The sequence below is a fragment of the Ostrea edulis genome, chromosome 9 (assembly GCF_947568905.1).
Source record: "Ostrea edulis chromosome 9, xbOstEdul1.1, whole genome shotgun sequence".
NCBI classification, from domain to species: domain Eukaryota; kingdom Metazoa; phylum Mollusca; class Bivalvia; order Ostreida; family Ostreidae; genus Ostrea; species Ostrea edulis.
The window spans coordinates 27565010-27637098 of NC_079172.1; the positions used below are offsets into that span (position 1 = coordinate 27565010).

Genomic DNA, 72089 nt, shown 5'->3' on the forward strand with positions numbered 1-72089 from the left:
TCACATTTCTGTTAGCCAGCGGTGGAACTGTAAGCGAGAGGTAACAAGCAACATGTACGCTAAGACCACACTAGTCGCTTCACACAACCTTGGACAGAGATATATTTACTGTATACACGGTTAAATACAATATTAAAAGATAACATGCTTTCCTTAAATGTCCGGCGATGAATAACCAAAGATAAGGGTTTGTTTTTTTTGTTTGTTAACAAACCCACATGGAGTACAACAACATTTTTCTAATTGACATACGAAAGGCAACTAAATTTAAAAAAATAGTTGTCGTGATTAGAGGAGAACTTCGCTTAACTGGTGGTGGGATACATGTGGATATACCTGATGTAGTTACAATGACATGGACACGAAAAATAATTTTATATAACGAACTATGTTTATTTAAACTCCTGTGTACATGTAAGTTGTATACCAATTTCATATGTACATGTATGGTGATTATTGTTGTTTAACTAGAAATTAAAATAAAAAGTATGTAAATTTATATAGTCTTAATTTTGCCATACATCAAAATGCAAAATACAAAACGTTGTTTGGAAATTACAGTAAAACTCTTCTTCTAAATATTAAAAATAAAATTAGCTCAGATGTGCTGAAGGCTCAAGTAAGCTTTATTGATCACATTTGTCCGTAAATGTTTTTGATATTGTTAACTTCTTCAGAGCCGCTGGTCCAATTGCAACCAAATGTCTTAAAAAGCGTCCTTGGGTAAAAGATATTTAAGTTTGTTCATTTGAAAGGACATACTCACTTGAACCCTGAGACAATCAAGAAAAGGTAACAATACGGTGAAGTCTTTTTCTCCTAAAGAAACACTTGACAAACAAGAAATGTTTGTAAAACAGCTATGCCTCCCTGGTGCAAAATTAAAAGGGTTATACACATGCATCATTTATTAAATGATAATAGTGCCAAACCATTTCAAAATATTGAGCAGACAATTTTCCTATGTCCAGAGTGGATTGACCATGTGACCTAAAAATCAATAGGAATCATCTACTCCTTATGCTGTACCAGTGTACCACGTTTAGTGTCAATCAGGCAAATGATTCTTAAAATATAGGAGATAATATATTATAATGTCCAGTTTAACCCTTGACCTTTGACTTTAAAATCAATAGGGGTCATGTACTCCATAAGATGCACCAGTGTACCAAGTTTGATGTATGTCAAGCAAAGGGTTCTCAAAACATTTTGCAAACAGTATATTCCAATGTCCAGTTTGACCTTTGATCCTGTGACCTCAATATCAATATAGGTCATCTCCTGAATATGTACCAGTGTACCAGGTTTGGTATCTGTCAAGCAAAGGGTTCTCAAGATATTGAGCGGACAGTATATTCCTATGTCCAGTTTGACTCTTGCCCTTTGACCATGTGACCTCAAAATTAAGAGGGGTCATATACTCCTTAGGATGTACCAGTGTACCAAGTTTGATATCTGTCAAGGAAAGGGTTCTCAAGATATTGAGCAGACAACATCTAGTCTACCGACCGACCGACCAACTGGTGCAAAGCAATATGCCCCTCTTCTTTGAAGAGGGGCATAAAAAGTTAATATTTGCATAAAAGCTTTCTAACATGGGTGTTGCTAAAACACGGAACGGAAGACGGACGGAACGGAACGGAATTTATGAATTAGAATGATTAATACATCTAAGAAAAAACCAAATATGAGGGGAGGGGGTATTTTGATTAAAATAAAATTTTTGGGAATTTGTTTACAAGCGGTAAAACAATTTTATCTTAAAATTTTGCATCATAAATTGATTAAGCGAAGTTAAACGTTTGTATAAGAATTTATAAAGCGTTTTATAAGAATTTTAAAATTTCGGCATTGACAGATGTGTTAACTAGCGAGCAGCGACACCTATGGGTAGAGAATGGAAAGAACACACGTGGTTTATATGTCCATGTGGCAAAACATCATTAACGCATCTATAATTATATGTACGTGTATTTACACATAATCTCGTGTATGCGTGTACTTACAGGATGGAGTGTGGTATGTATAAAATAATGATAGTTCAACAATTTTAATCTGAGTTTGATTTATCATTTTTTTTAACTAACAGAGACTTTAGTGATCGCAGCAATCCAATCCTAAATAGGGAGGACTTCTAAAGTAAATACTTGTATCTTAACTTTTAGATTGATTATGAGATGACCTTTTAATTCCTTTCAAACTTAAATTCCCTGTTAACCTTTTTAGTTATTTCAAAAATTATGAAATAAATCTGTTAATTCCTCTTACTATGCATCGTAAACTTCATCTTAGCTTTTCATTGGTTCTGTTTCAATCTTACTTCCCCGCTGCATTTCTTCGGGTTCACCACTAATCCGCAGGGTATTGGTAAACGTACGAATTTTCACATAAATTCATTCCACATGATATGAGGCAAACACTTTCATACACACCGTCCACCACCGTGGCCAAACATCATTTGGATACAATCATTTCTACGCAGGATACAATCGTGTTTTTAACGCACACTACAACCAACCCTGGCAATTTACTATGGAGAGTGAAGTCCATCTGGAGGGGTTAGAAAATGGTCCATAGTTTTCTTTATACACACAATTCTCAAGAAGTATATAGCCTAGCCATCAGGTGACACAATGAATTCTGATTCGAATGCTGATGTCTTTATTACTTACATCTAAAGTATAGGGTGAACCTAGGATATCACGAAAAAGAAACTCGCAATAAAAGTAAACGTTTAACCACAAGTTTCTACAGAGTTTTTTCGGTAATTATTTAATTTGGAAATGGGGGAGGGGGTCAGTAAACAGACATGACTTTTACATGTTCACCCCGAACTCTGTTAAAGTTCAGAAAACACGCTTATAACAAAATCCATGATACGCTATTTTCCTCACGAATCTGGGATGTTTGCTTGCCAAACGATTTGATAAACTACTCTGGTTACAAACCACTGTTTCTGAGGAGAATAAAATAATTTAAAAAAAAAACAACAACCCAAAAACCCACATGACCATAGGAAAGATTTCATAGTAAAGATCTAAAAGTAAGATGACATGCCGGTACTAGACTGCATATGAATATTCTCTTTAGATAGCAATTGAATAAAAACTTTCCTGATGCAGAGTTTAATTGCAATTTCCTGAGATAAAGGTTAGATTCAGTAATATTTAATCTTCGCCAAACACGAACAGCTGCGATATTTAACAATAATGCATAATCGTACTGTGGGACGGACTCGTCATTTTTCTTATGTAAATATTTCTAGGCTTGATGCCTGGATAGCACATACAAACCTAATAACGACTGCTAGCTTAGATGAAATATAATGTGAAGGCAAAAAAGTAAAATCATTATAGCATCGAGTTCTTTAATTATTGTGTGGGGTAATATATTGAAGTACAAATAATGTATTGGTTAATAACAAGAGACCCACATGCGTTAACGGTCACCCGAGAATTAGTAAAGGTATCTCTACTCCCAAGGGCTATAAAATCTACACAAACGTCCTGTTCTGATAACATTTTAGGTCACCTGAGTCATTCACGTAAGCTATTGCTATTACTATACGTTCATCGACGTCCGTTTACAGTCTAATATTTTTAACTTCTTTTTGATAACTACCTTTAGTACAATTCCTTTCAAACTAGGTATAATGCTTAAACTTGTATAGTCCGAAGTTCGACTATTTTTGTCCACCTTATAAAACAATGTTTAATCACCACACGTGTGTATTTATGAGGCTATACACTCTCTAACCTCTAGACCACCGCGGCGGTATTCTTGGTAACTAAATCAATCCAAGGCCTAAAACGCACTAACCACACAAAACCTGATACTCGTTGTTCCATAAACATCAAAATCCTGCATGAAGTTGTGTGAACACTCCCACAGATCTCCTTATCTCGGTACGAAACGACCTCTTTCAAGTCTTCTGCTTAGGGTATTTTGGTCTTCTGCGGGTGCGGGAAATAAGTCACACGTCAATTGTCTCTCAAACATCACCACACCATCAGATGTTAGGATGTAATAATGGGTCCTATTAAAGATAGAAAATCAAAATACTAATCCCACACAAATTTTGACTGCGGATAACTCTGTTTACTTGATCAGGATATAGGGCTCACGGCGGCGGGTGTGACCGGTCAACAGGGGATGCTTACTCCTCCTAGGCACCTGATCCCACCTCTGGTGTGTCCAGGGGTCCGTATTTGCCCAAATATCTATTTTGTATTGCTTATAGGAGTTATGAGATTGATCACTGTTCGTTATCGTCACCTTGCATTCAAAACCTAATCAAACAGGGCACCACACCACCTAAATTATCATGAGTGAGCCTAAATTCCATTCAATATCCCCATTCCAGGCATTACGCATTTAACAGAGCCAGAGACCTGCAACCATTCCGTCTTGTTCATTCTTTGTTCATAATCAATGCAATTCTACAAAAGATTTGGTAATTGCTGAGGTACAGAGTCATTTTATAACACATAGCTTTATAATCGGTAGGGCCACTAACATGACATTAAGGGGTGCCTCTGATTTCGTAATAATGAAATCCGGTAGGTGGAATCCAATGCATTTACCACATGCATTAAAATGCAATCTCTCGTGCCAATTGTATTAATACCATCGATACAATCCCCTTCCTCTTTATGCCCTCTCCAGTCTGTCCCGATATCGTCACTGCTTACCCCCAAATCTACTACTTTCACTGACCCATACAAAATTATTATAGGTAACAAAACCATCTGAATCAGGGAATCCTCAATTCTATAAAGGACAGGCGTTCATGTATATACTAGTCAAGATGGAGGTAGAAACATGGGTCTTCCAGCAACAGTTCAGTGACACGCCATACGTCGAGTGGAATGGCATGACCCCCCCCCCCCCCCCCGCATTCTTCATCTCTTAAATCACTTCCACCTCCTGATATCCTGGTCATTCAACTAGGTCTGGGCAGGAATTTCATTGCTCTTTTCTAAAATAAAAAATCATGTGCTTATGCTCTGAACCAAACTTGTTTGGTCGGATATTCTTCCAAGACTATTTTGGCACGATATACATATGTCCTTGGCTAGAAATACGAAAATTGATCAAAAGCGGAAAAAGGTCAACAACAGAGCAGCCACTGTCATCCCCGATGTAGGTGGGGGGGGGGGTACATTGTTAGCCACCCCAATATTTCAATACAGCCTAGTATCTAAGTGCTTCGTTACAGCATGAAAATACGGATGTATATTCTCGTTACTTAATTTGCCTAGGTTTACAAAAAATGTTTACATATTGCTATTGAGTGTCATTGTGTTACATTAATGACCTACAAAGTTAAGCTAACCTTTTTATGAATATCTGTAAACGAATTTCTACCTTGTTATATACAATATCCTCTGAATTATCAGACAGAATAACTGTCGTTTATCGTAACCTTCTAGACAGTTGATTTTCAGCAGGCTAGTATGTAACTGCTACTGTGGTACGTCTTTCTAACGTTTAGTTCATCTCTACAAACAACTGATTTAATTGTCTCTGCTCACCTCGGATATAAAAACACTTTCCATCTGTTCTGATGAATCCTGTCGGCTGATCTCCTCCCTGCTCAAGTTGTTTTTATATGATTATAATTTTTTTTTAAAAAGCCCCTTCGTTCTCTGTTCTGATTTATCCTCTCGTCTGATCTCCCACCTTAAGTTGTTTTAATCCATTAAAAAAGAAATTAAGCACTTTCCATCGGTTCTGATGAATCCTCTCGCCCGATCTCCTCCCTGCTTTTCTTTTTAGCTCTCCTCCCCCATCTCTGTCCTTGGCATATGTCAACCACTCTTTAATTGTATTTTCAATGTCCTTGTTTCAGGAGTCTGCTGTAGCTCTATTTTTTTTAACACTCTCTAAAATTGTAGATATTGGTACTCAAATACTTCTGTTACTTTTTTCAGCATAGAGAAAACATAAATGAATATGTTCATGTATCATAAGCTATCACAAGTAGATTTTTCCTACCGATATTTTTCTCAGCAAATAAATGGATTACCCCCCCCCCCCTCTCTCTCTCATTTCTTTGCGATATTAGACATAGCTAGCGGATGGACGTTGTGAAAAGTATCTAAAAGATCAAGTGCTGACCCCCCGCCCCTTTCAAAAATCCCTGCATCCGTTTCTGTAAGATCTACTTCACAAGCTCATATTACAGAGATAGAATGATACCCTAATTGGTATCCAGGTTTTCTGTAATTCGTTGCAGTTACAGTGTGTATTTTTTACGACAAGTTTAATTTTTAGTGAATTACATGCTCAAACAAATGTGATAAAAGTTGATGATCAGCTTATCGTCATATGCTGCCCCCCCCCCCCCCTCTCTAAATATATCTATGATCATTTGACCCGGCATGACTTTTTAGTGAGCAAAATATTTACAAAGGTAATGTGACCAGGTTAAATACTAGATGATTTAAAGAGAAGAAATAATGGAGTTTGAATGATATCAATGTTGTTTATTTGTGTTTTAATGCATGATGATGCTCCTTGTACATTGATAAAGTGGCTTTTTTTTTATAGGATCCGAAACAGTGACATGTGAGAGAGTTGGTTGGCGGGGATTTCTACTTTCATTTTTGAGGATGCAGTAAACGGACGACAGGAGGGGAAGCTGCGCATTTTCTCGTTGGATGATTTGTGTACATGTGTGGACGTGGATGTCATTTCAGTGAGTTCACTTGGATTTAAGAGGCTGAGCAAAGGCACAAAGAAAATGTTTCCTGAGTACAGAGTCTGAACAAAGGATATTGCATCATTTCTGATCAGGCAAGTCTAGCTTATTCATTTATTTTATTTTATTTATAATTTTTCCCCCTTTTTATTTTGAATGATTTTTTATTCATTTATTGGTTTACAATATTACAGAAGGTGAAATGTACATGTGTAACTCTTTCTGTGTATGTGTATTTGTTTTAATTTGGGGGGGGGGGGGGTATTATCAGTTTGTGTAGAGTGTCAATTTTGTGTATTGCTTAAAGATCAGTACCAGTGCCCTAATGTTGAACATTGGGCAGATATGTAAATTGGCACTTGGTTGGTTCATGCAGTCCTCCTTGACATTGACAGAGCTTTCCCATGGAGACTGTTTCTCCAAGTTATGCGTAGAGTGTCGGTCATCTATCTGTGTCTCGCAAGTACTTGGTGCAGACAGCTATCATTCTGAATCCCTTGAAGGAAGGGGATATAGACTTCCTTTGGAATGACGTACATACTCAGTGTTGCGTCGCTTGTGGAGACCCACATCTTGAAGAGTGACCTTGACTTTTGACCTTGACCCCATTTTTTAAGTCAACCACTTAAGACCTTAAGGAGGAGAAAGTGATCTTGACCTTTGACCTTGACCCACTTTCAAGGTCATTCAAGGTCAACAATCCTAGAATATCAATTGACTACTCCTAAAGATGCAGATGGAGCTTTATGATAGAAAACGTCATTTTCGGTCCCTATTCGCCTCCTGGAGCCAATATGAAAATTCCAAAACCTTATTGCACATCTACAGGACATTACTATTCAGTTCCTTGAATATCATGTGACTATTGCTAAAGATGTAGACGGAGTTTAAGTGACAAGCTTTGTGATAGAAAACGTCATTTTTAGGCCCCTATTTGCCCCCTGGGGCCAATATGAAAATTTCAAAACCTTATTGCACATCTACAGGACACCAGCAATCATCTTCCAAAAGATTATTAGGCTACTGTGTAAAATGTAAGAGGAGTTCTGGGAACCAGGGTTTCTTTGTACAAAATCGTCATTTTTCGACCCATATTTGATCCCTAGGGTGAAAATGAAAATTCCAAAACCTTATTGCACATCTACAGGACACCAACAATCATTTTCCAAAAGATTATTAGGCTACTGTGTAAATTGTAAGAGGAGTTCTGGGAACCAGGGTTGTGTTAAAAAGCATCATTTTCGACCCCCATTTGACCCCTAGGGTGAAAATGAAAATTCCGAAACCTTACTCCACATCTATAGGACCCAACCAATCATTTTCCAAGAGATGATTGGGCTACTGCATGAAATGTAGGAGGAGGTCTGGGAACCAGGTTTTTGTTGAAAAAACGTCATTTTTTGACCCCCGTTTTGCCCCCAGGGTAAAATTGAATATTCTAAAACCTTATCATATATCTACAGTACACCACCTATCATATTCCAAAAGATCAATTGGTTACCACTTGAAATAAAAGAGCAGTTTGAGGAAGAAGAAAGTGTGACAGACGGACGGACGGACGAACGGACGGACCAGGGTAACAAAAATATACCCGAACTTTCTTTAGAAAGTGCGGGTATAATAATTCCAGAGCCTTTCACTTTACCATTTAGATAAACGGATGTTACATTACCTTTATATTGAACTGACAAATATCGTTCTACATTTCGAATGTCTAAAATCTTGCCCAGGTCACATACTGTAAACGTATTATATTTGGCGTGTACGATGTTTGGCGGAAATCGTTTTTTTCAAAAATTTAGCGTAGATTTGATTTAGCGCATTCCTGAATTAAACATCTAGATTTACGGATGGCATTTAGCGATGTACTTGATTTAGCGGAAGCTGCGTTCCGCCAAAGGCGCTAAATAGAATACACAGCCAAATGTAATACATTTACAGTATGTCAATCAAGTATAAGGCAACTGACCTCATTCCTGGTGTGTGCAGCAGTCCATGCATGTGTTCTCAATTTTGTATTCTTTATAGGAATTATAAGTTACTGTGGGGCAGGTAGATAAGTTGATATTAGAGGGTTTTCAGCAATCTCGCTTAAAATCAGCATTTCGGAAATTCTATGGTCGTTGTAACGATCTAATATATCAACACAACCCGCCATTGGGTGAAATGCTGTCTGACGTAATTACTACAACTCTTTAGACCGTGTTTTACATCCTTATTTTGACTACGGTATACTCCATTCAAAACATCAATATATTTGGCTGCTGGTGAATTTGACCGGTCGGCAGAAAGATGCCTATTCCTCCGAGGCACCTTATACCATCACTGGTGTGTCCAGGAGTCCGTCGTCGCTCTATCCTTAATTTTGTTTTCATTATAGGAATTCTGAGATTGATCACCTTTCGTTATCTTCACTTTTCACAGAAGGCTACTGCATTATACGGAAATAAATCTGAAGGTTGTGTGTTTGTATATACACGTTCCAACCTTGCGTTTTACGGAAGAACAGACATAAATAATGATAATTTAAAGACGTGTGATATTTCTATCAAAACTGTTATTAAAGTTGTTATCATTTCTCCACCAGAATTTCTTTCATTAAGCACTGGGAATAAAATGTATGTGAAGTACGAATTGACTGCAAATTCATCATTTTTTGGCGATTTGGATATTTGAAAAATTCTTAGTTGGACATTTTATTAGTCTTATTTTTAATTTTTAGTCATCTTATACTTGACCGATTGAAATTTACTTATGATGAAGAGCCAATCATTGACAATGTTTTACGTTATTTCAAAGACAGAATTGTTAACTTTTGTGCCATTAGTGACCATTTTCTGACATTGTATGACATTTGATATAAGGGCCCAACCAATCATTTTCCAAAACCTTATTGCACATCTACAGGACACCAGCAATCATTTTCCAAAAGATTATTAGGCTACTGTGTAAATTGTAAGAGGAGTTCTGGGAACCAGGGTTGTGTTAAAAAGCATCATTTTCGACCCCCATTTGACCCCTAGGGTGAAAATGAAAATTCCGATATAAGATATAATTCCGATATAAATATATTCCTATATCTTTACAAACAAAGGAATAGATGCCGTCAACATAAGCAACATTCTTCGTCATAAAAGGGTTCAGTCGTGTATTCCTACTTATTTCAAGTTCAAGTCTACACCCTGTATTTCCTACAGCTATACTTCTACTTTTGCATCCAAACTTTTCAATTATAAACAAACTTTGCAGTGATTAGATATAGACCATCTTATACGTAATCCACCAACATGTTCTTGTTCTTCATCTTCTTTCAACTACAGTCCAGCTGGACATGTCATTACTGGTGATGTTGATATAGTTGAAAATGAGGACCTCAAATCACTTATTCTTAAAGGTCCTAAATACAGAGAACCTCGGTCTTTTAATTGGCGACAGAACTTCAACTCTATTATGAGTTCTGTCTAAGATTATGCCAGACGATGGGCTAAATATGAAAAAGAAGAACTTGATACACTGTCAGAATGGGTTAAAAGCATAAGAGGAATATTAAGATCCCGCATTAGACACATGAAAACAAAAGTACGTACCATCTATCCTTCTGTGTTTAGTAAACAAGATGTGATAAAAATTTTTTAGATAGGTTACATGAGGAATATGATTTGGTTCCAGCTGACAAAGCTAGTAACAACATTGTCTTTGTTTGTAAGGCTTATTATTACAACTGTATTTTAAACGAACTTGGCATTAATTCCACCTTTGGTAATCATACTTATACTCCAACTGCCCTTTTAAAAGACGAAATTCTTCAAAACCATGCTTCAGTTTTAGACACATTTAATATTCCAGTCAATGGGTCGAATGAATATGAGTTACCGTACTTATACTGGATTCCTAAACTACATAAAAACCCTTACAAACAAAGATACATTGCTGGATCTAGTAAGTGCTCTACCAAGCCCCTATCTTTGCTCCTCACGAAAATGTTAACAGCTGTGAAGGAGAAACTTCAAACTTACTGTGCGACTACATATGCCAGAAGTGGTGCTAATCAAATGTGGATTCTAAAAAATTCTAAAGAACTTTTAGTAAACTTGAAATCACAGAAAATCGAGGTAAGCTACTGACAATAAGTTGATGGTACAGGAATTTCAACAGTCTCAATTGAAGTCAGCATTTCGCAAATTCTATGGTCGTTATAACGATCTAGTTCGTCAATACAACCTCGCATTGGGTCAAATGCTGTCTGACGTGTTTCATACCGATTGTTAAGCCGTTCTTGGCACACTGATTTGGCTGCGGATAACTCCGTTTACCTGATCAGGATATGGGGCTCACGGCGGGTGTGACCGGTCAACAGGGGATGCTTACTCCTCCTAGGCACCTGATCCCACCTCTGGTGTGTCCAGGGGTCCGTGTTTGGCCAACTATCTATTTTGTATTGCTTGTAGGAGTTATGAGATTGATCACTGTTCGTTATCTTCACCTTGCATATAAGGAAAGTATCCAAGGGTCACTTTAAATTTTATAATGTTAATAAGATTAGACGTTTGAAAATCCATTACATTGAATATTTTCAGCTGCGTTAATAAAGTTTATCCATTCAAGATAAACAAAGTTATCGACTAAGATTCGAACTAATTTATCATGTCAATATTGCTTGTATTTCGGAAAGGTTATTGCTTGTAGTACTGGGTTTTAATTTTACATTTAATCTTTCAAAAATGACGTAAGCATTCCTTTGCGCATGCTTCCCCCATTTTCGCTTGAAACTTCCCAGCGGGTTGGTCGCATGAAATCAGCAGAGAAGAAATCTTTTGAAAGATGCTGCGCGCTAGACGAAAAACAAAATCGCCGTATGTTAGGGCAGCTCCGGCCATCGCTGCTGCATCCACTTCGAGGTCAAAGTCCTATATCGCAAGATCTCGGGCTGCAGAGACCCACACAGAAGCTGAAGTAAACGAGACACCTTGATCTTCAGGGAGTAATGTGCACGTGGTAGCCTCGAACGGAGCCAAAAGTCGGGAATCCACCGGCGCGCAGACGATGAAGGCGAGCACCCAGATCCTAGCTACGGTTAGCTCACCTGAAGTACCAAGACAAGGTACTGTACTGAATAATTATCCCAACCCGCTAGTCAGTGTAACTTCTGAAATTGGTCTACATTTGTCCATATCTGTTTGTGAAAAAAATGGAATGGGGAGTTCGTTGATTTTTATAAAATATTACATGCCGACCCCACTTCCGAGACAGAGCATCAATCCATTGTGTTAGAGGATGGGATGCTTAAAATTAAACAAGATTAAAAAGTCAATTTTTTTTTTAACATTTCAGAATGGACAGATGCTTACTTGATTTTTATGGAAATATTTCTTAAACGCCACTCTGGTTAAGCATTGCTCATGATAAAATATTTAAGTACCATTAGAACAGGAGCTACTCAGTCTCCGGGTTAGTTAACTTCCAAAGTCCCAAACCTACCCCAAAAGCTGTACCATTGGACAGCAATCAAAGAAAACTCAAATGTTTTGATTTTTTTCATTGAATTATACTGGTCCAAGGCAGTTCTTAATTTTAAAAAAAATATGAAGTCTGCTGTAGATAACAAAGAACAACTTGCTTCTAAGATTGCAACAGAAATTCAACTTGGTCGAATTGCGGGTCCTGTCAGTAGTCCTCCAATTAGCAGTGTACACTGCAGTCCTATAGGGGTATTGCCCAAGAAAAATGGTGGTTGGAGGATGATTTGTAATTTGTCGGCTCCGAAAGTAAATAGTATTAATGAATTCATTAATCCAGAATTATGTACTGTACATTATTCAACATTTGATGAGGCTGTGAATTTGATTCAGAATTTAGGTCAGGCTGCACTTTTAGCGAAATTAGATATCTCAAATGCTTTTAGATTGCTACCAGTTAATCCAAAGGATTTTAGTTGGCTAGGCTTTACTTTTGAAGGCAAATTCTATGTTGACAAACGCTTACCAATGGGGTGTTCTATATCATGTTTACTGTTTGAAAATTTTTCAACCTTTTTACATTGGTCATTGCAAAGAAAAACACAACTTTCTTCCATAATTCACTATTTGGATGACTTTTTATTCGTTGGTAGGTAAAATGCAAGTGAATGTTTGTATCTTATGAATCAATTTCAGGAAATATGTAGGGAATTGGCAGTACCATTGTCTGAGGATAAAACTGAAGGTCCCACAACTTGTCTGATATTTTTAGGCCTAGGTATTGATAGTATCAGTCAGACAATTTTTATACCACAAGACAAAGTGAACGAGTTGAGAAATCATATTTGAGATGTGATAAACAGGGCTAAAGTTACTTTAAGACAATTGCAGTCTCTGGCTGGTTCTTTAGCATTTGTAAGCAAGGCATTACCAGTAGGCAGGGGTTTTTCGTGTCGTATTTATGGCTTAATGTCTGGGGTGGCAAAGCCCCACTTTTAGTTCGAATTACCAAGGAAATCAAAAATGACTTGTTCACGTTGCTAGTATTCCGAGATAATTTTAATGGCATTACTTCATTTCCATCATTATCTTCGCAGACAGATGAAACTCTACAGTTGTATTCAGATAATTCAGGCTCATGTGGTTGTGGAATTATTTTTGATCAGTCTTGGTCTTATTTGTGTTGGCCTGTGTCTTGGGATGCGACTTGTAGAGAAAAATATTACCTATTTAGAATTTATACCAATTGTCTTAGGCATACATATTTGGGCACACCAACTTCAGTCAAAAACTTGTTCTGCATATTGATAACTTAGCATTGGTCCACATAATTAACAAACAAACTTCCAATAACCCCAGAGTATTGTCTTTGTTAAGGCATTTGATTTTGGTTTCATTATTGCACAGTATTCAAATAAGAACCATTCATGTAAGTGGAAAAAAAGAACAAAGTTGCAGATGCTATTTCTCGTTTGCAGTGGGACAAATTCAGGTATTTGGATCCAGCAGCTTATTATTATACTTGTCAGGTACCTACAGAAGTTTGGAGCCTTTTATTGGGGAAGTTTCACACTTAATAGATTCAGACTTATCAAAACATTCTTTAAAGGCATATGATAATGCTATCAAAGCCTACAAAGGATTCAGATGCCAGTTTCATTTCTCACAAACATGGCCACCTACAATTGATCATATCCTTAATTTTGTTGCATATTTATCTCATAAGGAAAAAAATGTCCTACTCATATTTGTCTGGAATCAGTTATTTGATGAACAAGATTTTAAATGCATTATAGCATGTCTGCTATTCAAGCTATGAGCAATGGTTATTCTCGGCAGCATTTACCTTATCATTTTTTGCTATGTTAAGGGTGAGCGAAGTAGCAGTTAAATCAAAACATTCTGGCTATCATATCATTCTTTCAAGGATCTCCAAATATTAGAACATGGTTTTCAAATACATCTCAAATTTTCAAAACCTGATCAATATGGATATGGGTCAGTTATCAGTGTCCAAAAATCCAGTGAACATGCAATTTTATTTAGGTGTTTTGAGAATTGCTTGCAGTTTAGAACCAATGAGGATGGGCCTTTGTTCTGTAATCAGATCAAGCAACCCATTACAGTTTTTCAGTTTTCAAGCACGTTACATAAAGCTCTCCGGTTTCTTGACGTAGATACAACCACTTTCAAGTCACATTCATTTCGCATAGGATCTGCAACACATTTTCTAATATCTGGGGTGCAGGTGTCTGAGATCCAGATAAGAGGCAGGTGGAGATCAAATACTTACAAGACATATCTAAGACCAGAAATGGCTACCTCATAGTTAAGTTGCACATGTATTTACTTGTCGATTTTACAGGTAGTTTGGATTGTGGGCTCGTCAATCATAAAGAGGACAGAGCAATATGACATAAGATGTGGTTTAAAAAAGGCATCTTCTTTGGAGGATTTGCAAGTTATATGGAAAGGAATTTCTGGTATGCGTTGGAAGGATTTACGTCAGACTTTAGACAATTTATTGTTAGTTCTTGGGCAACAAAAAAATTTGGTTTTGCATTGTGGTGGTAATGATATTGGTGCTCCTAATATCCCTCTCAGAAGGCAACAAATGTTCATGAAAAATTCCATATTGGAACTGGTGAATATCATGCCAAATACCTGTATTATCTGGTCTCACATTCTTCCCAGATTATATTGGAGATACACTATTTCAAACAATGAGGCTCAAAAGTCTCGAAAGCGCATTAATAGCTCCATTGCTACATTTGTCATAAAAAAATGGTGGTGTCTCTGTGAAGTACCCTGAAATTACTGCTTCACATACACATTTGTTTCTTAAAGATGGTGTTCACCTTTCTGTTGAAGGTAATAGACAATTTCTTGGAACATTGCAAGCTAAATTAAAGCAGCTTATATGATAATGTATTAATTGGGGTAATGTAATGGTTCTGATTTATTTTCTGTTTGTGTTCAAATTGGTTTGCTATGGTGGCAAACACTGCTTTGGTGGCAGTTTTTATTGTGTTGCTTTGGTGGCAACAATTACGTTGCTTTGATGGCAACAACTGCTATGGTGGCAGTTTATATATAAAAAAAAATATTGGTTTGCTATGGTGGCAAACAAAAACTGCTTTGGTAGCAGTTATATTGTGTTGCTATGGTGGTAACAACTGCTTTGGTGGCAGAATTTTGTGTTTGATTGAGCTGGCAAAATTCGGCCGCTTTTGTGACGGTTAGATTTCAAATACATGAATGATATTGCTGTCATGACTTGTTTGACACATTCTCAAATTAAAATCAAACTTAATGTATATTAGATATTATTAATGAAGATTAGATTTTATTTGAAATCCAAGTGGCGGAATTTTGCTATCTAGAGAGCCATTCACTGTTGGATACTGTCATTTCCAGGTCTTTCAGTGGTGTGGTTTTCTACTCACTTTTGATATGCAGCCAAAACGCTTATGGAAAGCTCGGCGCATCTGTTGTATGTTTAATTGATTCATTAAAGGTCATAGGAGACGGTTTTTAACAATACCTTTTCTCTCCATAATTATCAACTTTGTTTCATAGACTCCTCATAAAAATGCTTTTTTAAGATTAATAACGATATGAACTCGAAGAAATTGAAGTGCAAAGGTAGTCGGAATAGAAAATCGTTACCCGATTATCGTTCCTGATTTCCTGAATTTGTGACGTCATAAGAGACCACACTCAGATTTGCGATTCAAAACAAAAGCACATTCATAGACGATTTATTCGCATCTGGAGGAGTTTTTGAATGGGGAACCATAGTTTGTTATGCAAGGATATCACTTTGAACTCAAAATTAATGCAAATGCCAGCCACATCGACGATTTTTCATCGGAGGACGAACAAGAAGATCAATCACTTGAGGTCCTATCTATTCCGAATCGGTTGACTTGAAATTATACTGACTGGTTAATGATAAATGTATGATAATTTCATAGTACATTCTCTGATGACAATAAGAGAAATATAGATAGCTATTACTTGCGCTATTTAAAACCCCTTGCAGACACGTGACGCAGCATCAGGGTTTTTTCCCAAGGGGTGTGTGTGTGTGTGTCAAATTGAAGGTTGACTGACAAGAAAGGTGGGTACCCCCTCATCCCCCTTTGGTTTTATGTGCCAAAGTCCCACCCTGACACGGATATATTGTATAGCCAGATCAAAATTTTCTTTGCACACATCGTGCGTGAGCGCCGTATTTTGTATCGTGAGGTATTTTAGTTTAACAGGTGAATATAATAATAAATATAAATTGCTTTAAAATTCTTTTACAATAAAATTTGCGACATTAGGGCCTATAAAAAGAATAATTTACCATCACATTCGCCGCTATAAGGGCTCTTTTTTGCGTATAATGGTTGGAACTGGAAGCCAGAGGAAGAACGAATTCTTCGTCTGAACCAGTTATTGAAGGAACTATCGAAAAATCCGAATGTCCTGTCTGTTTTTGTTGGCCATGCGTTTTGGACGAGTCACACAGACAACTTTAGGTGGCCAAAGAATTCTGGTGTGCAGTCCAGAAAAACTAATTCAAACAGAATAGAACTTTCTAATTTAAACAGTTTTGGAATATGTTGAGTCATCGTGAGGTGTGGGACCATGATAAGTTCGTAAGCTGTACATAGCCAGAAAATCTGCACAGTACGCAGGAACTCCCGTCAGATACTGTATGTTTAGCAGTCATACATCGTCGGATACCCAGTAGGCAGTCAAATGGATACAAGAAAACTTAGAAAAAAGAACAATCTGCCTAATTTATCAATAACTAACGTTCTCATACAAAATACAAAATAAATTTATCGAACTTTTTACATGTTTATTCATTAGATTTAATTATCAACGTTTCTATTAACCTGCGCAAGAGAAATGACTCCCATGAATTTTTCAATCTTACAAAAACGTACAGGTAATGCAGGTAACACAGATAACACCCCGTGTATTTGGGACGGTATTCACAAGCTAGCAGAGTTCCCTCGGGCTTGGGGCTTTACATCTGCCAAAAATTAGTCCCACCCCGCACTTAACTTACCTGAGGAAAACCGACCGGTTGTTCAAAATCCTCGGCCTTTAATTAATTTTTTGTTTTAAATTTTGACCCCAATACAGAAACCAACGTGCAAATTAGTGCTTCATTTGAAGAAAATCATCCCCCAACTCTTGCATGACCGTAAAAATTGGTTTATTTCACCTGATATAAAAACTTATAATTTCAATATCGCTCTACCATTTGCTTTGAACATTCTTTTTTATACAGAAAAGAGTGGGGGGTGCGGGTGGGGGTTCTGATATAGCAACTTTAAACATATAAAGTTAGTAGACCTATTCATCTTCAATTTATTTACTTATATATTCAGAGAAAAAGATTCTGATCAGAAGAGCTTCATATGACTATTTCATAGTCAAATTTCATTTTCAACAAATCAGATCGTGTTTAAATACTAAATTATAAATATTTGTACTACCGTCATTATACAGTCAACGCTTTGCAGGATTTTCTCGTCTTTGCCATGCTTACAGTTGGTCTGTAGTTGGAAATAGTTAGAACTGCATCTGGTCGAAAATGTAATTTCATAAACCCATTAGTTTTTGCCAAAGTAGAGTGTATACAATAACGAAACTGATCCACATCAACCCCCGTTTACAATCGTATTGTACAATCGCGTAAAATGATTGTCAAACAACTTCGAGTTCTGTGTTCTCAGTGCAAATTTCACACCCAAGACTTTCTGAACGTTGGATAATTTAGATAAAAGTATCTAGTAATACCTGATTTGCTACATTACAGTTGAATGTAAGCACATTGAACATTTTGACGGCTAAAACTCGCAGTTGTTAGTATAAACAAATACACATTTGCGTCAGGCTGGTCTCTTTTGACGTCATCAAGCAAGGAAAATAGGACATCTTACTATTTTGATACTTCACACCACAGCAACATTTGACGGTCTGTAGCGTCTGTTACCTTACGATTTTTCTCTCTGAATGACTTATTTACATATGTTAAGTAATTAAAGAAGAACACATTTTCGTGCAAAACATTTTTTTTTTTTGAAAATCGTCTCCTATGACCTTTAAAGCCATGACATTTACCCAAATCAAGAACTTGTTGTGTTTTGTATTAAGGTCATATAGGTTTCTGATCAAGATGTCTGACCGTCCTTGAAACTTCCTTTTTTCTTCCTAGTGAGAATTCTTTTGGAGATAATAAAGTTTATCCATTCAAGATAAACAAAGTTATTGACTAAGATTCGAACTAATTTATCTTGTCAATATTGCTTGTATTTCGGAAAGGTTATTGCTTGTAGTATTGGGTTTGAATTTTACATTTAATCTTTCAAAATGACGTAAGAATTCCTTTGCGCATGCTACCCCTTTTTTTTGCTTGAAACTTCCCAGCGGGTTGGTCGCATGAAATCCCCACCGACCCTCCCCAAATTTTGTATAGGAAAATTTCCGGCATGGTTAAGAGGACTTGTTCTGCTGCGGATTTTGCTTTAAATTTCAGATTCAGCGTCATGGCTTCATTAAGGGACATGTTGATGGTACATCATTGTGCGGAAAGAGACATTATGTTGAAGCTGCATCATCGTGCGGGTCTGGCGGATTTTTGCTATCTAGAGAGCCATTCACTGTTGGATACTGTCATTTCCAGGTCCTTCGGTGGTGTGGTTTTCTACTCACCTTTGATATGCAGCCAAAACGTTTATGGAAAGCTCGGCACATCTGTTGTATGTTTAATTGATTCATTAAAGCCATGACATTTACCCAGATCAAGAACGTGTTCTGATCTGTATTAAGGGCATATAGGTTAATGATCAAGATGTCTGACCGTCCTTGAAACTTCCTTTTTTCTTCCTAGTGAGAATTCTTTTGGAGATATCGTGTATCTAGTGTAGACTGAAGTAGTTGTGTTAATGTACAATGTGTCAACCGCGTCTGATTCATCATAAACAGATGCTTACTTGTGGTTACATACTGTATAGCCTGTAACAGTTGTTGAAATCAGAGTTAAGTAAAGAATTGAAACATTCATAGATTAGAATCACAAGCGAGTGAAAATTGACAGATTTCAGCATTATTCTTGAAATTATATTTTCAGGATGGCGGGTATAACTGGTCGACAGGGACTACTTACTCCTCCTAGGCACCTTATCCAATCTCTGGTACGTCTGGGGATCCATGTGCCCAAATCTCTATTTTGTATTCTTTATAGGAGGTTATAAGGTTGATGACTCTTTGTTATATTCACCTTTATAAGAGTTATAGGGTTGATGACTCTTTGTTATATTCACCTTTATAGGAGTTATAAGGTTGATGACTCTTTGTTATATTCACCTTTATGGGAGTTATGAGGTTGATAACTCTTTGTTATATTCACCTTTATAGGAGTTATAAGGTTGATGACTCTTTGTTATATTCACCTTTATAGGAGTTATAAGGTTGATAACTCTTTGTTATATTCACCTTTATAGGAGTTATAAGGTTGATGACTCTTTGTTATATTCACCTTTATAGGAGTTATAAGGTTGATAACTCTTTGTTATATTCACCTTTATAGGAGTTATAAGGTTGATGACTCTTTGTTATATTCACCTTTATAGGAGTTATAAGGTTGATAACTCTTTGTTATATTCACCTTTATAGGAGTTATAAGGTTGATGACTCTTTCTTATATTCACCTTTATAGGAGTTATAAGGTTGGTCACTGTTCGTTATATTCACCTTTATAGGAGTTATTAGGTTGATAACTCTTTGTTATATTCACCTTTACACGTATCAATCTAAATCAGTGTACACGTTTTACAGTTAATGTTTAATGTTCAACTAATATTTCAAAGTAAATTATTTGTACAATCTCATAGCCTGCGGGTACATCTTGTAAAACTGAAATTAAACGATTTGAATTTCTAAGGAACAAAGCAATACAAGCGACACAAACATTTACGTAAGTCAGATCACCATTACTTTGTTTGATATATGCCAATACACTGTTGTTTCGGGGAAAACTGTGAGCAATGGAATGAAGAAAAAATAAGACCTTTCGACAAAATAGAATATATGAAATCAAACAATCCGAAAACACTTTTTATTGTTTCCAGTGTACCATCTGATAGCTCTATTCCCTGGAGCAGACAGCACATACAAGTTCACGCCCGTGTACGTATGGCGGACATTTCAATGAACCACATCTTGCCTCAACGGAATAGAAAAGATAACCCTCGTGATTATAATGACCCCCAGTAATAATGTCAGGGTTCTTATCCACACATTTGTAGGTTGTGGCAGCAGGATGATTATAAAGCCCCGCCATTAGATATCCTTCATATTCCAATCTCCAACCTTTGTAACATGTTTTCCTTGCTACAATAATGAGAAACAACAGTTAGGTATTGATGTATTTTTGGAAATTGTTTTGCATAACATTGATCTTTAACATATGTATAAATGCATTAAGTTGATTAAAACTTGATATTTTGAATATCTAAATACCTAAAAAAGGGTCAGTCGTACCTGGGAACACTTTTAAAACAGATCTATTATGGACCAGGCAGACAGCACAAGGCACGTCATGGTCATGGAGTCTGCGCAAGTTAGTAAGAGAATCGTGGGTTTCGTATTCTGCTCCATATACAAAAGCTCTAGTGCCGTCAGACCCATCTTTGTACCGGCCCCATTCGGGATCTCTTGGTAAACAAAGGGGCTCAACAGCCGCTCCCGAGTGGGTATAATGTGATCCACCAGTATATCCTGTCATAGGAAGATCATTTTTACTGATGAGTATTCCTTCATTACAAAATCCAGTTCCTCTTATCTACATCTACACTCACCAGAAAGAACCAGCTCGGCATTCGAGTGACATGACTTCTTTCCCCATCTTGTATAGACGACACTCCTGTTCATTTTACCTGTATCGAACAAAGACAATATGAGAAGATAACAAACAGTGATTAAATCTTATAACTCTTATAATCAATATAAAATAGAGAGTAGGGCAAACACGGAACTCTGGACATACCAGAAGTGGCATCAGGTGCTTAGGAGGGTACTCATTCATTGTTGCTCAATAATTGTTAAATTAGTGATTGAGTTCTGTAGATATTTAGGAACTTCTACTACAAGAACGTCCAGAAGCCATTTCAGCGAGACCATGAGCATTTTAAAAGTGTATTCTACCGAAGAAATTGAACCTTTCATCTCTTAAATAGGATGAATATTATTTTCATTTTTGTTTCTAAAGAGAATGGCTTCGTTTTTGATAAAGTATGTATGTAACACTTAATGGATTTCATTGTCCGTTAACCACATGTTCCTGGATATTTACGGAAATCGAAGACAACCTCAAAAGTATCACAATCACCTCTGTTTTGATCAAATTAAAATGCAAACTTTGAAGTGAATTGTCTTTTTCCAGGTAAGCAGTTCCAGTTAACAATGAAATTTTCCCTCAGTAGATTTACAAAAATCTTAACATTTACTAATCAGTGACTTATTCCTTATTATCATTATTATAAAATTTACATTAAAACACATACAGGTATTTTTTTTAACTTCCTTTCATCAGTGAGATATGATCTATTTGAGCAGTTAGAAAACATCACCGTAAAGAGAATGTGAAATAATTGACAGTGATTCATAAAAGTATAGTAATATACCTTTTCTCTCAAAATCAGCTCTCATTTGTTTCTTGAATACATTCATAGATCGCTCCATGTTATTTGTGAACCTTTGGAACTCTTCTTTTAGAGCTCCAATCTGATATTCTCCAAGTCCAGACAGAATCCCATGTAAGATATCTTTGCAGCTTCCGGTCTGTGTTTCAGCTTGTGAAACATGGACCATCAGTAGGAAGGTTAGCAAAGGCATCATTTTAGATGTAATCTAACGATGAGGGAAATAAAGATAAACATGATAATTATCATTAGCAAAAACATTGAATAGTGTTCATATTTTAAACCATACAAGTACAGCTTATCATTTAATTCATTTCATGTACTTTGAAATTGCTTGCACTGTTTACAACACATATACAGTAGTGCTGAGGGCTTGTTGTATCTGGATTTGTTTTCGTTTTTTTTTTTTTTCGAAAATAAGAAAATGAAAAGTTCTCTATAATCATCGATCTTGGAATCGTCTAGAGTGATATCCCGAATCGCATTTTTAAAAGCGTTCGCAAATTAAGCTTAGGAATATATCTGTCAAATGAAACACCTTTTCTATTCACGTTTGAAAATTCACAGATTGTACTCCATAAGGGTGTCTGCAAATGCTTAACTGTTACAAGTGATTTCAAATTTTGTTTATTTGAGTTACGTCCTTTCTAGATTTGTTTCGTTCATAAAGTAAGGTCTCCAACTGTGTGTAAAGTGTCACAAATTTAGAACTATGGAGGGCATTCAGGGCCACATCAACGATGGTTTCTAGATGTGTTTACGCCTGCCGCGATACGGGATCACGGATTTTAAGGATATAAAACCCCTGTATCCCTACATACATCCATTGTTTTATTACGTAGGCTAACCAAAGTAAACATATTTTAGTATGCTACACAGCATTACTGTAAAATAAAATTGTCAATGTCTATTATGATCCAATGTCCGCTGTGATCAATTAATTATCAAAAAATCGCATTGAGCAAATGCGATATTTTTTAAAGGAAAATCAAAGTGCCAAAGCGTTTTCAAAAGAGAGGATAGCACACTTTCCTTATGCAAATCAAAGTACCAAACAATACTCTACTATAGCTATTTTTTTTAAAAAAAACACTCTTTACTTTTCCAAAAGGTTTTTGTAATGAACTATCGCTGACTAGCTGATTTTATAGCAGAATCTGGTGTTTAGCAGAATTTTGTTGTAAAAGAAATTACGCGTGGAAATAAGTGTAAGGTATCGGGAATGTTTAATGTGAATTAAGAGTTTTAAATCAAAAGAAGTAGTGATGTACAGTAGGACTTATAATTTTAAATGCCTCCAATGATATCGTTGATCGGGAGATCATGGTCAGTCCCTTCCTTGATTATATCACACCTAAAACGTTAACATATTTACTACTTTAAGTAGTAAATATCACTTCGATATACACTCGGAATTGACACCCATTCGTCATACACTCGGAATTTAGAATTGAGTATCGTGGGTCTTTCAGCGGATGCCTTAAAACAAACGTCTCATGTAGTGACATGCATTTGCATGTTATGGCACGCCCACTGTTAAGACCCTGATCGCAATAGATAGGTCTAAATGTATCTAGTGATGTATTGATAGGAATGAAAATATCCAAAGGACCTAAAATAAGCAAACCACACACATCAATTAAAATACATCGATGTCTCCCCAGGATGATACCGTGTTTCTCCAATGTGATGCAATTATCTATACTAAACACACACCACAATTATCTATACTAAACACACACCACAATTATCTATACTAAACACACACCACAATTATCAATAATTTGGCTCCACTTTTTGGCACGCTGTTTTTGGCTATATTTAGCTCTAAACTTCATAGTTATTTCGGATTTCAAACATTTCGGTTGAGCATCACTGAAGAGACATTATTTGTCGAAATGCGCATCTGGTGCATCAAAATTGGTACCGTATAAGTTTTACTCTAAACACACACCGCAATTATCTATACTAAACACACACCACAATTATCTATACTAAACACACACCACAATTATCTATACTAAACACACACCACAATTATCTTAATCAAATCAATAAACTGACTGATTCTTGAGATGTTATTTGATATGTTTTCCCTTCTTTAGATAATTTTGTTTATATTGATAAATAAGTAATGTTTATAGACTAACATTTTGATTTATTTTCCAGAATCAAGAAATCAAACATGCATTTATTACACATGTGCCAGTATCAATGAAGAAGTTTAGGATATATATATTTAGGTAACAACATGGCGCAATTCATATATGTGGTACGTGACAGATGAATCTCATTAAAATGTAACTAGATACCAACATTAGTATATACGATCACTGTTCGTTATCATCATCATCATTTTTCAATGTATACATGATAACTTCCATCATCAGAACCAACGGCTTTACTCTCCATTACACTGCATTCAACAAGCAAAGGGTACTGAGGACTTATTCTAACCCGGACCCCCACGAGCCCCACCCCCACGAGATCATTGTATTTCAAATGAAAACGCAAAAGAAGCTTCTTTTATTATAGTCATGCTAAGGCACACCACATATCTATTTTTCGACGTTAGAAACATTGCCAAGGACACTTTTCATTGTTTTTGTTTGAAGCAGGCAAAATCCAACACCATATCAATTTAGCATCATATTACCGGTACCGTATAATCTTCACATTATGCAAGCTAAACTCCTATTCCCAGAAGATATAAAATATTGATAATAGGAATCAAATCAAGAAAAATGTCACAAAATAGCTGCTTGCACTAATCAAAGTACTGAAAGTACTGATAGGAGTTGATTTTAGTCAGGTGTTCGCAGATTTACACCAAATGTTTCTTGGATTGAGAATTATTGCAAAATTTAAAAAAAAATAGATCTAGAGAAGTACACCCAAACTCATAAACTTACGCATAAACGTATGTTCTGTCTCTATAACAATCAACACACAATTATTTATGTCTACCCTCATATAGACATTAGTAAGTTAACACCTTGTCTGGATTGTATTTTACTATTCCAACATATTATTTACTCTTAGAATTGCTTATTTTGTCAAAATATGTCAATTCATTAATGTTCTAGCATTCCCGTGGGGATCCAAGTTAGAATAGGTCCTCAGTTCCCCTTGCTTGTCGTATTCTTGGATTTATGGCACTTTTAAAAAAATTCTACAACTCTAGGAGAATTGTGTTTAGTAAACCAGAAGTGATAAAAAAATAAAGTAGGTTACTTGAGTAACATGTTTTGGCTCCAGGTGACAAAGCTTGTAACAACAGTGTTTTTGTCTGTAAGGTTCATTATCACAACTGTATTTTAAATGAACTTGGCAATAACTCCACTTCTGGTAATCGTATATATACTCTAATAGCCATTTCAAATGATAAAATTAATCAAAAACCATGCCTCAGTTTTAACCACATTTGGTATCCCAGTCGTTGGGTCGAATGAACATAAGTTACCGTACCTATTTTGGATTCCTAAATTACATAAAATCCCTTACAAACAAAGATACTTTGCTGGATCCAGTAAATGTTTTACCAAGCCCTTATCTTTGCTCCTCACAAAAATATTAACAACTGTGAAGGAGAAACTTCAAACTTACTGTGCGACTACATATGCCATAAATGGTGTAAATCAAATGTGGATTCTAAAAACATTCTAAAGAACTTTTAGTAAACTTGAAATCACAAAGCTTTTCTCAAATCAACAACATCAAAACGTGTGATTTTTCAACTCTTTCCACGACCATTCCTCACGATCAATTATCGATTAGACTTTTTGAAATCATAGACAGTTGCTTCTTGAACAAAAAGTCATATCTAGTGATCAGTCATCCAAAAATTACTTTGTTAAACGCAACTCTGATTCCACTCACAAGTGCTCTGACGTTCAAATAAAAAGGCGTTAGAGTTCCTCAAAAACAATATTTTCGTGGTCTTTGGTGATCAAGTTTTCTACCAGTCTGTTGGAATTTCCATGGTTACGAATTGTGCTCCTTTGTTAGCTGAACTGTTTCTGTATTCATATGAAGCAAAATTTATTCAAAACCTACGCGAGAAGAAAAAATCTCTTGCTGTGGCCTTCAAATCGATATTTAGATGTATCGACGATGTTTTATCTCATAACAATAGTAATTTTCATACATATACCTATTCGATATATCCCTGTGAGCGCGAAATAAAAGACCAACCAAGTCGTCCACTTCTGCTTCATACTTAGATATTTTATTGAAAGTAGACATTAATGACAAACTGACAATTCAACTGTATGGCAAACAGGTTGATCTCAACTTCTCCATCGTCAACTTCACATATTTATTTAGCAATATTCCATTATTATCTGCATATGGTGTTTATATCTCTCAACTGATTCGATACCTATGGATTTTCACCATTTTTGTGAGACCTGCTGATCTAAGTTTTGTGGGGCTATGGGGGAAGTAAATTGGGGAAGGGACCTACGAGGGGATCGCCCTGGACGCTCACGGTGGGTGTGACCCCTGGACATACCAGAGGTAATATCAGGTGCCTAGGAGGAATAAGCATCCCCTATAGCATTAGCGCGTCATGAAAATAATGCAGTCGTGAAATGTTGTAGTTCATAATCACTTGTATTGATTGTTTCGTTTTTGTGGTAATTCATTTCTGTTAAAATAGACGTACTATATTTATCAAGATCCAAACGCATATTGTTCACATCTCTATTGCATTCATGAGAAAATGGTTATCAATCAAATTAGTAAAGATATCGAAGACAAAAATATTGGAAATGTAAATATTTTAGCCGTAGCACGTACATCTAGTTTCTCAAATATGTTGAGGAAAAACTTGAAGAGCATAGAAATCTCCACTTTATGAAACACCCATAGTGAGATCGAACAGTGATACCTGGATTTAAAAAAAAAAAAAGTATGAGTATATTATTATCTCCGTCTGTAGGTCTACCAATATGTCTTTTCGTTCATCACATTTTACGAGCTACCCTTCGTATGTTTACAAATTTTGTAGATGTGCTTTAAAGTTTTGGAATTCTGATGTAAGTCCCAGGAGAAGAGGATAAACCGTGTGGAATTCCAATGAAAACCTATCATTGGAGATTCCAAGGTTAACGGTATAGAATTTTGCCTTTGTGATAGAATGGTGGTATTTAGCCTCCAATTTCGGATTTTAAAACTGACCTATATTTTTGTATGAGTGATATTGTTAAACATTAGACAGAAAATGTTCCATTCCCAAGTAACTATGTTTTTAGAATAAAATATTGCTTGCAACAACATCCTTCAAATTTTGCAATTGATGTGCATTTGTGAACAGGTTTACTTCCCCGCGACTCTATATCCCACGGTAGGAACACAAATTTAATCAGATTTACATCCGACACTGTAGTAGGTATACATTGTATGGATGAGTAAGGTTTTTTGGTTTAAGCGGACTGAATCGCTAGATATTATTGCATATTCTGAAGTGATGAAATGAAAATTACCTCTTCTAATCTGTCGTTAGGTCGATTGTTCCTAGATGTATTTCATACAGATTAAGTCATTCTTTACATACTAATTGACTATGAATTACTTAATTTCCTGTTCGGTGGGTGTAACAGGTCAACATGGAATGCTTAATCCTCCTAGGAACTTGATTCCAACTCTGGTGTGTTAGGAGGTACGTGTTTGTCCTGCTCTTAATTTTGTGTTATTTATAGGTGCTATGTACGAAAGCCCAGAAGGCTCATTCGACATTCGAGATTCAAACGACGAGATTCAAATTTCAATATCCAAATTAACTAATTAAAATATAGGTCACTATATACGATTTAATAGACAACACATTTTAATCTAACTCATCAAATGTAAACAATCGCCATCATTATTGTAAGATTAGAGTTTTGACGTTACCGTGCATAGATTTGAAATGTGACAGAAAGCAAGTCGAAATTCGTTTCGATACGCATTGGTGTTATATACGTTAGGGATGCAGTACACTTGTTATATTTAATTGCAATTCAACTATGTTTTGATTTTCATGCAATTCAAATGATTATCGGTATAGTAATCGCTGGGTTTATTCTAATATTTTTACCAAACAAAACCCACTCGTCATTCTAATTTTATGCACCGCTTTTGTTTCCAGTAAAGATTCAAATTTGTCTTTTATCTCAATTCCTGTTTTGTGACGATATCGTGGCTAGGTGAACGCTTTGATAGCTTCCATTCCTAGTGAAAATGCGGGTATATTTTCTAGCCAATTTGTTTCTGTATTTATCTTTAGGACTCCTATGTTTTCGTCAATATAATAGATGACAAGTTTTTACCCCTTAACAGTCAGGATTTCTATTACGATTTAATGAAAACAAACAGCTCAGATTCAGATTCGTTTATGTCTTTGAGCTGTCTGACTCATCAGAGTAGCAATTAAGTACAATAATAATTATAATGTTACCTTGAATTAATAGCAATATTTTGACATTGTATATCACGTCATTATATGCAAACAGGCCTGTAGAAAGTAGGGTTAAAAGAAAGCGGGGATGGAGTGAGGTGGAACCAGGTAAAACACTGACGAATACACCTCAAATAGTACACTTTAATTAAAATGGAATTGAAAGTTGTATGAAGAATATTAACCGATGACACCACATAGCAATGAATTCTGATTTTAGATTAATCTCTAGGTTTACCTGCATAAATTTTTTTCTGCTTGAATGACCACATTCTTAGAATTTATTTTACATGAAGATAATAATAATAATAATGAAAATAGATAAATAAGATAAAATGGATTAAAATGAAAATAAAACGTAATGAAATATAAAGAAAAAATGCATGAAAACACAATAAAAGCCACGGTGTCGCATCTGAAACTCTAGCGTCTGGAGTATACTAGTACTTAACCTACTGATTAGTACTTGACTGAAAAAATTAAACTAGAATCAATTATTTGAGGGGTATCATCGGTTAGTAGGCTTCATATATGACCTCAATTTATGAGGTGTATTCGTCATTATTTGTCCTGGTTATCACATACATAAATCGAGGCAGGCTATTGACAAACAAGTTGATGATACAGGGATTTCAACAGTCTCGTTTAAAGTCAGTATTTTGCAAATTCTATGGTCGTTATAATGATCTAGTTTGCCAATACAACCTATCATTGGATCGAATGCTGTCTGACGTAATTCATACCAATACGCCAGTTTCGAGATACGAACTCTTCTGTATAGGAGGTGCATTTAGTGGAACTTTGAATGCCTAAGTGGGACAGAGTGGATATACAGTCAACGAGGAGGACGATGAAATATATTAAAAGCGGCTTCTCTTTAAATATGTAAATGTGAGAAATACTAAATACTATCGAAAGAAATGTTTTACCGAAGTGGAAACATACAAACAATGTCATATTTGCAAGAAATATCTTGGATATGGTACTTATGAATAGCGAAATAACGTGATAGGATAAGAATTTTATGTATTTAAATACTCTCTAAATACTTATCACTTACTTTGTTTGTGTATCAATCGAATTCGGGTTATCAAACAGCATATGAGAAACTTACTGAGTACATTCCCTTACGCTGTGATGAATATCTGTCCCACCCCCGCGTGTAAACAAATTCTTTCGCGCCTTACTATGTACGAGAGTTCTGCAAAGGGAAATAACTCGGACGTATCTCGAAACCGGCGTATTGGTAGGACGTTTTTAGTACACTGATTTTGAGAAATGGATTAATCCGTTTACCTGATCAATATATAGGGCTAACGGCGGGTGTGACCAGTCAACATGTGTTGCTTAGGGGCCCTTGTTTGAGCTACTCTCTATTTTGTATTCCTTACAGGAGTTTTAAGATTGGTCAGTGTTTATTATCTTCCGTTGTTCTTTCGAATGGGAAATTACTTATTTCCATACAGTTGAATATATTTCTATGCACCTTCATGTTAATTGTGCATATCAGCAGAAGTGGCCCAATATCAAGACTTCATAATTTCTTTTTCGTCGTACTTTCTTTGACACCAAGCATATCTTCATCAACAGTATCATCATGGTCAAGGGTTCGTAATTGCCCAACTATCTATTTTGTATTGCTTGTAGGAGTTATGAGATTGATTACTGTTCGTTATCTTCACCTTTCGTTCAAGACAGTTACATGTCATTTTGAAATACACGGTGACGGTTTGATTAGACTATTTGACATTGTGTCTATATATTGGATTGCTTATCTGTGTATAAACAATCTAAAGACAATAAGGTGTTCAAGTAAAGCGGAGAGAGCTTTTGAGAAAACCCATTTGTTTCGAAATCGAACGCTTAAGTTCTAGACTTACATGCTGGTAAGGAAAAAGTCAAAATAACGAACAGTAATCAATCTCATTATTCCTGTAAAAGATTCAAAATTAGGAGTTGGCAAATATGAATCCCTAGGCTGGACACACCAGAGGTCGTGTCTTCTGCGTAGGAGGAGTAAGCATCCCCTGTCAACCAATCACACCCGCCGTGAGCCCTGTATATCGAAACATATTGTTGGTTCCACAATCACAAGTGCTTTCCTAATGGACCTTGTTGGGTTCACGCTTCTTATAGACTAAGGAGAGGTGATGAATGATCTTAAAATTTGTCGTAAATACCATATTTCCTCCATAGGGAGATGTCATGAGTGAGCCCACGTCAGTTTGACTGATAGACTAAAGAAATTGTGGTAGATCTGAAATCATAAAACATTTCTCAAATCAACAACATCAAAATGTATGGCTTTTCAACACTTTACACCACGATACATTAACCACTATACTTATGACAGCATATACAATTGCGTTTTCAACAAAAACGAAAAAGAGAAATATTCATATTTAGTGGTCAGTCATTCAAAAAATTATTTCGTTAAATACCAATCTAATTCCTACGCACAGACACTCTGATGGTGATATCAAAAATATGTTGGAATTCGTCATAGACAATGTATTCGTTGGGTCTTCCTACAGTCTCATAGACACGGACTGTAATTCTTTATTAGTATTAGCTTACCTTTTTTATATTCCTATCAGGGAGTATTGATTCAAAAGCTTATACATGAAAAGATATGATCCCTTATTGTGACTTTCATCTCATCATTAATATATATCGACGGCGCTTGATTTATTTATAATGATAAGTTTCATTGATATGTCGATTCAATATTTCCCAGTGAGCGCGAAATGAAAGACACCATCAAGTCTTCTACATCTGCTGCATACCTAGATAGTTTGTTGAACATAGATATTGATGGCAGACTGACAACTCACCTTTGTGGCAGGCTGGGTGACTTCAGCTTCTTTATCTTCGATTTCCCGTACTTTTGGGGCGGTGCTCCGTTGTCTTCTGGGTACGGTGTTTTTGTGTATCGGCAAGTTTGTTGCGCGGTACTTGTTCTGCGTGTGTCGGTTTTGGATCGGGGAAGACTGCTGACAAGCAGGTTTGATTTAAACATATGTCAATGTATAGATATACGAAGAGATTAGTTACAAATTCTAGCAACTTAGAAAATCTCTCCCGTTGCTGTTTCAGGGTTTTCGGCGGTCTCATTTTGGGTCGTCGTCGGTTCACGGATTCTTTGTTCGTTGTAGCGATCTGACCTTTGTATATAACCTCTCATTGGGTTAATTGCCGTCTGAGGTGCTTCATACCAATTGTTGACTCGTTCTTTGTAAACTGATTTTGACTATAATTACTAGATTTACATGATCGAGATATGGGAATCCCGTCGGATGGGTCCGATTAAAATGGGAACCTTATGCCTCCTAGACAACGGTTGCCACCTATGGTGTGTCCAGGGGTCTGTGACTTCCCGACTCTTAGTTTTGTATTCCCTATAGGAGTTACCGTTTGTTATTTTCACCTTTTCATTAATGCTTGGAGCGAGCTCTCAAATATTAATTGTCTCAAATCCATATTGTAAAATGATGAGAGGGTGAAGGATTTGTATTGAGTTTTATAGGAAATGAATTAGTCCTCTTTTTATATTGCGATGTCAGCTAAAGTTTTAATGACTCTTGTGAACTTATCTTAAATTAGGAGACCGTTAGATGCTTTTCATAGCTTTGGGATGATGCAATACTCTCTCTCTCTCTCTCTCTCTCTCTCTCTCTCTCTCTCTCTCTCTCTCTCTCTCTCTCCTATTACTAACCAGTCGTATGTGCTGAATGTGCAACTACAGTATAGGTCTGTATCGTACTAATGAAAAGATGAAAACAACGAGCAGAAATCAATCTTATGAATCTTATAAAGAAAAACAAAGCTGAAAGTAGAACAAACACAGACACATGCACACAACAGAGGCGGGATCGGGTACCTAGGAATAATAAACATCCCCTGTATACCGATCACATCCGCCATGACCCTTATATCTCGATTAGCAAAACGGAGTAATGCGTAGTTAAAATCAGTGAGGAAAGAACGATCTAGCAATTCTTATGAAGACCTTCAAACAGACTTCATTGCCATACTAGTCCTTGATGTACCGAGGGGCACATAAGACAAATAATAAAAATTTCCACACCCTCTATCCTGAGCTTGTTCTCAACTTTCGTCAGGTCAAACCCCTTGACTGAGAAAAAGGCAAATCTTGGGAACATGCTGTAAAAACGTATTGGTTCGATTGCTTTTGATATAAATACAAGCCGTCAAATCATGTGTGTGCAAAGTTAGACGAAAAATGTTAAAGTTGTTATCCAAATGATACCAAGTTTACATTTAGGATATGCTTAGAAAGATTTTGACATATCATTAACGACCCCCAAGGTATGTTTTAGGATAAATCATGTCTATTCGCAATCTGCAGATTATCAACACGGCGCAAGCGATATAACCCCAGTAGCAGCTCAGATCCCTCGATCATTTTAAAGTCACGTTTCTTAAATATGTGTAGTATGTTTAAGCTGAGAAGGCTAAACTGTCCCGACGTGTTTTGAAAATAATATATATGATCCAAATCCTTTCTTTATCACCCCTTCATTAACACATACGATAAAAGAAAAATTTCAGCGACTCAGTTTTCTTTTAATAAATCGCATAGGGTTAGAGAAAATGTTATCTTCTAAGGGATAGGTTCTAACATTATATGCAGTTACAACAATAGTGACCTGATAACACGTGTATCACACAAGGTTTACTACTAAATACAATAGTTTCATGATGTTGACGCAATGGATGTATCTTTCAAACTTTACCTGAATGTGGTCATGCAATTATGATTCAATGTGATATTCACTTTTTTCTATACAAAATCACGACCAGGACAAATATTTATGACCATTATAACCATTATCCTACATTTCGGTTACATTAACTTAACACACTATCCGGTTAAAAAACCCAAAAGATTGATTTATTGTTTTATGTCCCGCGGAGAATTTTTCACTCATATTGAGACGTCACCAGCTGTAGGTGAAGTACCATAAAAATGGATGAGCTATTGGAGTCGGTCCCCCCTTTCAGCGGTCAACAACAGCAATTCTACTGTACAGAAGTTAAAATTTTATACACAGACGATGGTTTCTGAATAGTTTTAATAGTTCTCTTTTTATTTTGTCATGAGGAATGTCGAAATATCGATTGCTTTTTAAACCCTATAACAAGCAATTGTCGTCGTGGTATTCCTACAGGAATAATGATAAACAACGTGAGACACAAAGGACAACAATCAATTTAGGAATATGAACCAAAAGATCTACATGTGTGAAATTTTGATAAAGAAAGTACATGTAATACACAGTAGTGCATTCCACTTTGAATGTAATTTAAACAATCGAAATGTATGATTATTTGTTTAGAAAATTAGATTCAGAAACGTCAACTTATTTCTGATAGTGATAACTACACGTGTATGTAACAAAATACAATTCATCAAAATTTAGTGCATTGGTTAATAATCATACATGTATATACGGCATATATCGAATACACTTTATTTAAAGTAAAAAACGTTGAAGGCGTGTTTATGTTCGTAAAACTTGCATCCAAATCATGTGGTATCGTCTTTTGTATAGAGCGAGCTATTCCAGGCAGATCTTTGGGGTCAAACAGGTTTTCAGAATGGAGAAGTTCTAGTAAATGTTTGCTAATCTTTATTTCAAAATATCATTGATATGGACTACAATTATCGCCATACAAAATTTAAAAAGTTTTTAACAATATATAAGCCCAGCCTAAATTATTTAACTTGATCTACTATCGTCCATGTATTTCCAGATCTGTAAAAGTATGGACGGGGCCATTTCAGCTAATGAGAAAACTCGGAGTTTTATACCGTATGTATGTTTTGTGTAACATCTAAATCATAAAATATATAAATGTGAATTAGTTGAATCATGCAAGGTGAATAGAACGAACAGTGATCAATCTCATAACTCCTATAAGCAATACGAAATAGATAGTTGTGCAAACACGGACCCCAGGACACACCAGAAGTGGGATCAGGTGCCTAGGAGGAGTCAGCATCCCTTGTTGACCGGTCACACACACCGTGAGCCCTATATCCTGATCAGGTAAACATGTACATTTCAACATGAAACGAGAAAATATATTGTTTATAAATACCGTAGAAATTTTAGCGAGCATTATTAGCGACAGTGTTGAGGTCACAAAAATTGAATATCGCTAATATCTTAAAAAAAATAAATAAAAAACCCCGAGATAAAACAAAAACATGCTGCTTTCTCAATATACTTCAATTTAAAATAGGTAAAAGAAGTCACGCGGTAATCACTATTTTGAAAATTCCTATAGTGGATTATTTTTACTTGATTAATCCTTCAAAATGATACCATGATTACAAAATCCCACCATCAATTTAATTAGGTATGAAATATACTCATAGTTGTTATACATTGAATATTTAAGTCTCCCAAACGTTACACGCAAAAATGTGTTAAAAAAATATATAAGTCTTCCGAGGTATGTCCTGAATGCCAACTCGTAGTTTTTGCTTGGTTCTTATTATTCTTTCATTTTTCCCGCTTCTTCTTCTTTTTCGTTCCTGAAACTGTCCACAACCTTTCTATATATATTAGATATTCAATGATATGATAAACCAATGTATCTTGTTATGTATAAATATTTTTCATTTCGGATTGAGGGGGGGGGGGGGTTGCACTTTGGGGGATCAGATGGGGGTGGAGTTTAACATAGAACCCTGTCTAGAAAAATAATTCCAAAATACAACAGATAAAATTTGACAAAATGATAGATAGAGTCCCGGGGTCTTTGGAAATGAGGAACTGAGAAGAAAATGACATGGCCTATAAACTAGTATCAAGTTAAATAGATTCCAGTGACCTGACCTCTGTCCATAGACAGAAAAACTTATAACTTTAGAACCGCGACTAATTGTGACATTTGATCTTCAGAAATGATAGAAGGATGATAGGATCTACAAAGTATCAAGTTCAAGTGACTCTAGTGACCTTGACCTCTTACCTTGAACATAAAAACTGATATATCTTCTTAACCTGATGTAATATAGACCTGGAATCTTCAGAAAAGATGACTTTATAGTTATATCTATCGGTTGATGGAGTAAAACGATAGATATAACTATAACAAGATTGATAGGCATTTGTTATGAATATTGCATTGAAATACGTAGAAATTTCGAATTTTGGGGGCAGTGTTCCAAGTTGGTGAAAGAGGTAGACAGTATTAAGTTGATTTTTTAAGGTATTTTAGATGAATGTAACGATGAGCCAATAAATTCTTGAATTAACATTATATATTACCTATAAATAGTTATTTCCTTCATTACAAGGCCTATTTCTAAGCAAAATTACACATTCTAATAAAACCGGGGCATTAACACCGGATACAGTCACTTTATTTCTTGCCACCATGCCCTATACTAAATCGTACAAATAACCTTTCTCAATCGTACAAACGATTTATTAAATCGTACAAAAAGCTTGCATCGTTTGTACAATTTACGAAATCCTAGAAAAGACTTTCTAAATAGTTTCTACGATTCAATAATTCGTACAAACGATTTATTTCCATTTTTCTACTAGGTTAAAATGGCACAAATATCTTATCGCAGAATCAAAATTTTTCCAGTAGGACTATATATTTTGTAACATATTCCGAGTTACTCACCACCCATATTTCATACTGTATTGCGGAAAAAAATGTTTTCAAGATCTCTTCAGGAACACTTTGTGTTTGGTAACAGCTTTCCAAAAAATCACCACCCATTTTTCAGAAATATATTTAAATTCGTAGTTGCATGCATCCGTTCAGCAAGGGCATCATATCTTAATCAGGTAAGTTACTGTAATATCATTTTTGAAATTGTGATGAATTTTGTAGATTACATAAAGCATCCTAATTTGTGATATGATGACATCCTAATTATGTTTAATAAAATATAGAGGTACATTGTATATTTGAGCAATGGAGATTTAAAAAAAAATCTGTAATTCTTGATCACTTTCCAAGTTATTGTTTTTTATCCCACGGAACTGTTCGGCAGCTTTTGTTATGATAAAAAAAAATTGTGCAGGTTATCTTTTTTCTGCTTTCGTTGGTTTTTGTTCAGTGCTAATTGTAAAGGTAATTGTCCCCCTAAAATAGGAAAATTAACAGCCATTTTGGCAGTTGGATGAAATTTGAATTAAATCGTGAATTCAATATCACGGTGTCGTTCAATAATCATTAATGTAGGAGGTGTTTCCGGGGAAAAAACAACGAAATAAAAAGGTTGTTCGTTCTGGAAAAATGCCCCTTTCGTCGTTCATTAACCATTGATGAAGGAGTTGTTGTTTTTTTTTTCAAAAAAAAAAAAAAAGGAAAACAAAATAAAAAAGGATGTCCGTTCAGGAAAAATACCCCTTTCTTTGTTGTGCATACATGTAAGAGTTAAACAGTAGGTATCCTCCTTTTGAGATCAGTGTTATCATTTAATTTCATATACAAATAGAGTCGTATTCTCCCGTCCAAAAGCATCGTCAACAATCACTTATGTCCAAAAGATATTTTCAAACAAACTCTGATTCCTTCACATGTTTTAGAAGATTAATCGTACACTTCAAGTAGAATAGGTCTATTACGCATACCACTCACGCATCTCCATTGCCATCAGCAACTATAACGCATTCCTTAGTAATTATTTGAATATAAAGATATTGTGACTTAATAACAAAACGGTGACATTTAAAACTTTCAACTGGGGCTATTCCTCCGAATTTGCAAAAACAGATTTTTACAAAAACGTTCCTTACTTTTTTCTTTATTTGTTGATGTCATAGAGCTTACATAGATAAAAAGTGCATATAGGGTTCAAAGTCAATTCTAAACCTTCTGACGAATAGTTAAATAGTATGTACCATTCATATTGAATACTTTTAATACCATTTTCTTCTTAATGAACAGTGATTTAACTTTCAAATTGTCAGAAGTCTAATACATGTCATGCGGAATTAATATTTTAATCATCATATCTCAAATTGATCCTCGAAAACTTCCTAACCAATAAAATACAATATTAAACTTGAAAACATCAAAACCGTCTTCAATTTCAAAGGGTTTTCGTGTGATATTATGTAGAAATTCAATATAGAATTGAAAGTTTTATTATATTCTTTCACGCTCGAATCGTACATTTTACTACACAATTGTCAACATTAACGTGTTGTGAATATATGAATACTCTTAGGCACCTGATATCACTTCTGGTATGTCCAGGGACCTGTATTTACCCTGATCTAAACATTGTATTCTCTTTAGGAGCTATAGAATTGATCACTCTTCGTTATCTTCACCTTTCCATCAATGTCTTTCATTCGTTAAAGAAAGAATAAAATGACGCGATACATTTACTTCAAGTGACCTGCATTCTCATGCATGCTTGATGGAGTTCTTGTCTTTGTTTTTTTTTTTTTTGTTTTTTTTTTTTGTTTTTTTTTTTTACAAACGAGGTTTTATAAAAGAAATCACGTTACTAATTCATACTCGAGGTATTGTCACATGTGAATGTTCAGACTTATTGGTGTAGATATACACTGTTTTGAGAGAATACGGATATTCTTATTTACTTATCATAAATCAAATATTTCTAGAGTTCTTGATCCAGAAAGTACAGCAGTGACGAATGTATTTACAACCAGTCAATTAATTAGTTTGTTTTATGAATAGTATTTTGGGTGTTTGCTTTAGACAATTGTGCTTCTGTTACAAACAGACGGTTTCGATCGCCGGCGCTAAGTTCGTGAAACACCTGTATAGAGATTCCGGATTCGAATCTCGGTCTGATGAGTTGAATTGTCTCCATTTTATTTTACAGTACACTGCAATAGTACACAGTTTTCACAGGACATCATTAAATGGCCGTACTAAATTTAACGTCAATGTGCCAAACTTTATATGAAGAACTCGATATATAATTACTTTGCCTAGCCCCATCATGCTGACAAATTATGTTTGGGTTCCAGCTGACAAAGCTTGTATCAACTTTGTCTTTGTAAGGCTCATTATTGCAACTGTATTTTAAACATTCCAATGCATTAATCCCACATTTCTCAAACCTACTGATACTCCTACCTATATCTTAAGATATTGGCATTCTTCAAAATCATACTTATGTTTTAAACACATTTAATATCCTAGTCAGTGGGATTGATGGATATAAGTTGCCATACATGTACCTATATTGGATTCCTAAACTTCATAAAACCCTTACAAACATAGATACATATATATTATTACTAGAGTAACTTAATCCAAAGAGTCTGATCACGTCGAGTTGACAGGCACAGATCAGATCACACGAGACGCGAGACGTTTAGTTTAATCTGATGATCCGCGCCTGTCAACGAGACGTGATTCAACTCTTGGGAGCAAGTTACCGTAGCAATGATAAATTCATTATATACCCCTTATATATTTTTAAAGCCACATTTATAAGATAATAAATAAAATCCGAATTATCTTAAACACAGATATGCAGAAAATTATATTTTGTGTACGCAGTTTTGTTTGTGACGCGGTCGATATTTCCCACAAAAAACGTTGCGTTGATGCATTGTGACAGCATCAGTTTCAGAGGATACTGATACGGAATCAGAAAACCACAGTGTGGTGATTCGGAAAATCGGATCACACTCTGTTAAATCCACAGTATCAAAACATAAAAAAGAAAGAAAAGAAAAGAAACATTGATGGGCATATAATAAATTGCTGGATCTAATAATGTTCTTCTTGCTTCTCACGAAAATATTGATAGCTGTGAAGGAGGAACGTATTGTGCCACGACATATGCCAATAGTGGTGTAAATCAAATATGGATCCTAATATGGTTTAAAGAAGTAAATCTGAAATTTCCTCAAATCAAGAGAATCAAAGTCTGACTTTTCATTCGTCTCTATGGATGACAGGCTAAAATTTTGACATCATAGAATATTTCCTTTTAAAAAATGGAAATCTGAAATATTCAAATCATGTGATCATTCATTCAAAAAATTACTTTGTTAAATACCACTCACTCTGTTAGGTTAGCGTGGTGTGAGAGGCATCGTCGTCTGAATAACAGAGATATGGCTGAAGTTCTGTTCACGGACAAGTTAATATTTCATCATGACAGCAATAACGGTTGTGTTCGGTCTTACCACCGTGCTGGAGAACGTTACCTTGACGCTTGCGTTATTTAGCGCTACCAATTCGGCAGAGGGAGCGTTATGGTCTGAGTGGGGTTAAAACACATAGAAGGACCCCTTTGTGGAGGACAATATCACTGGTGTAAGCTACCGTGACGAGATTGTACGTCAGTACGTCATTCCATTTATTCACAACAACCAGCATTACGTCATTCTGCTTATAGACAATGCAAAACCACACGTGCTATCTACAGCAAGAAAATGTAAATATGCTACCATGATTTGTCACCGGATTTACCGCCTATAGAATGTCAAGAGTCAACCCCCCTTGCTACGGTGGACGCTTTGCGTCGTTCTTTATTGCGGATATGGAAGAACATTTCCAGGGCATTTCTGTATAGCTTTATTTGTTCAATAGGTTGTAGGTGTGAAGAATGCATCGGTGCAAATGGTGGCCACACACGCTATTAAACTTGTGTATTATTTTTTTGCAAACTACTTATTTTCAGTAGCTGTTCGTAACAACCATAATGGACATAACCTGTGTCTTATCTCACTGATTCATAATATTTAACTACGAATCAGTGAAATCAGACAATTTTTTAAAACGTGGATAAATTAGTGTTCTGTGGTAATGACACGTGTAGTTAAGCTTTCTGAAACATGAAAAAATGTAAAAAGAGACACCATAGATCGGGAACAAATATTTATTCGTGGTTCGAATTTCCTCCATTGTTTACATATAGGTTATAGTGCAATATCCTTGACCCAGGCGCCTATGGAATATCCCCTCAGTACCCCTTGCTTGTCGTAAGAGGCGACTAAGTCATTCGGATGAGACTGGAAAAACTGAGGTCCCGTGTCACAGCAGTTGTGGCACAATAAAGATCCATCTCTTCTCAAAAGTTTAAGCACCGAGCATAGGCTTAAATTTTGCGGTCCTTCGCCGGCAATGGTGACATTTCCATATGAGTAAAAGATTCTCGAGAGGGATTTTAAACAATATTCAATCACTCAATAAACTTTATTACGAGAAGTGAATGGTATTTCACCAAAAATAACATTAGTGACATGAAAATGATTTTTTTTTTATTTTTATGTAGATATGCATTTAGTATTATAGATCCAAAGTAAACAAAAATGATAAATGACGTACATTTTGTAATGCATGATCTCTTGACGGACATAGCCTTAAAAACTTAGACATAGAAATGGTAATACCGTTGTATTAGATTGTACATACATTTGTTAATCTAATTATTTGTGAAAAATATTGTAGCAATAAACAAATCCCAACTTCATCTAAAAACTCTCTCTTTTTTACACCATGTTGATATTATGTTTTAAAGTAAATATTCTTATCACAAAGCACAAGTTTGCATTATGCCACACTTGGATATTGCTACCGACATATTTTTTATTTTTTTTTGCATGAAAAAAAAAATCCTCTGTTACTCTCATTATTGGTAACCAAAATTGAAGAGCATCATGTAAAAATCATTGCTATGATATTTAAAAGTATATCCACTTTTATCTCCAAAATTTAACATTTTAACCACCCCTTTGCCATGTACTGCAAAAATATCCACTCAAGGATTGTGACATTTTGTTATCCTCTAAATCCAAGAACAATTTGTACATCTTCCCTATAGTTTCAATCTATTATGGAGAACAATCTACACCTATGTGTAGCGATAGTAGATGAGCGAATCATAGGATCTAATTTTAATTACGAGTGCATGTAATTGTTATGGATATATATTTGTTCCGAAAAAAATTACAGTCTGTCCAAGCTATTTTTTATTTCAACTATCCTGGATCTCGAGCAAAAAATTCAAACTTTAAAAAAGTCAAAATTTGAGTGAAATCTCAGACTGAAGTCCGAGTCTCTACTTTTTAAAAGTTTATTTCGAGAAATCCAGGGCAGTTTATTTTGAATCCAGAGAAAGTTAAGTAGCAGTCTATAGTGTCAAATGTAACAAAAAGAAACATAGGTGTACCATCGAGAGCCAAATTTGTGTCATCAGCATATTGGGATATAGTTGTTCCTTACCATTCACTATTATACCTTTGATATATGTGCATTCTGTTTTACAAGAATAGCTAATATTTCTCCACAGAGGACAAATCCACAAAGAGCAATAGGATCACCTTTTTTACCACCTCTCTGTATATCATATTGTTCTGATAGGAAACCATTTTGTAATACAGATGATATTATAGTTCTATTTCATTTTTTATTGAAGTATTTACATAATTTCCAAATCCAAAATAATTAAATACATTAAAAATAAAAATCCAAGATACGAAGTTAAAAGCCTTTCCAAAATTTATGAGCACAAGTAATACTGTTGTATTGCTTGATTCTGTGAACGACATGAAGTCATGCACAGACCCAGTGTTTTCTCCTATGTACCGACCCTTTATAAAACCAGACCGAGTTTCCAATACCACATAATCTATGATAGGTAATATTCTATAACTGAGAGACCCCTATATAAGTTTATAAAGCACATCTAAAAGAGTAATTGGACGACAGGTTTTCGGATATTGTCTGGGTTTTTCACCTTTCGGAAACACGTAATAACTCCCAGTCTTTGCGAGATGGGAAGCTCCTTTTTCTTGAAAATATTATTAAAACCCGATACAATGTGGGTCTTGAGGTATTTCCAAATACCTTCTAAAATTATACAGTGAAGACATCACTTCCTGGTGATGAGCTATTTTTAAAGATATATTTTTTCCGAACTATATATACCATATAGCGGTTTTTTATCCGCGGGGTGACAAATTTGGCTTCTTTTAGCGGTTAGATAGCTTTCCGCCAAGATTTTACTTGCCAAATATACACCCAATTGCTACTTCGGTATTTGCAAGAGTTTCATGATATATTCCAAATTTATATCCGAAGATTTGAATCCTTACATGAGTAAGGAGTTTCATACAAGACTCTGCCATGATAAAGAATATCCTAATAGTCATATATAGCCTGATTTGTTTTCTCTTTCTACCCTTTTGATAGTTTTGTTTAAAAAGATACGATATTCTAAAAAATATATTTACTGTGTCCCTCTTCTACCATTTAGCCAGTGGTCTGATAATATGTAATTTCTTTTTTGTATTGCTTATAGGAGTTATAAGATTGGTCACTGTTCGTTATCTTCACCTTACATTTTCAAGATCAAGTTTTTAGCTCTAAAGTTTTGAATTAATGTTACGGTCTACTTATATGATTTCAATCTCTTTCAGTTGGGAGTTTTCAAGTTTGTCTCTTTCCACTCTAAAGGAGAGTGTGAAATTGTAGTAATTTGAATTTCCATGAGAATGAAAAAAATATTATCATGGTTGTTGTCTATAGTGTCAGTATGAGATACTGATTTTGTAATTTAGATATAGTTTGTTTGACCTTAGATAGATTTATACATAGTATTCATCTATCAGTAGATTGTTATTGAATTTCCAGAGTCCTGTTGTTGAATGACATGATATGTAAGCTAGATAGAAAACTTCTTTACCTTGTATTTTCTTATGGCCGTATATAAACGAGTTTGTGTTAAGATTTTGTTTTCTCCAAGTATACTTTTATGGTCAGGATACACACCTGTAGTAATCAAGAAGTTGTAAATCATTCATCAACTCGAGAACCTTTTTTTTTCTTCTAGATTTAGGGTAAATAACATTGTGATAATTAATTTTGTGTGTCTAATATTGGATTTAAACAAATATCACCAAATGGTGCAAAAGTATAATTATTAATGCTCAAAAGAATGTCTGACCTTTTCATAAGAACCAGGATTATCAGTATTTGGACCATATATATTTATAATAGCTACTTGGATATTTTCAATAGTAATATCAATGGTTAAAAGATCTCCCTCGTCTACCTTATACTCCCACTGTGAATTTGAAATTCAATATCATTTTTTAAAAAGAAGCATACACTTAAAGGCTTTGCCTTGTAAGAATTAAATCGCCTGGTGGACTGTTAGTCCCCGAGGGTCTCTACAGCCCAGTAGCTAAGTACTTCGTTACTAGCTTGAAAGTACGGATGTATATTTAATTGCTGTTATAAAATTTAGAAATTCATTTTAAAAATTAAGGATTATCTCCCTCATGCATAGCTCTTATCCTTGGACGAATTTGGCTCCACTTTTTTGGCACGCTGTTTTTGGCTATATTTAGCTCTAAAACTTCATAGTTATTTCGGATTTCAAATATTTCAGTTAAGCATCACTGAAGAGACATTATTTGTCGAAATGCGCATCTGGTGTATCAAAATTGGTACTGTATAAGTTTTACATTATGACCCCTGGGTCGATGCCTCTGCTAGTGGACTGTTAGTCCCCGAGGGTCTCTACAGCCCAGTAGCTAAGTACTTTGTTACTAGCTTGAAAGTACGGATGTATATTTAATTGCTGTTATAAAATTTAGAAATTCATTTCAAAATTAAGGATTATCTCCCTCATGCATAGCTCTTATCCTTGGACGAATTTGGCTCCACTTTTTTGGCACACTGTTTTTGGCTATATTTAGCTCTAAAACTTCTTAGTTATTTCGGATTTCAAACATTTCGGTTGAGCATCACTGAAGAGACATTATGTAATATTGGTGCTCTGGCAGAGTTCCATATAATGATGGAACAACAACATAACATAACACCGGTATTGTGTGAAATATTGTCATTTATTAGATGACAATTAACAAATATTATCATTCTATATAATGATAACAAAAACAGCTAAGGGGAGATCTAGACAATACTGACAGCACAAGTTGCTTCTATAAAAATCCCTGAATATGATAAAGTGATCTCCCCTGTTACACAAGTAAAATTAGTAGACACATCAATATGGAAAAGCTACCATACACCACCATAAATAATGTTGGGAACTAACTCAAATGTATGTAAAGAAGCCTAAAGGCTTGTGACATGGCACCTAACTGTAAGTTATGTACATAAGATTCAGGAGTGAGGATTAATTCATACAGCAGTTGACTTCTGACCTGTGTGCTGAGATTTTCAGGAAGGAGACTAGAATATACACAGCAGTCAACTTCTGACCTGTGTTTTGGTTGAATTGCAAGAGGGACTAGAAAATACACAGCAGTTAACTCCTGACCTGTGTTACTCAATTACTATTGACTAGAAAAAGAAAAAAACCCACAACAGTTGACTTCTGACCTGTGAGTTTTATTATTCTGCAACAAGGAACTAGAAGTGATATAGCATTAGATATGTGTCAAACATTAGTATATGGCGCATCTGACTTGACAATATTGAGAAGGCTAGCTATATTAAATATGGGGATAAGTGAATTCAAATTGTAAAGCTTGGCAAACGTATATATCTACGAACAGCATCAGATTTCCATCTGCCCATCTTCTGAATACAGTTTTCAGAATACCATAAATGTGCTGCATGTGTAGCTGCCCCTATTCTGAAACTATGGCCTTTATGTAGAGCTGGGTTCAGGCCAATTAAGCGGATTGTGTTCTGCAAGTTTTTGGTTGCAAATGTTTGTAGGTAAAGATACAGTGACTTAACTGGGCACATTTCCTGGTTGCTTGAAGCTCTAAGATTTATTTGGAAAAGGTCATGTGTTTTATTTGTTTTGAAGTTTCTTAACACTATCATTACTGCAGTAGGAACTTTATGTTGAAATTCGAATGTAACGTCATCCCTCTGAATTACTTTGTGTTGTTCACCTTTTGATTTGATAACAAGTTCCCCCAAACGCAAGAATGCATTGAATGCCAAAAGGAAAATGGACTTGAGTAAGATCCTGGAACATAAATTCTGTACTGAACAATCAACGCCTTTCATTAATTTTGACATTATTGACGCAGTAATTGGTAACCTGGAATCTTTGCTCGGTGCAGAATGATGACACCCTTGCAGAATTTTCCGGACTAAAATTGCCTCGGCGGGATTTGGGAGAGACAACACTTTGTGCACATAGCTAATTGCCGATACATGTGAAGATATACTACTGGGAGAGTAACCTGTTGAAAAAAGTTGTGCTATGAAATTCGACAAAACTGTAGCCGTAATTGGGAGGGAATTGATTTTAGGAAATTCTAGAGCAAACAAGTCCCATGATCTTTTGTATGAGGCCTTTGTAGAATTGGATAAAGCGACTGCTAGGAGTTGGCGTGCTTGTGGGTTCAGATTTTCAAGAACGCCTGGGAAATGTGTGTTGGTTGTTGATTTAACCATGGCATGAACTTGAAGGCTGCCTGAAATTGGAATCGAGATAATCGATCAGCTGCAACATTGAGTTTGTCCGGTATGTGTTTGGTCCTGAAATGTATGTTCCATTTGAGGATTGCCAACACCAGGCGGCGTACCAATTTCATAAGGATTTTTTCTCTGGAGGTTTGCTTATTAATAACGTGAACTACCACCAAGTTGCCAGACATAAAAAGTACCCTTTTATTTTTCATTTCATTGCCCCATATTTCAATAGCCAGCACTATTGGGAAAAGTTCCTTAATTGCAATTTGATATTCCTTCATATTGTCTTGCCAATGGGATACAAACCAATGGGACCCTAAAATGGCAGCAAACCCCATGGACCCAGCAGCATCGGTATACAATGTGAGGTGATCGGAGGAAAACCATTTTTGTGACAAGAAAACTGATTTCTCATTGAAGGTGGACAGAAATGTGAGCCATGTTTCCATATCAGCTTTTGTTTCATGGGGAAGTTCAATCAAGTCATTGTGATTTTTTACACCTCAGGTCAAATCAATTAAACGCCTGAAGAAAGTACGTTCAGGAACAATAACAGAGCAACCAAAGTTCAATAACCCAATTAATGCTTGAAGATCACGTAAATTTGTATGATTTTTTCCTTGCATGTCTAAGAGTTTTTGTTCGACCTTCCTAACTTTGTCCAGGAGAAGACGTGCTTCCATTTTTATTGAGTCTATCTCAATGCCATAAATAGTTATGGTTGTGGTGGGGGTTCAATCTTCTTACACAAGTAGAGGAAATTTGCTAGATCATTTTTACAATTAGGTGAATCAGTTGGGCCAATGAAGAAAAAATCATCTAGGATGTGGGACATACCCCCTGCACTATACCTCGACTGCATAACCCACTGTAATGCTACACTTAACTGTTCAAAAATCTGACATGAACTGCTTGCCCCCATTGGTAAGCATTTGTCAAAGTAAAAGTTTCCATTCCAGGAAAAGCCTAATAAGTGATAGTCAGATGGATTGACAGGGATTATTCTAAAAGCATCTTCTATATCAGTTTTTGCCATCAAACAGTACTTGCCATATTTTTGAACTAGCTGAATAATCCAGTCAATGGTGTCATAATGTACAACCGAGTTTTTTCTGGGTATGTTAACATTGACCGAATTTTCTTTTGGGAAAGATAGATCATGGATAATTCTGAATTTTCCTGGTTCAGACTTTGGTACCACTCCTAGAGGGGATGAAACAAAAGGGTCAAATGGTGGGCATGAGAAAAGACCTGCTATACGGTTGAGTTCTAGACTCTTCTTGGTGTGATTTTCTATAATATCGTTATGTAGTAATGCTGCATTGTGGTTTTTTTGACAATGGGGCTATTGGAGTTGTAGCACAACCCAGGGAAAGCCCATATGTAAATCCGTCTACCAAATAGGCCTTCAGCTCTATATCATACCCCTCTAACTCTTTATTTAGCATATTTGGGTTTACTGGGGTTGGCAGCTCTGTTCTCTGGGAGTCTTTGAGATGCAGAGGTACATTTATATTTGGGGTGCTGGCCCCTACATGACTGACAGGTGTGGGAGAACTGGCATGGGGTGTTTTTGCATTTTTCTCCTTGGTTGAATGCGAAGCAAAAGCGGACTCTTCCCGCTTGCTTGTTACGAAAGGGCTGCCCAGAATGATTGGGTTTTAGGGACAGCGCAATACATTTTCCTCTTATTTCTTCCACTGGTTTTTGCCATGCAAGGTCCACTGATTCCTTTAATTTTCTAAAGGACTCATCATAGGTCCTCCATGCTGCATCACCATAGAGCCTATGCATTTCTCTAAAGAGGCTCATGCATTCTAACAGGTGGGGCCTCTGATGAGTCCTTTTGAATTCTGATGCTCGTGAAAATCAAGAAGGCATCAGTCCATTGATTGATTGACATGGGTTTTTTTGCCTTCTTTGTATGCTGTACATTAATAACCCCCGGAGAAATGGACATCGTAAGAGGGTCTTCTTCCTGATGAGACAGCAGTATTCTCAGATCCAAGAATTCATTAGCCCAAAGACTGCCGCTATACCACCTTGACTATCTATCCCATGAGGAATATCCCAGTTTCAAGCTATCTAAAGTCACCCGTCGTGGACATAAAAAAATTCTTGATAATACGACAAAAGTTATACACAAGAATTAAGTTTTTATCATGGAGTGGGTCAAGTCTCCACACTTTTATTTACAAAACATATTACACCCGAATATGTACCAACATATTTTACTTAGTTCACAATGGAGACTTGACCCATTTCATATGAAAATCTGCTTGGGAAAGTCAAATGTATTGTTATTTTGTGCGTTTTTCGCGTATAGGTGAATTTAAATAGGATTTTTGCAATGTTCCTTTGAAATGGACACATCCAAAAACCATTTTTGGAAACTATGGATTGATTGTTTCAACTAGAATGCAAACTTTTCTTTTTGCTGGAGAGTTTCAATTTTAACTTTGATATTTGTCTCTGTGTAGGTTCTCGGCTCGATAAAGCCACCCATCGTCTTTTTGAGTTCTCTACTTTCGGATTGCAATTGCAACATATTGATATAAATTGATCGATTCGTGCTACATTTACTGAGATTTAACACAAATGGATTTCGAGTACTTAAACATTTTAGTATTTTTTATTAGAGATGTTTCTGAACATTAATCGAATATGAAGATGAACATGAATATGAGATGATAATGAAACTAATGCATCCCGATCCCGATTGGAAAGAAAATTTACAACATGACCATTGAATAAAGTAAGGTGGAAATAGTTGATTCATATTGCGACCGCCACTTAATATACCTGGAGACCGCCACTTAATCTAACTGGCAATCTTCACTTATTATCTGCCACTGTCTGGAGGCCGCCACCTGATTTATCTGACAATCACCACTTAATTTGTCTGGCGGCCACCAATATGATTTAACTGGCGGCTGCCATTTTATTTATGTGGCGTTCGTCTGTCTGTCTGTCTGTCTGTCTCTCTCTCTCTCTCTCTCTCTCTCTCTCTCTCTCTCTCTCTCTCTCTCTCTCTCTCTCTCTCTCTCATAATAATAATATTAATAGTGACAACTCAGCAGAACGAAGTAAATTAATTTTGAAATATGCAGTTGCCATCAATATAAATTTGTCAACACAAGTTACTTAATCATTCATAAAATAATTTGCAAACAGCGGAAAATGTACAGTTAACATGTTATTACAATATTCAAAACATACCGGGGGTCTGCATTTAGTGGGTCAGGGAATACCATGGTTTTATATGTGGAAAAAATTGAATTGATTCTAATGTTATACTTTACTAATAGAATTAAATATTTGTGAGATAGAAAATATGTTAAACACTGCATAGATATCCGGGAGGGGTTCACCCCTGCACCCGACCCACCGTTTTTGAAATTCGATAATGATGACATGCATGTTTGACACTTAAACAATTAAACAAAAAGTATACTATCACTGTATAGCCATATATTTTCTAAAATGCGATTTCTACAGTACTGAAAGTTGTTTAAAACCAGTAAGTATTTGAACTCACCTTTAACATTCATTCATTCTTTTGTGTGGCATTCCTCGGTATTCAGGACGAGAATGCCATGTTCATATACATTCAGTTGTGTAACAATGGAGTTAGTGGAAGAACGGAGAAAGTGTGTTCGATTTCCCAAACAAGAAGTTTTAACCCCCCCTCTCTCTCTCTCTCTCTCTCTCTCTCTCTCTCTCTCTCTCTCTCTCTCTCTCTCTCTCTCTCTCTCTCTCTCCGCAGACACGTCCTGTTTCTCTCTCCACACACACATCCTATTCTATATCTTCATGTTCTTGTGCAGATGACTGGAAAAAGGCACGAGTTGTACCACTTTTTAGATCAGGGGATGAATGTCTAGTTAATAATTATCGGCCTGTATCCATTTTACCCTGTGTTAGCAAAATTTTAGAAAGCCATGTTTTTAATTTATTTTATGAGTATGTGTCAGTAAATTCTCTAATTACAGATTGTCAGTCTGGTTTTAGGCCAAAACACTCATGTGAAAGTACTTTTATTTCTCTACTAGATAGATGGCTTAAAAATATTGATGAAGGTAAACTTACTGGTGTACTTTTTATAGATTTACGGAAAGCATTTGGCACTGTCAATCACAAGGTTTTATTACACAAACTCAAGTCATTTAGCATATGCAATGATACTTTTGAATGGTTTAAATCATATCTAACAAATCGTACACAGAGAGTTATTTGGAAAGGCAATTTATCGGATGAAAAAAAATGTAACCATTGGAGTTCCGCAAGGCTCTATTTTAGGCCCATTGTTTTTTATCCTGTATATTAATGACTGTCCACAAGCACTGAAACATTCTCATGTAAATATGTATGCAGATGATACTTCACAAGATGTAACAGATAAGTCAGTGGAAAATATTGAGTCAAAGATGTGTGAAGATCTTTAGCGCAGTATAATGTGGATTAAGGAAAATAAATTAAGCTTAAACCTGTCTAAAACTCAATGTATGCTTATTGGATCGGCACAAAAATTATCAAAGTATCGAAAATTAAATTTAGTGATAAATAACCATGTCATAGAATGTGTTCAGGAGTCAAAATTACTTGGTATTATTATTGATGAAACTTTGTCCTCGAAAATTCATATAGAATCACTTATGAAAAAGATTTCCAAGAGAAATGGCCATTTAAGAAGACTAAGATATTTTATGTCAAACGATGCGCTGCTGAAGATTTTTAATACTATGCTTTTTCAAGAAATGCTGAAAATGTGAATAAGCTTTTTATATTGCAAAAACGAGCTGCAAGGGTAATTCTTAACATCAGAAATTTTGAAACGCCATCTAATGTCATGTTTACAGAACTTAACTGGTTGCCTCTATCAGATTACTTTGTCTATAGAAAAGTCATTTTAGTGTATAAAGTTTTACATGGTTCAATGCCAGATTATTTAAATGTTTTTAAATATATATCAAACGTCAGTCAGAGGTAAACTAGAAATTCTTATTCAAATATATTGTATATACCCAGGGCAAAAACAGAATATTATAGAAGATCTTTCAGCATTTCAGGGAGCACAGTGTGGAATGCCTTGAGTCAAAATATAAGAAACTCAACAAATGTTGCGTGTTTTAAGAGAAATTATCTTAGAGATTATCACCATACTTTTTAAGCTTCATTTTGTTCCTATTTATCTTACATTCATAATTATTTCTTAAGTTTATATGTATTCTACTTCTTTTAATCTGTGTTTATTTTACTAATATCTGTCTGTATGTATGTTATATGCAGGACCATATTGAAAACTAGCGTTATCGCTAAATATGTAATCCTGGATAAATAAAGGCTATATTATTATTAGTAGTAGTATCCTCTCTCTCTCACATAGACACTTCGCACACATCCTCTCTCTCACATACACACATTCTCTCTCTCTCTCTCTCTCTCTCTCTCTCTCTCTCTCTCTCTCTCTCTCTCATCCCCTCTCTCTCGCACACACAAACACATTCCCTCTTTCACACACTTCTCTCTCTCTCATCATCTCTCTCACCACGCAGATACCCCCTCTCATAAAACACACACACACAAACATCATCTCTCTCAAACACCACGCGCACATCCTCTCCTCCACACACCACGCACACATGGATATAAAACGTGGAAGGTGATGATGATGGTAGTAATTGTACTTATATGTATTTCCTTCATTGCTAGATTACATCTACAATGATACCTTTACTAACCTTCCTGCTGATGGTCCATATTTCACAAGCTAATAAAGAAACCGGAAGCTGCAAAGACATCTTACATGGCTTCCTGTCTGGACAATTGTCGTCAGCTCTCGGAGATTATCAGGTTGGAGCTCTGAAGCAGCAGTTTGAAAGTTTCAAAAATACCATGGAACGATCTATGAATACATTCAAAGAACAATTGAAAGCTGATTTTGAAAGAAAAGGTATATCAACATACATGGATGACTTTGAATTTTTGCACACCTTCTATTTTTGCATCTCTTTCCACTAGATTTCTAAGTGATAAGAAAAACATACTTTATTAAAGCATTTGAAGAAGAAAGCAATTCATTTTGTTAAGACAAAAAGTAGAATATAAATTCGCCATGCAATTGAAATAAAACAGGAACATTTTGTGTGTAGAATGACACTTGTGACGTAGACAAGATTGTAGACATTCTATTTTTAGAACGATGTTTCTCAGTTCAAGATAAAATGGCGCAACCTTCTTGATCCGAGTCGTAGAAAGAAAACGTCTGAAATCTTTATTGTGGTATAAATAGACTATAAAGAACTAGAGCCACAGAGTATTACAATTGGCCCTTTCACCAAAATAAATGATAACTTTCACAGTTGATGCTCTAAGATTTATAGGTTATAGAACAATTTATTTTATAGCAATATTTTTTTCTAGTTTTCGTGTTACAGTCGATTAAACTTTGTGTTGTTTTTCAGCATGAATACTACATGTATATAGCATCATGATCTTGACGTTATGATAATCATATTGTAATACACAAAAAATGGACGCATATGTTACTATATATTTTTGGGGCTTATTCTGGTTGTAAATCACAATTGTTAAAATACTAGGAACTTGCATATTTTCTATCATGATGTTTAAATTTGTGATAGTTTGCCCCCTCCCTACATAACACTTTACAATTTCCCGCCCGCTGTATTGGGCATAATTGAGAAATCGTAATCAAAAATTAAAATTCCACAGCAAATAGTATTGTTTTACCATATACCTACCATCTATCCTTCTGTGTTTAGTAAACCAGAAGTGATAAAAGAATTAGCTAGGCTACATGAGGAATATGTTTTGCTGACAAGCTTGTAACAACATTGTTTTTTGTATGTAAGGCTCATTATTACAACTATATTTTAAACGAACTTGGCATTAATTCCACTTTTGGTAACAATACTTATACTCTAACTTCCCTTTCAAAAGATGAATTTCTTGAAAACCATACTTCAGTTTTAGACACATTTAACATCCCAGTTAATGGACAGAATGAATATGAGTTACCATACCTATACTGGATTCCTAAAGTACATGAATACCCGTAGAAACAAGGATACATTGCTGGATCCAGTAAGTGCTCTAACAAGCCCCTATCTTTTCTCCTCACGAAAGTATTAACAGCTGTGAAGGAGACATTTCAATTTAACTTACTGTGTGACTACATATGCCGGAAGTGGTGTTAATCAAATGTAGATTCTAAAACATTCTAAAGATATTTTAGTAAACTTGAAATCGCAAAACTTTTTCCAAATCAATAGCATCAAAACCTATGACTTTTCAACACTTTACACGACCATTCTTCACGATAAATTAGAGACAAAACGTTTTGACATCACAGACAGTTGCTTCTTCAACAAAAATGGAAAACGGAAATATTAATAGCTGGACCTATTTTGTCTGTAAAACTTCGCTATAATGGGCTTCGTTTTACTATTTTCCTCTACTAAATGTCATTGAAACGTCCACTGAACTGAATCATCAATCAATTTAATATCATTTTACAACAATGACAGTGATCATTAAAGATTGAAATTTATTTTTATGTTCATTCTGTTGTTTTATTTTTGATTATTTTTTCCTTTGTCGGAAAGGCCCTACAATATAGCAACCACCACCCATTTTTTTTAAATTACCCAAAACAATAAAAATCAGGTGCAATTACCAATTTTGAGTATGCTGATTTCACATCTGGATTCCTCTTACTCCAATTTCTTATAGAAAATGAGGTATAGTGTCTTAAACACCCCTACTGTCAGGTTGCCAAAACGGAAAATGTTTCATTTCGCATCAAAAAGTGACCCAACTTTATTTCTTGAAACACCATTATCCAAAACAATAAAAAGCAGGTGTAATTACCAATTTTGAGTATGCTGAATCCAAATCTGAATTCCTTTTACTCCACATCCTTACAGAAAATGAGGTATAGTGTCTTAAACACCCCTACCGTCAGGTTGTCAAAAATTGAAAATGTTCCATTTCACATTTAAAAGTGACCTGAAAGTTATTTTTTGAAATAAGGCATACAACATAAAAGGAAAACAATTAATACTAAATTGTTCCATGAACATTCTTAGTTGTTTTGAAAAGAATATATCTCATCTCTGGACTTCACAGATACAGGAAAGGAAGAGGAATACGGAGCGGATCAACGATCTTAAATTTAATTAGATTGGACCATAGCCTAATGGACTGATGAACAGGAGCAAAAGTTAAACTAATAGGAAAACTGATTTATTAAACATAAGCAAGTCTTTTCGGAGAACTTCTGGTAGAGCTATCGGGGGGGGGGGGGGGGGGGGGGGGGGGGGGGGCTGAGTTGCATCATTATCAGAATTTACCGAAACAGTGGACTCTCTGGCCAGTCTGGGGGCTGAGCTAGTTGCATCAGAACTGACAGAAGCAGAACTCTCTGGCCAGTCGGGGGCTGAGTGGTATCAGAATCTGTGTGAGAATGAATAGTTGAAATGTTTATTATTTATTTTTATTTTTTCAAAATTCAGAAATTTAAAAACTACATGATCAGATTTTTTTTGTAACACTAATAATTAATGTCCCTTTATTGCGATGACTCTTCAAGTACAAACCATGATATGAAAAAAATGAAATGAAATGATAGATAAATAAATAAATAAGATATTTGTAAGTTACTTTATTACTTTACCTCTGGTGTGTCCAGGGGTCCGTGTTTGCCAAACTATCTACTTTGTATTGCTTATAGGAGTTATGAGATTGATCACTGTTCGTTATCTTCACCTTTTATTTATCTGTAAGTAAGTCACTAATTAAGTGTAACTAGTGGCAGTGCAACTTGCAAGTGAAAAGTGCATCATCTGTAGCTTATGACCCCTTTTGCCTTGTCTTGTAATTAATATTGTTGAAAATTTGGCAAATAGCATTTTTAACCCCCCAGTCATACTCCACTTTTCTTTAAACACTAAAAATCCAGCTAATTCAGTAAGGAAGAAATGTCACTAACATATTTCGAATTTCCTCTAGACTATATCAAATTAAATACCGCACTGCTATCAGTCACAGATTGACACTGTTAGGGGTATGGGGACCAGGTCTGTGAGTGTGATGGAAAAGATTCTGATGAAAATAAAGATTCACTCATCATTCAAAAATGTATAAACATTGTATTATTGTATACCACCGGTATGTTGTGTTTACGTTAATAATGGGAGTTATCTTTCCTTGGATATCTAAATCAATCATATACTATATGAACACGGGCAATTATCGTCCATGTTTGACCTCAGTATAATTTATTCATGCATAAAATGTATTTATATGTTACTCTTTGTTGCGTATTTCACCGTTAAGTAAATGTTTACATCTACTCGCTCTGCTTACTCGCTTCAATCTCAAAGGGATTTTCTGGAATGTGCCTAATCACGGAAGGTACGCTAAATATAGATATTTTAGATCCGAACGATCAACTTCGCATCATTCGTAGGCTCTAGGTTTATCCATACTAGCCCGTAAAAAATAGGGTGGAACCTCGTACCACTTTTCCTGTAGAAATAAAAATAGAACATGACGCGCCACCTAGCGAGCGTGGTTGTTGCTACTACAAAGTGCACTTGACGGATAGAAATATTTGTTTTGTCTCTAGAAAAAGGAGAGGTATCATTTAAAGCATGGGTAAATGTTCAATTCTCTTTGGTGAAACATGATTTCGAAATTTTCATAGTCTCGTAAAATGATTTCCAATAATGAGAATCCATCAAACGTCCATTGAACTCAATCCTTGTATTATATTGTCCTTTAATGAGTATATTGTCTTTGTATGATACAGGAAGAATAAACAAAAGCGTCGTCTATACAAGATGGGGAAAGAAGACATGTCCCTCGAATGCTGAGCTGGTTCTCTCTGGTGAGTGTAGAAGAACTGGATACATTGTCAGAATAAGTTAAAAGGATAAAAGAAATATTAAAATCTCGCATTAGACACATTTAAACAAAAGTACCTACCATCTATCCTTCTGTGTTTAGTAAACCAGAAGCGATAAAAGAATTAGATAGGTTATATGAGGAATATATTTTGGTTCCAGCTGACAAAGTTTGTAACAACATTGTTTTGTTGTATGTAAGGCTCATTATTACAACTATATTTTAAACGAACTTCCACTTTTGGTGACAATATTAATACTCCAACTTCCCTTTCAAAAGATGAATTTCTTGAAAACCATACTTCAGTTTTAGACACATTTAATATCCCAGTTAATGGATAGAATGAATATGAGTTACCATACCTATGTTGGATTACTAAAGTACATGAATACCCGTAGAAACAAGGATACATTGCTGGATCCAGTAAGTGCTCTAACAAGCCCCTATCTTTTCTCCTCACGAAAGTATTAACAGCTGTGAAGGAGACATTTCAATTTATCTTACTGTGCGACTACATATGCCGGAAGTGGTGTTAATCAAATGTGGATTCTAAAACATTCTAAAGATATTTTAGTAAACTTGAAATCGCAAAACTTTTTCCAAATCAATAGCATCAAAACCTATGACTTTTCAACACTTTACACGACCATTCTTCACGATAAATTAAAGACTAAACTTTTTGACATCACAGACAGTTGCTTCTTCAACAAATATGGAAAACGGAAATATTAATATCTAGTGATCAGTCATCCAAAAACTTACTTTATTAAACACCAATCTGATTCCATGCACAAGTACGCTGAAGTTGAAATAAAAGATATGCTAGAGGTCTTCATTAACAATATATTCATGGTTTTTGGTAATCAGGTCTTCCAACAGTGTGGGGGCCTCCGTGGCCGAGTGGTTAGAGCATCGCGCTCAAAATCATACGGCCTCTCACCTCTGTCGGCTCGGGTTCAAATCCCGCTCGCGCCGGTAAGTGAGAAAGTTTCCCAGTTTACTTTCGGAAGATCAGTGGTTTCTTCCCAGGTACATTGTATCTGGGTTCTCTATTCCACCAATAAAAACTGGGCGCCACCAGATAACTGAAAAATTCTTGAGTGTGGCGGAAAACATCAATCAATCAATCCAACAGTGTGTTGGAATTCCCATGGTCACGGATTGTACTCCTTTGTTAGCCGACCTGCTTCTATATTCATATGAAGCAGAATTTATTCAGAAACGTCTACGTGAGAGAAAAAAATGTCTTTCTGTAGCCTTCAATTCGACATTAAGATATATTGACGACGTTTTGTCTATCAACAATAATAACTTTTATTCACTGTGCGACTACATATGCCAGAAGTGGTGTTAATTAAATGTGGATTCTAAAAAATTCTAAAGAACTTTTAGTAAACTTGAAATTGCAGAATTTTTCCCGAATCAATAACATTAAAACCTATGACTTTTCGACATTATACACGCCCATTCCTCACGATAAATTACAGACTAGGCTTTTTGGCATCATAGACAGTTGCTTCTTCAACAAAAACGGAAAACAGAAATATTCATATCTAGTGATCAGTCATTCAAAAACATACTTTGTTAAACACCACTCTGATTCCACGCACAAGTACTCTGAAGTTGAAATAAAAGATATACTAGAGTTCCTCATAGACAATATCTTTGGTGATCAGGTCTTCCAACAGTCTGTTGGAATTCCTATGGGCACGAATTGTGCTCCTTTCTTAGCTGACCTGTTTCTATATTCATATGAAGCAGAATTTATTCAAAACCTTCTACGCGAGAAGAAAAAATCTCTTGTTGTGGCCTTCAATTCGACATTTAGATATATCGACGACGTTTTGTCTATTAACAATAATAGCTTTCATTCATATGTCGATTTGATATATCCCTGTGAGCTCGAAATAAAGGACACCACAGAGTCGTCCACTTCTGCTTCATACTTAGATATTTTATTGAAAGTAGACATTAACGGCAGACTGATAACTCAACTGTGTGACAGACGGGATGATTTCGGCTTCCCCATCGTCAACTTCCCATATCTATGTAGCAATATTCCATTATCACCTGCATATGGTGTTTATATCTCTCAACTGATTCGATATGCAAGAGTTTGTTCTGCGTGTAGTCAGTTTTTAAATCGAGGCAATCTACTGACAACCAAGTTAATGGTACAGGTGTTTCAACAGTCTCGATTGAAATCAGCATTTCGCTAATTCTATGTTCGTTATAACGATCTAGTTCGTCAATACAACCTTGCATTGGGTCAAATGCTGTCTGACGTGTTTCATATCGATTGTTAAGCCGTTCTTGGCACGCTGATTTTGACTGCTGATAACTCCGTTTACCTGATCGAGATATAGGGCTCACGGTGGGTGTAACCGGTCAACAAGGGATGTTTACTCCTTCTAGGCACCTGATCCCACCTCTGGTGTGTTCAGGAATCCGTGTTTGCCCAACTATCTATTTTGTATTGCTTATAGGAGTTATGAGATTGATCACTGTTAGTTATCTTCACTTTGCATTCATATGTCGATTCGATATATCCCTGTTAGCTCGAAATAAGACACCACAGAGTCGTCCACTTCTGCTTCATACTTAGATATTTTATTGAAAGTAGACATTAACGGAAAACTGATAACTCAACAGAATGAAAAACGGGATGATTTCAGCTTCTCCACCGCCAACTTTCCATATTTATGTAGCAATATTCCATCATCACCTGCAAATTGTGTTTACATCTTTCAACTGATTCGATACGCAAGAGCTTGTAATGTTTGTGGTCAGTTTTTAAATCAAGGCAATCTACTGACAACCAAGTTGATGGTACTGGGTTTCAACAGTCTCGATTAAAGTCAGCATTTCGTTAATTATATGGTCGTTATAACGATCTAGTTGGTCAATACAACCCATCATTGGGTCAAATGCTGTCTGACGTGTTTCATACCGACTGTTAGGTCGTTCATGGCACACTGATTTTGACTATGGATGATTCTGTTGACATGTACCTGATCAGGATATAGGGCTCTCGGCAGGTGTGACCGGTCGACAGGGGATGCTTACTCCTAGACAACTGATCTCAACTCTGGTGTGTCCAGGGGTCCGTGATGATCACTATTCGTTATCGTCACTTTTCATATTGACAAGAAGAAATGATATATTTTGTAATATAACAATGCTCAAATGTGAAACTTAATTTCCTTTGACAGGATTTACAGCTGGGTCACATTATACTCACTCGGGAGCAGCTGTTGAACCCCTATGTCTACCAAGAGATCCAGAATGGGGCCAGTACAAAGATGGAACTGACGGAGGTAAAGCTTATGTATTTGGAGCAGAATACGAAACTAGCGATTCTCTGAGTAGCTTGCGCAAACTCCATCAACATGATGTACCTTGTGCTGTCTGCCTGGTCCATAATAGATCCGTTTTAAAAGTAATCCCAGGTACGCTTAAATCTTTACATGTTTTTGAATATTTAATATATCATAATGTGATAAACTTAATGTATTTATACACATATATTAAAGATATCATGTATGAAAAGAATAGTTTCCATAATATATGTGTATTTTCTCATTACTTTAGCAAGGAAAACTTGTTACAAAGGTTGGAAATTGGAATATGATGGATATCTAATGGCGGGGTATCATGGTTATGCTGCTGCCACAACGTACACGTGTGTGGATAGGAACCCTGATACTATAACTGGAGGTCATTCTAATCACAATGGTTATCTCTTCTATTCCGTGGAAGCAATATGTGGCTCGTTGAAATGTCCACCATACGTAAACGGACGGGAACTTGTATGTGCTGTCTGTTCAAAGGCATGACGATAGCCATAAAGTGTAAAATTGAATAAAATATATACTTTCAAACAATTGTTGTTGAACCTTAAATGTAATGCTTTTATCTTGATTTCTAGATCATGTACTTATATTCGAGAAATGAGATATTCGGGTTTTGTTAAAAATCGTTTCATTGCATAGCTCATTATTCGTTTGATTAGCAGTGACTTGACATGCATCAAACAATATTTAAGTATATATATATGGGAATGGAGATCGCTAATTGTAAGTCACATTTGAAAATCTTTATTGCAAAAAGTTATGGTTTAGGTACAAAGATTGAACAAATGATAATGTGTACAAACATAGTCACTTTTGTATGTTGACGATTGTAAATGGCTAATATACATTTCCCCTTGGAGAAAATGTTAAAAAATTTGTCTAAACATCAGAAGTATCAGCAGTTGTTAAATCTCACAAAATGAAGTTCTTCTCATCATGAAAAATAGTTTGTTCACCCAAAACAACTTTTAATTAATATGCACATGCATACACACAGAGATAAAATTCGAAATAGCACTCTGGTTTTTAACACTTTTACCATCGTAATACTCTTTTATAGATATTGTTTTTGTAGCTCAGACATTCATCCTATCGGCAACCATAATTATCCCCTCACGCAATTAGTTGCAGAGGGGATATAACATCGCCGCTGTACGTTTGTTTGTGTGGGTTGTCCATTACAGCTTGTGGGCAAAAATTTAAAAAGAACCTTCGCACTAAGGATTATCAAAATTCGCATACTTCTGTGGCATTGTAAGAGGACGAAACCTAATTATTTTCAGGTAAATTGGTGAAACCTTTTTTAAGATATCGAAATATCGCGTCATTGCAACAATTAACACTGGAATTTTATCACTGTTCGTTATCTTCACCTTTCATGTACGAGTTAACAGTACAGACTTCCGGATAAAGTGAAACTAGAATTAGAATAGTAACAGAATGGGGAGGGAAGATTAAACATTGAACTATACTACTCAAAATTTGATAAGGATCACTAGGTTATATGTGTGTAATTTACCGCTAACATAACAAAAGGCATAAATTTGACTCAGAAACGTGTTTACTTAGGTTATGAATGAAAATTCATGAACGGCATGAACTTTTATCAATACGGAATGCTTAAAATCTGATAACAACACCAAAAGGCATTTCATTACAAAAAGTTAACAGCAAACCAGAGAAAGAATTACACAGTTTTTGGGGATAGTCCATCATTACACTTAGTCGATGAAGTGTCAATACCGGGTATGGCCTCCCCTTGTATCAATGACGGCTTGACAACGTCGAGCCATGCTGTCTTTAAGCACCCGGATGTTTCCAATGGGAAGGTTGTTCCACTCTTCGACGAGGGCGTTTCCGAGCTCTGCCAAAGTCGTGGATTGTGCTCTACGCCGTGAAAGGGCAACCTGCAGCATGCTCCATACATGCTCAATCGGGTTCAAGTCCGGCGAGCGCGCTGGCCAGTCCATACGGACAATTGTCTCCTGCTGAAGGTACTGCTCCACCACCCTGGCGCGATGAGGACGGGCCTTATCATCCATCAGGATGAACTCAGGGCCAACAGCACCAGCGTAGGGTCTGACGTAAACATCGAAGATCTCATCCCGGTACCGCATCTCCGTCATTGTCCCTCTCTCCAGGACATGAAGATCTGTTCTTCCATCCCTGCTGATTCCACCACAGACTATGATGGAACCACCACCATAACGGTCATTTTTACCGATGATGGCATCATGGAAACGTTCACGTTGCCGTCGCCACACTAGGTGCCTCCTGTCTGTAAAGTCCAAACAATACCTGGTCTCATCGGTGAACAGAACTTGAACCCAATCGTTCTGTGTCCAAGTGACATGATCTTCAGCCCAGTCCAATCCCTCCCGCCGGTGTCGAACAGTCAGAGGGACTCGAACACATGCCCTTCCCGAGTTGAGACCTGCATTGTGAAGCCTATTCCGTATCGTCTGAGTGGACACATTCACCCCCGAGGCGTTCAGGAGGTCGTTACGTAGGCTGGTTGCTGTCCAGAAGGGATGGCATCGTGCCTGAAGAGCCACAAAATGGTTTTGGCGTTGGGTTGTCGACCTCTGACGACCACCCCCATGTCGGTGTGCTGCTGTACCAAAAGTTTGCTGTCGGTTCCAGGCCCTGTTTACAACGCTCTGGCTGACGTTTAGTGCATTTGCAACGTCACGTTGTGAATAGCCAGCGTCAAGCATTCCAATACATCTGCCCAGTTGTTCTGTCGTCAGGCGACACCTTACACGTTGAGGAGGCATTGTGTTGATAAACGTAGCGTAAAAACTCAAGTGAGTTTGAAATTTTAGAAAAAATCAGACACCGATGCCTGAGTGAAACTCGTGCAATGGTAGCAAAAGCAAAAACTGTGATGAGAAACGCATTTCCCATAGCATGAAATGCACTAGCAAGTTTGTTGAAGACGTTTTTGATTTCACTTGGACACAATATTGCCAGTTATGCAGTTATTAATTTTTTCAAACAGAAAAATATCTATGATCCTTATCAAATTTGAGTAGTATATTATGAATTCCGGTATATCAACAGAGTGTACGAATTCAGGTAAGATGATGGGCTAACTTTGTGTTTGTATGTTGCCATGATATTGAAATATAGCGTGAACAAATCTTTAGATGCTGTGTATGAATTAATAAAAGTATTATTCGTCAGTAAGCTTTGAGTACATTCCAAAATTTGATCAACACATTTTGAACATCGTGCTTTCATTAACACTCGTGTCTGCGAGGATTTGGGAGTACGTAATTCTTGAAAGCAAAACAAAAAGGGCTTCAGCAATCTCTCATCACCGGAATTTTATCGCCTCGTTTCATTAGGAAAAATAATGTTGTTTCCGTGGGAATCGTGAGATTTGATGCTTTATGCATGAAAGGTGAAGATAACGAACAGTGTTCAATCTCGTAACTCGTACAAGCAATACAAATAGATCGTTTGGCAAACACGGATCCCTGGACACACCAGAGGTGGGATCAGGTGCCTAGGAGGAGTAGGCATGCCATGTCGACCGGCCACACCCGCCGTGAGCCTTATATCCTGATCAGGTAAACGGAGTTATCCGTAGTCAAAATCAGTATGCCAAGAACGGCTTAACAATCGGTGATGAAACGTGTCAGACAGCACTTGACCCAATGATAGGTTGTATAGACAAACTAGATCGTTATAACGAACATAGAATTAGCGAAATGCTGACTTCAATCGAGACTGTTGAAACACCTGTACCATTAACTTGGTTGTCAGTAGATTGCCTCGATTTAAAAACTGACTATATGCACAACAAGCTCTTGCGTATCGAATCAGTTGAGAGATATAAACACCATTTGCAGGTGATAATGGAATATTGCTACATAGATATGGGAAGTTGATGATGGAGAAGCTGAAATCATCCCGTTTGTCATACACTTGAGTTATAAGTTTGCCGTTAATGTATACTTTCAATAAAAATATCTAAGTATGAAGCAGAAGTGGACGACTCTGTGGTGTCTTTTATTTCGAGCTCACGGGGATATATCGAATCGACATATGAATGAAAGTCATTATTGTTAATGGAAAAAACGTCGTCGATATATCTAAATGTCGAATTGAAGGCCACAGCAAAGTTTTTGTCTTCTCGTGTAGAAGTTTTTGAATGAATTCTGCTTCATATGAATATAGAAACAGGTCAGCTAAGAAAGCAGGACAATTCGTGACGATGGAAATTCCAACAGACTGATGGAAAACCTGACCACCAAAGATATTGTCGATGAGGAACTCTAGCATATTTTTATTTCAACTTTAGAGTACTTTTGCGTGGAATCAGATTGGTGTTTAATAAAGTAAGTTTTTGGATGGCTGATCATTAGATATGAATATTTCCTTTTTCCATTTTTGTTGAAGAAGCAACTGCCTATGATGTCAAAAAGTTAAGTCTTTAATTTATATTGAGGAATGGTCGAGTATAGTGTTGAAAAGTCATAGGTTTTGATGTTATTGATTTGGGAAAAGTTTTGCGATTACAAGTTTACTAAACAAAAAAATTAGAATCCACATTTGATTTAAAAAATGAATGAATTCTGCTTCATATAAATATAGAAACAGGTCAGCTAAGAAAGGAGGACAATTCGTGAGTATGGGAATTCCAACAGACTGTTGGAAAACCTGACCACCAAAGACCACGAAGATATCTTTTTATAAGGTGAAATAATTATTTTCCAAATCTATTTTGATTCCTTTCAGGATAAATTCCTTTGGAAATCTTGATTGCAGTACACCTTGATGTTTATCAAACCAGTAGGAAATGACTTTTATACCCAAGTTGTTTGGGAGATTTGTATACAAACTTGTGACATCAAAACTAATCATATTTGTATTTTTTTAACGATTTTAGGAATGTGTGTTGAGTCCCTATATGTCCTGGGGCGTATCCAGGAATTGTGGTTACCGGGGCGCCAATTTATAAGGCAGAGGGTCTTGGGCGCCTTGAGGTTCCCAGTGGCTTCAGCCCTGGTGGGGGCCCATGGGGCCCCCTGAAGCTCCCGAATTTTATAGGGCTTGAAATATGTCCCCTATTTAATCATTTGTACTATTTTCTATCATTTTTTATAAGGTGAAATTAATGAAATGATGCAAATTTCAAGGGTTTTTGAAAAAAATTAAGTTCACCCAATAAAGTAATTTAAGAGATCACAAGATTTTGTCCAGGAGTGGAAGAAAGTATTGCTTCTTTTATAGTTTGTTACCTTTTGCTAAACAAGATACCATGATTAACCTTATGAAAATATTAATGGAGGGGGGGGGGGGGGTGCCGCAGCTGCGCCCCCTTAAATCCACCACTGATTCCGCCTGCACAATACATTATGTATCTCCGTCTGCACAATATGTCTGCCCAATTTCGGACCAAACTGTTCTGATATGTCCGCATGTAGTAAATGTCCGCCCAATGTTTTGTCCAAACTGTCACTATATGTCCGCCTGCACAATATGTCCGCCCAAGTTTAGACCAAACTGTCACTTTTGTCACTATATGTCCGCGTACACAATTTGGATTCATCAGTGAACAGAATATTGGTCCAGTTCTGTATTCTGAATAGCAGATGTCGTCTGCACGACGCTAGTCTAGCGATACGATGATGTTGAAGCAGTATTGGGCTCATCGCTGGACGTCTTGGTCAGATGGTGTGCTCGTGCAGACGATTACGCACATGTTCAGTTCTTGGACTGATTGGTCGAAGTTCAGGAATGCTACGAGCAGTCAAACTTGCTGTCTGGAAACGATTTATCAGGTACACAAGTCTAATGTAGTTGTCCTGTCGACGCGACGCCACACGAGGACGCCTAGAACGTGGTCGATCCTGAGTTTTACCAGAATGTTGGAAACGTCTTCATAATGACTGGATGGTGTTCCGATGAACTCCATAGTGTCTTGCTACGATATTTTGTGCCATTCCAGCTTGAAGCATCCCAACAGCACGATAACGTTGGTTTTCGCTGAGTCGTGGCATGACAGAAGGGTAAATTTTGTCAAAACTAAAGTGCTTTCCTTAACGAAGAGTGTCCAAACAAATCTTTTACACTTCTTACTCCAAACAGTATTGGCCAGTAAAACTCATGTGTACGAACACTTCAATAAACAACATGTGTTCACTAACCATGAAAAAGTCCGTACATCTGAGTCGGGTACTATACGATATTGTTCAAAACATCACCTTTATCGATTGTTTATATTATATAGATATAAACAATAAATATAGAACAATTATACTCAATTTCACAATGCACAGTTTCTTTTTTCCCGCTAGCATACATATGATTTATTATTGGTTTCGGTATTTTAGGAGTTTATATTTATTTTGTTATGAATTATTGATAGACACTTTCGGCTAGGTTGATACTTCACATATAGCTTCATTATAAGGGGGAAAAATTTCGATGATTTTGGGGTCAAAAGGTTTAAGGTCACCAGGGAACTTCATGGGAAAAACAACAATGTTAGGGGAAGCCCCACCTTACGATATTCACGTATTTCAACAGTATACCTGGTAAAATAAGATTTAAAATAAATGAAAGAAACTCACGTGTAACGCGAGAGATGCAAAATGTTTGGTATCTACTTTTACCCCTATAATCCAAGCATGCGTATTGTATGTGTATTCCCTTTGGTCGCCGTTACAAGCAACACCCATCTCACCCAACACCAATTCCGCATTTCATATTCATGTTTTTATTTGCAAGTTTGTTGTTGCGTGTTTTTCTTACTTTTTTCAGGTTTTGGGCAACCGCCAGAGATATTCTACTTTATTATATAACCATCAATGTATCGTTCTTTGATACTGTGGATTTCACAGTGTGATCCAGTTTTCCGGACCACCACCCTGTGGTTTTCTGATTCCGTATCAGTATCCTCTGAAACTGATAACGTCACAATGCATCAACGCAACGTTGGTTTTTTTTTTTTTTTTGCTTAAAATATTGGCCGCATCACAAACAAAACTGCATACACAAAACATAATTTCACTGTATGTCTGTATTTTTGATAATTTGGATTACATTTAGTATCATATAAATGTGAATTTAAAATGCTTAGCGTCTCGTGTGATCTGATGGATCATCAACTCGACGTGATCCGACTCTTCGGATCAAGTTACTGTAGTAATAATATATATGTATACAACCAAAAGTGTCGTGGCTTTTTAATATAGGAGGAGGATTATCATGGGACTCGTGAGATTTTTGGCCAAATATTGATGTTAGAAGTCTGCCATGCATAGACTTTTCGTTATTTCCTGGGTCTGGGACCAATAATTGGGATTCTGCCATTTTATCGTTTACTTTGAACTTGCTACGCCATACACTATTGAGAAAGTCGCTGTAGATCATTGTTTTGCATATCATAATCATCATTCTGTATCTTTGTCATTGTGCAAGTAACCAATTAGATCATGTCTCATTAAAACGTAAGAATTACTACGTCAAATGTTATATTCACTTCATTGTTTTGTATAGTCACTTATCCAAAATGTTGATATTATTTTTCAGTGAATCATTTGGGTTTATATGTAAAGCCATGACAAAAACTGCCAGTGCTCGTGATTTATTGCGTTTGCATAAGATAACTGATAAATGTTTAAATTGTCTAACTGTAAATATGAATAGAAACAAACAAAATTTTGCATTACTTGCTGTACTTAATAAATTTCATTAAAAGTGAGATTCTGACTTAGGATATGTAAAGCATGATATATATTGTGTTGCAACAATTTTATGGGAAATAGTTTCTAAGAAGTTTACCCAGAGCGGAAAACAATTGTAAACTAAGATAAAGTTTCCGAGAGTGGAAACCACACCGAAACTTGTCAAAACTTATGTATACTATATTCATCACAGTTCTCTTGAACATGCAATGTAGTGAATTCTGACCATAAAGTACTTAATTGTACTTTATAATGCCGTTAAGCATGTCAGCGTGAAGCGTTGCTGTTCACGCAATCGTTTATTTAAAAAATATATATATTTATTTATTTACATTAGATTTTCATTTTTGTCGGATAACAGCCCAAGAATGCTACAATAGTTCTAAATAATGCAAATTGTCCCTTTCGGACATTTTAAGTCTAGTTAAGATATCTACATATGGCAGTTAACCTTTCCCTTCCAATTTAAAATGAAAATTCGATATGATAAGAAAAATAAAGGAAATGTCTCATAACAAAACCAAATCGTCGATGCACAATCACTGCTGCTTTGATAGAAGCTAAATAATTAGGCCCTACAGTGATTCACTAAGATACACATTACTGTATAAATGTCGAAATTATGTATTTCATACTGATATAATTATATCGAAATATTATAATGATAATATTCTTATAGGTGGACATATTGTGACAGTTCGTTACAAAAGTAAACGGACATATTATGCATGCGGACATATGTATGACAATGATAGTTTAGTCTAAAATTGGGCGGACATATTGTGCAGGTGGACATAAAGTGACAGTTTGGACAAAACATTGGGCGAACATTTAGTGCAGGCGGACATATAATGACAGTTTGGTCCAAAATTGGGCGGACATATTGTGCAGGCGGACATATAGGGACCCAACACACTTCTTTTTAATGAAAATGTATATGATCAGTGTCTCACAAGTGCCGAAGTGGTCATCTTTTAAAGTTTACAGAAGGTAGAAACTGACTATTCAGAACGACTTATGAGGGTGATCGGTGGGGGATATGACATGTCTTGGATGAATAATTGGTTCTTCATAAAAATAATTTCATTCTAAAATGGGGGGGTCTATAAGGCTATCCACACTTCATGTGCCTGTGATATTGTAATGGAGTGTAGAATATCTTAAATGCATGCACAGAGCAGTTAAGTGCTTAGGATAGTCCTAAGGTACTCACCGTTCGTAGTGTAGATTTGTAGGACTCAGAGACGGCCGGAGAGCATCGTCTCTGGCCGGGGTCCGTGTTTCAACTGATTGCAGTGTGTATGGAATACTCGGATGACCAGTATACTCATCTATTGAACACAGGGTCAGATTAGTGACCCCTACTTAGTATTAAAACACACAGGTAATATTAAGTTATAGTCTATTGCTGATCCCCCCCCCCCATATATATTTAGTTAGACTACAATATTAAAGTGCTTTTCAGTACTTTGATTATCTGTGTCAAAGTTGTGAAATATATAAAAATCAATATTCTCAAAATTAAAACTAACCCAGAGAACCTGGGAATTAATAAAAATTTAGGTGAGGGTGACAAATTTTAACTATTTTTAAATTTAGAAGTACGTGTGTGAAAACGATCAACTCCTACATACAATCCATTCTCTTCCACAGAGTTATCGGTCCTTTTTCTCCCTTTATAAGGGAGAGAAAGGACCGATAACTCTGAGAATGCATACAAACGTCGGGATGATCCAGACCATCTGCTTGATCTCATTTTCTGGAACGATGTTAAAACGAAAGCAGTGATGTGCTGTATTTTGTATATTGCGCCATCATGACCATGGAACTCTGTGGTATGGTAAACTGAGCTGGTGGTTCGCATGAGTTTTGATCGAAACGTGTGCGTCCTCTGTCATGTCATGGGTGTCATAAGTGTTTTGTTTATTTATTTAGGTAGAGGGGGAGGGGGGGGGGGGATAGCATAATCTCAGCTAGATTTTGATATTTACCGTGCCAGGAAAACTGGCTCGGTAAATATTAAAATAATTAAAAAAAACCAGGAAAACGTAAGATATTTCGGACTAAATCTCAGCGAGATTCGTCGAGGCTGGATATTTGGACTGATGCCTCTTCCGAAGAGATAATTAGTTTTAGCAATGCCAGAATTCAGTGCTTCCCAAGGTCTTCTGGTATTTACTGGACATTTGGTCCAGTAATGGTCGAGATATTACTGGACCAAATCACATATTACCAGACCAACATTTTTTGGCAAAGTAATCCCCTATTGTGGCCCCACCCTTGGGGGTCATGGTTTTGACAAACTTGAATTTACACTATATCAGGAAGCTTAAAATTTCATGTAAATTTCTGGCCCAGTGGTTCTTGAGAAGAATATTTTTAAAGATGTTCCCTATATATTGCCATGTAAACCTTTGATCCCCTATTGTTGCCCTACCCTACCCCTGGGGGCCATGATTTTAACAAAATGTCAGGAAGCTTTCATGTAAATTTAAACTTTTTGGCCCAGAATTAATAGCATCGATGACGTACTTTATTAGCCCAAGCATTTCACTTCAGATTCGTCAGTGGAGTAAACTTTTCCAACCCGTGTAATCAGTGCTCCCACTGGACCAAAATTCCCTTTCGCCACTTTTTCGGGGTGTGGCGCGGCGCAAATAATCTCATGCTTTACAATTATTTCCATCATATTATTTTGTTCATTACATCGATTTTAGCATTTTGAATCATTTACATTACTTAATCATATCCAGCTACCATACCTAAACACTTCTTTCTGAAATAATAAGAAATTGATTTGTTTGATAAATTCTATTATGGAAATCAAAAATCAGATAATAAATCATATAAATATAAACTTCATGATGCTACACCCCTTAGTGAAAACATTGTGTACATTGCCTAAAATGCAGATGTCTGAAAACATCAAGCCCAATTTAGAGTCGTATCTCAACCATTCCCTAGTAAATTTCCGTTTTGGTATGGAAGATTTTGCAATTTGGACAAAATCAGATGTTTGAGCAGGTGGGGTTGACAGTAAAGCCAGACATAGATATTTTTTGAATTTTAGACCGACTAGGGTCAGAAGCAACCAGTTTAGTGTCAAAATAGAGGAATGGGGTGCATATAGTCTTATGAGATTAGCATTTTTATACTGCTGCACACCGAACTTCAAAGAAAATTATTTATTAAAATTGCTATGTCCATATCAATGGTGACCGACTGCATTGTTTATTCGAAGTAAAATCAAACACATCAAAATCAAAATCAGTGGGTTTTTTGGGGGCCAGAATGCCACCGATATTCGGCTGTTTCTCCTCACTAAAATTAGCTATTTTTCCCCAATTATATATATATGTTTTTCCCAATTTCAAATCTAGGGAAATTAGTCCATTTAAAAAAAAAGTTACCGTATATTGCTGACAAAGAGTAAATACGTTTTTTTCTTCAGTTTTATTCTCCAAACCACTGCACATGCAAAAGGTTTTGTAAAGCATATGTAAAACAATAGAGGCATCCATATAAGCAGAAATTCAGCGAAGTATATACAGTAAAATATCTGTATCTCGAATATGGTTTATCTCGAATACCCCGCTTGAGTCGAAGTCGACCGCCGGTCCCGGCCGTTTTCCCTATATAAATGATTTAAAAAACTTCTGATATTTCGAACACGGTAATCTCGAATACCCCGCTTATGTCGAAGTATTTTCAAGGTCCCATACCCTAAATTCACCTGGTTTATCTCGAAGTGCAGTCGATTTTGCCCTCTGCTTACCATACCTGACGTCATTAAGTCACACATTCACACCCGCGGCTACATCAATTATAATTAATGACCGTTAATCCACGCTCGCCTTTTCCGAGTAGACCCAGGTCGCAATAAATGGTTCAACAGCTTGGGTGATTAGTGAAGCCTTCCAACATTACGGCTAAAGTTCACTGCCAATTATGACCTAACACACCCGATTCCAGGGATGGTGGTTTGAATGACACACACTCTATCATTAACATGTGGGTTAGATAAATGCACAAAATCGTCGAAGTACGTTTGAAGGTAATGCTCTTAATAACGATAATGCATTTAATAACACACGCTTCATCATTAAAACTAGTACCAAGAAAACACGAAAATTTATTTAATAAACATTTAAACGTTTTTTTTTTTTTTTAAATCCGTCTTCTTTGTTTCTTACGTGATAGGTTTTTTCATTACAACGCAATAACTACATCCCAGTCGAGCCTGGACATCAGTAAACTTAAAGTAAGCATATGTACAGGCACGAACGATCATCTTAATTTTGAAACACATTGTGAATTCAATTGGATGTTTATATATATTTAAAAAACCCGAAATGTTTGTCATTGAAATTCCACAATATTAATTTATCAACTTGTATTAAACTATAAGAAACGGCAAGGGTGTTGTTGTTTATAATGCAAATCCCATACTATGCATCAAATATCCTCCTTCAAAAAAAATATCCAAGATTGATTTTGGATATCTCGAACCCCCGGATATCTCGAAGTTTTTTCGAGGTCCCTCGGACTTCGAGATAGAGATATTTTACTGTAGTTTCCAGATAAATATTGTTGACAATTTAGTTTGACTGCCATTATATGTAGGGTCAGGCTAATAACAGGAAGCAGGGATTTTCCACCCTGTTGTAGGGGGCCGAAATTCAGACCCATTCCCAATGCAAAATAGTAGTGTTTTTTCCCAATTTGTCTACAAAATTTCCCAATTCAAGTCAAATAAAAAAATTGTCTTGTTTTGCAATATTGTCATGGGGAAAGTGGAATGATTCAAAGAAATCTTGAGTAAACTATCAAATGAAAAATTATATTCATTGGTTTGACACAAATTGTGGACCAGAGGCCCGATACCACCAAAAGATCGGAAGGTCTAGGCCCTACCTGAAATTTCGTCCGTCAGTTGTTCAAAGTGTAGTAATTAACTAGATTGTTCATTTTCTTTGAAAAATACACGTTACATGACTCTATTGTCGTCAAATTTTCTCCATAAAACTAATTCAGCAGCAGTACCATCATAGTTCATTTTATAAAACACTCTAGAAATATCGGCAACTGTTCGATAAATCCGAATTTCCTCCATTTTTCTCTTTGATTAATACGTGCTATATTGTTGCTTCACTTATTGTAACCACTTCCTTAACCTATCTGAGAGTTATTAGGTAAATATCATATATATTTAGAATATATATTTTCAGTGTACTTTATGTGAAAATAAATCTTTGAAGCAGCACACTTCGTTTAGAGAGTTTAATCACCAGAAATGGTGATATTATAGAGGGCCGAAGCCCTCTCACAGCCCGAAGGGCCGTGAGAGTGGAGCTGTCCCTATAGGTAACACGTATATACATGTTTAAAAGGAAAATAT

At 36.0% G+C, this 72089-nt stretch overlaps 2 protein-coding genes and 1 pseudogene across 3 annotated transcripts; 1 reads left to right on the forward strand and 2 right to left on the reverse strand.

The window, feature by feature from the left end:
- Window positions 1-20269: 20269 nt before the first annotated feature.
- On the reverse strand, window positions 20270-24100 carry LOC125657659 (uncharacterized). The gene is made up of 5 exons (XM_056150042.1): window positions 24020-24100; window positions 21852-22077; window positions 21027-21104; window positions 20710-20946; window positions 20270-20559 (listed from the first exon to the last, which is right to left on the reverse strand). The coding sequence occupies exons 2-5, from the start codon at window positions 22063-22065 to the stop codon at window positions 20315-20317; spliced, it is 774 nt and encodes a 257-aa protein (XP_056006017.1). The 5' UTR covers window positions 22066-22077; window positions 24020-24100; the 3' UTR covers window positions 20270-20314.
- A 12016-nt stretch (window positions 24101-36116) lies between these two features.
- On the forward strand, window positions 36117-59516 carry LOC130050319 (uncharacterized). 2 transcript variants are annotated; one of them, XM_056150038.1, is made up of 5 exons: window positions 36117-36146; window positions 51421-51661; window positions 55544-55621; window positions 58851-59087; window positions 59230-59516. In XM_056150038.1, exons 2-5 carry the CDS (start codon window positions 51433-51435, stop codon window positions 59472-59474), a joined length of 789 nt encoding a protein of 262 aa, XP_056006013.1. In that variant the 5' UTR covers window positions 36117-36146; window positions 51421-51432; the 3' UTR covers window positions 59475-59516. The 2 variants fall into 2 exon arrangements, with proteins under 2 accessions (XP_056006013.1, XP_056006012.1); XM_056150037.1 differs by lacking the exon at window positions 36117-36146 and adding an exon at window positions 49712-49787.
- Window positions 45905-48214, reverse strand: LOC130050497 (uncharacterized; annotated as a pseudogene).
- Window positions 59517-72089: the final 12573 nt, after the last annotated feature.

Bases quoted from the DNA above. Each gene is read 5' to 3' on its own strand.
- LOC125657659 (XM_056150042.1), bottom strand. From the start codon at position 22,065: ATGATGCCTTTGCTAACCTTCCTACTGATGGTCCATGTTTCACAAGCT. The intron at 20,947-21,026 runs GTGAGTGTAGAT...TTCCTATGACAG, and splicing joins TGCCGAGCTGGTTCTTTCTG to GATATACTGGTGGATCACAT. The intron at 20,560-20,709 runs GTACGACTGACC...TCATTATTGTAG, and splicing joins TGTTTTAAAAGTGTTCCCAG to CAAGGAAAACATGTTACAAA.
- LOC130050319 (XM_056150037.1), top strand. The intron at 51,662-55,543 runs GTATATCAACAT...TGTATGATACAG, and splicing joins AGCTGATTTTGAAAGAAAAG to GAAGAATAAACAAAAGCGTC. The intron at 55,622-58,850 runs GTGAGTGTAGAA...TTCCTTTGACAG, and splicing joins TGCTGAGCTGGTTCTCTCTG to GATTTACAGCTGGGTCACAT.